The sequence below is a fragment of the Xenopus laevis genome, chromosome 7S (genome assembly GCF_017654675.1).
Source record: "Xenopus laevis strain J_2021 chromosome 7S, Xenopus_laevis_v10.1, whole genome shotgun sequence".
NCBI lineage: Eukaryota > Metazoa > Chordata > Amphibia > Anura > Pipidae > Xenopus > Xenopus laevis.
This window is the reverse complement of record NC_054384.1, coordinates 84,144,093-84,216,181: the sequence shown is the minus strand read 5'-3', so window position 1 is coordinate 84,216,181 and position 72,089 is coordinate 84,144,093. Positions and strand designations below refer to the sequence as shown.

At 38.3% G+C, this 72,089-nt stretch overlaps 1 protein-coding gene across 2 annotated transcripts; it reads right to left on the bottom strand.

Annotated features, from left to right (window-relative positions):
* Positions 1-28,383: 28,383 nt before the first annotated feature.
* On the bottom strand, positions 28,384-46,833 carry errfi1.S (ERBB receptor feedback inhibitor 1 S homeolog). 2 transcript variants are annotated; one of them, XM_041570474.1, is made up of 4 exons: positions 46,457-46,645; positions 32,713-32,901; positions 32,469-32,524; positions 28,384-32,195 (listed from the first exon to the last, which is right to left on the bottom strand). In XM_041570474.1, the coding sequence occupies exons 2-4, from the start codon at positions 32,829-32,831 to the stop codon at positions 31,156-31,158; spliced, it is 1,215 nt and encodes a 404-aa protein (XP_041426408.1). In that variant the 5' UTR covers positions 32,832-32,901; positions 46,457-46,645; the 3' UTR covers positions 28,384-31,155.
* Between the last annotated feature and the right edge of the window lie 25,256 nt (positions 46,834-72,089).

Here is a 72,089-nt window from a genome sequence, read left to right as displayed (position 1 = left end):
GTGGCTTGAGGGGGGGCCATATGGGTCATATCTGTTGCTTTTGAATCTGAGCTGAATGCTGAGGATCAATTGCAAACTCACTGAACAGAAATGTACCATGTGGGCCCTTCAATTCCCTGACTAACTCTGAAAAGCAGGAAGTTGGATTCTGTTCTGTAATGTTAGACATCCAGTCACTCCAGCCTTTATACATTACATTTTTAGCTAACTAACTATATTAGAAACATTTTTTATTTTTCACAGCCTATCTATTTACCCAGTTTTTATTTGTACACTGAACTGTTCCTTTAAAAGGGTTGTCACCTATAAATTAACTTTTTGTATGATGTAGAGAGTGATATTCTGAGACACTTTGCAGTTGGTTTTGATTTTTTTTTTATTTGTGGTTTTTGTGTTATTTAGCTTGAGCAGCTCTCCAGTTTACAATTTCATGTTAGTTGCTAAGGTCCAGTTTACCCTAGCAACCATGCCTTGATTTGTATAAGAGACTGGAATATGAACAGGAGAGGGTCTGAATAGAAATATGAGTAATAAAAAGTAGCAATAACAATACCTTTGTAGCCTTCCAGAGCATTCAACACCCTAGTTGAAAGCTGGAAAGACTCAGAATAAGCAGCCAAATAATTCAGAAACTAAAAAAAAAAACAATGAAGAACAATTAAAAAGTTGCTTAGAATCAGCCATTCTATAAGATACTAAGATTTGACTTAACAAACTTAGATTTGAACCACTGAAAAATTATCGTGGAGAATATTGTGTTTATATTCCCTTTAAGTAGAAGACTGTCAATTTATGTCTTGTGTATCTCAGTAGCAAAGAGGCTGATATGTTTCACTAGAACTGAAACTGTTTTTATCTTTGCATGCTAGGCAGCAGGTAGGGATATGATATAGTGAATAAAGTACCGCCTCTTGTAAATGATAAGGATATTATAAGTTACCGAGGAATCTCATGATATACAGGTCATGAAACTCCGATGCTACTTCTAATATCCTCATATTTTGCAACAGGGTGTATTTATTTATTATAATACACAAGTTATAGTGAGTCATGTGGAACAAATGACATCACTACTCACCGTTTATAAGGATATAATTTACAAGATATTAATGGCTTTTGTGTATTATATACCTTTTCTCCAAGATACTTCTGTAATTAGTTTGGGAAACATTTAGAGGAAGCCAGTCATTTCTGGAAACCTGCTCATATATTTGACTACACTTGATAAGAAATCACGTCTTTTAAAGCCCTGCACATATCAGTGAATCTGTGGTTCCTATTCCTTATGGTAACAAACCTACTAGTTATATTTAATGGCTGATAAAGCTCAACAGTATTTAAAGGGGAACTATCACGAAAAATGAAAATGAAATAAAAGCTTCATACATACTGAAATAAGCAACTTTCTAAATACAATCAATTGCAAATTCTGTAGCGGTTTTGGAATAATCAAGTTTATGTTCACTATTCCTGTCTGAGCATCTGTTTCTCTTCATTCTGTTTTCATGCAGCAGTTGGGTGTCAGATATTCATAGGCAGTTAGATCCAAAATATATTATAGGGGGGGGGGTTCATTTTGTCTAGAAGATGTATTGGAGCTCATTCTATTTAAATCACCAGACATCATGTCTCTCTAAATGCAGGATTTGTGAAAAAGGCAGTTATTTTGTTAGACTTTGTTTGTACTGGAATCAGTTATTTGCGTGAGCTCTAATACATCTGCTAGGAAAGAAAGCCCCACCTTTAAGATATATTGGATCATTCATCTGATACCCAACTGCTGAATGAAGATAGAATGAAGAGAAACAGAGGCTGAGAGAGGGATAGTGAATATAAACTTGATTATTTCAGAAACAGTACAGAATATTTGTTTGATTGTATTTAGAAAGTTATTTCAGTATGATAAAGTTTATATAAAATTCGCGATATTTCCCCTTAAAGTGGGGTGGCAGTTACTGGTGCTTTGTTGCCTGCTCATGCATCAGGTGCAACGTTGGGTATCTATTCCCATGACTGCAATTGCTTTTTTTCTTTAGCATTTATCCAATTATTTGCTACTAAGTAGATAGTTCTGATAATAAGAACAGAAGCACAAGAAAACTAGTTGTGTAAGCTAATGATAGCACAGGTAGACTGCATAGGTCAATGAAACAAAGCAATGCAAGAGGGTAAAAAACTGTACATTTCAGGCAGTGGAGCTTAGATGTCACCCCACTACCACTCCTAGGCTGAGTCACATAAATTCCTCTGATTCCTCCCTATCGGGTAAATGCCGAAAGATAAAGGGGAAATAGAACTGCAGTAGAAACAGGAAACTAGCAATTTCCAGGCTGAAGGGGAAATCCACACGATGACCTGCAGGAGAGATACTGGAGAATATAGATACTATATTTGAAAGCAATGTTTTGAGTCACAACCAGAAACAAACAAGAAACTGGGGCGAGACCACACTACCCTAGATATTAAAGCCTTACTGTACATCTCTTTTCCTTCCTCATAGGTTAAAAACATATCTGCAACACAGTCACCTTTCTAATTGGAAGTTACTGTTGCACAACCATGTTAAGTTCAGGCATACAAAGATAGCACAGAAATAATAAGCCAGCGAGGAGAACAGGACTTGCAGGACTTACCAGACTCATTACAAGACGAGCAAGAAAAGATTCACCCCACTGAGATCAGAGGGAGGGGAATTCAGAATGGCTGAAATGAATGAGTTAGATTAGGGGACAATCCTAATTGCACTACTGTGCATTTTATCATTAATTCAATATAGCAAGATGAATCATTAATGGATACACTAAGGCTCATTTATAAAGACTTGTTAAATTTATTCTTGTGCAAGAATCTATAATTTGCCATGAAACTGATGACTGGGTTAGGGAAACACACTGACCTAGATAAGTAGATATTAGATACATACTTTAGGGGTTGTTCACCTTTAAATTAACTTTTAGTATGACGTAGAGAGTGATATTCTGAGACAATTTGCAATTGGTTTTCATTTTATATTATTTTTGGTTTTTGAGTTGTTTAACTTTTTAATCAGCAGCTCTCCAGTCTGCAATTTCGGCAATCTGATAGCTGGGGTCCAAATGATCCTAGCAACCATGCACTGATTTGAATTAGAAAGTAACATAACGTGGCAATACCAATGCATTTGTAGCCTCACAGAGCATTTGATCCTCAGATGGGGTCAGTGACCCCCATTTAAAAGCTGGAAAGTGTCAGAAGAAGACAATTCAAAAAAACTATTAAAAGGAAAAAGAAAGGGCCAACTGAAAAGTTGCTTAACATTAACCAATCTGTTATAATAGTTTGTCCCAGGTCAGTGGATTTTGCCTTTTTATCCAGCTCAATAAAACTCGTTCTCCCCTCGACTAAGAACCCACATGATTAAAGAAAGTGTGAGCCAGTGCTACGTAAAGCTCAGGGGAAAAAAGTATATAACAAGTGGTAATATAGTGTAGTAAAATGTGTTATCAATATAATAATATTTGTTTTATAGGAGAGGGTTGCCTGAACTATAGTAGAAAAAGTTAGAAAAGAGTGCTCGCGTCGCCAGTAGTGATGGGTGAATCTGTCCCGTATTGCCAAAAATTTTGCAAAACAGCAAAAAATTTGCGAAACACATTGAAGTCAATGGGCATCAAAATAATTTTGCCGCACCACTATTTTGAAGAGCGCCAATTTCGAATTTTCTCTACATTTTGGTTAATTTATTCACGGGTGGCAAAACACGGAAATTCGCCTCGAAACCATGCCTGGCGAATTTATCCGCCCATCACTAGTCACCAGGGCAACCTGGATCCCTTTATAGAAGCGGGACAGTTGCACTTGTGGTACTGAAGCCTCCAAGGAAGTCAGAAACTGAACAAACAAGTAAGACGAAGATGGCCAAGTCATCTCTAAGTGCCCCCTGAGGAAGCAACACCGGATTGAATCAGCTCCTCTATTCAGGACCTTTTAACATGGGGGACTAAAGGGGGACTCGATATGCCTACTCAAACAATACAATTGTCAGTGTAATTTTAAACAAAGTTTTATTTGTTATAAAGGTTTTACATTATATTTGTGCTTTGCATGTTCCATAACAGTAGGAAGAAATCCCTGGCTACCACCTACTGGTTCTCTGATCTATGCAAGTTAAGGGTAAGGGCACATCTGGCGACTCAGGGAGATTTAGTCGTCTGGTGACTAATAGCCTCTTCTATGGGGCGATTAATCTCCCCAAACGGCTTCCCCCTGTCTTCTGCCGGCTATAAGGAAAAATCGCCTGCGGCATGGCACACACGGCACTTCGTATTCCAAAGTCGTGCAAAGTTTCCTCGTAAGGTGACTTCGAAAAATGAAGTTTTAACCCTTAAGGTTAAAACGTCTGTAAGTACCCACCTAGGACTTCCACATGGTTAACCTAAACTTAAACAACATACCCCACGGTGTCTAGAAGGGCACATGCCAGTAGTGTTGGGATCTAAAAAATAGGTTGTATAACAAATATTATTATATTGATAACACAATATACTACTATTTGACACTATATTACCCCTTGGTTTATGCTTTTTCCCCTGCGCTTTACATAGCGCTGGCACTACTTTCTTAAAGGAGAACTAAGATCCTAAAAATTAATATGTCTAAAAATACCACATTTTATATCCTAAACTTATTGCACCAGCTTAAAGTTTTAGCTTCTCGATAGTAGCAATGATCCAGGACTTCAAACTTGTCACAGGGGGTCACCATCAAGCAGAAAATGAGATTGGCCTGTAATATAAGATGATGCTTCAGGCCTGATAATTAAATTCTGATGCTAATTGCACTGGGTTCTGAGTTGCCAATTGTAAAAATCATCTGTAGCCTTATATTGTGACATTTCTATTCTATATGTACTGTATATTGTGAGTGGGTCCCTAAGCTCAGTAAGTGACAGCAGCACAGAGTATGTGCAGTGAATCAGCAGAAAAGAAGATGAGGAGCTACTGGGGCATCTTTGGAGACACAGATCTTCCCTGCTAAAGGGCTGTGGTTGCCTTGGGCTGGTACAGAAGTCCAAAAAACAACAGAAATCCTGAAAGACAAATTCAGAGTAAGGGAATGGTAAGTAAGAGGAAATGTAACTGAGCAAAAAGAAAGGGATTGGAATGAACTGGGAAGCAATTAAATACAGTTAACTGAATGAGTATGAATGAAAAGTGTCAGGAGAGCAAAATGAAAACATTTGTGGCTTTGAGGGCAATGAAAGAAAAGAGCTTTTGTGACTGTGGAAACTTTGTACAAGAAAACACCATGGAGGAAATAAGATAATTCATTCACTTGACTTATTTAAAACAAGATGCAGAGAAGTCATGTTTTATAAATTCGGTCAACTGTGTCCCTTTATTGTGCTGTCTGTTTCATAAGCAAAACATGTTAGATTTAAGGTAATGTAATGAAACTGAAGTCAATCCCATGAGTTTTGCCACTGCTGCTTTTCCAAAAGAAATGCATGTACAACATGCGGACAAATCTCCTAGTTAGCTTTATGGGAATATAGAGTTACATCAAGTTTATTCCCTTGCTTTCTGTGAATAAATAAAGACTATAATAGACTATTTATAGACGCAATGAATGTGGTCTTCACTAAATATATAAAACACGTATGGGACCTGTTGTCAAAAAATGCTTGGGACCTGGGGTGTTCTGGACAACAGATCTTTCAATAATCTGGATCTTCTAGAAAATCATGTAAACTTTAAATAAACCCAATAGGCTGATTTCACTTCCAATAATTATATAATTATATATATTTCGTTTTGGATCAAATAATTTAAAAAATGTGGTTTATTTGGATAAAATAGATTCTATTGGAGATGGCCTTTCCATAGTTCTGTAACGGTCGACACCCAACACCAGAACAAATGCCAAGAACCCTGGTCTCTGCTCGTGCTTCACCTGTAGTGTGACCGCCTTTGGCCTCGGGAGGAGCCCTCAGCTACTTGGATGACACCAGGACTTAAAAGAGAGGTGCAAGGCAAGAGGTTCTGGATAGGCAGAGGGGCACGATTGTTTAGCGAGAGTCTTTGGGCAGAAGGTCGTAGTACAAGGCGTTAGGCAATTGAGTAGTCAGATCAGGCAGGGTCGCGGCAGGCAGAGAGTAAGCTTAGTCAGGCAGACAAGGGTCACACCAGGAAGTCAATCAGAGGGTTAAGCAGAATCGGAGTCGGTAAACAGGCAAGGGTCAGGATACAGAGAGTAGAATCGTCAAAGCCAGGCAGGGGTCAAAACGGGTATCAGAATCAGAATACAGAAGTTTCAAAAGCACAAAGCACCAGGAACAAGATCCTATGACGGGCAGTCTGCACCAGATTGAATTCCCCCTTTTATACCCTGGTGTTTTCGCGCCATTGCGTCCTTTTGCGCGCCGGCCTCATCACGCCAGCGCGTCCAACGTCAATAAAGGAAATGAGATGCGGGCGTGCGCGCCCTAAGAAACAGCAATGGCGGAGGAAGAGGAAGCACGCGGTGGGCATCCCCGCCGCACTCCTGGACCACCAGGGTGAGTTGTTACAAGTTCAGAGCTTTCTAGATAAAAGGTTTCTGGATAATGGACCCCATACCTGGACTGACTAGAGTCTTCTGTATGATGCCCCTTGGGAAGTTAATTTATTATGTGTGGTATAAAGGCCTAGGGTAACCTACAAATAATTATCTGATGGAATAGGATACAGTATGTGTAAGGAAGGATGCATGGTTGCTTCAAGCTGTGAGGATGAGGGATTGGACATCTTGCTAAAACAGAAGAAAGCAGAGTTGAACTTGGATGTTTGGGGCCAACTAGGGCAAGGGCATGACTCACACCATGTGTTCCCCACATGTTTCTACCTCCTTATCCTCCTACGATCACGGATGGTCCATGAGGGGAGAGGGGACAGTCTTGGTGCAGCAGTGAGCCTGGGTCTGGGTGGAGGAGACAGTTGGTATCCCGTCTCTAAAGCAGAACATGTGTGGAGACATCTCAATATGCAATGCATCCAAGCAAAATAAAAATACAGCTCAGAAGAGTTCTGCAAGGAAGGTGGGGGTAAATCCTAGAAAGGCTAGAAAGCTTCTTAGCTGATGGCAGGAAATACTTGGCATCTGTGAATTCTGCCAAAGGAGGTGTTAAAAAGTTCTATGACTATGTATCCAATCGTGTCAGTCTGCTAAAACCATCAAATAAATAGATATAATCTAAGGCCAATTCCAGAAGCAGGCTTTGTTTAACTTTGTGCCATTTTGGCTCATGTCAGCATCACTTAGACGTTTAGTTAAACATACAGTTTTGGATGCATTAACCGTTTTTTGTTCATGCACTAAATAAACAGAAATGGTACCAGAGGTTCTTTACTTTGCACCTAGATGCTAGCAGGATGACTGGCATGTTTATGAACATCAGAAACTCCATTCTTGGAACTTGACTTCAAGGCAATTTATTAAACAGAAGCAAGCAGAAAATATAGTGCTATACACAGAGATTTGCTTTTAACCTGCTCCATTGCTTGTGATCAGTGTCAGTCTGGCCCACCGGGATACCAGGAAAACTCTCGGTGGGCCAAGGTGTTAGTGGGCCCTATTACTTCTAACCATTTGGCCTATTTCATGTTCATTCCCTATTTCTTAGGGCTTAATAATGGAAGAATAGAGTATAGTATGTAGGGATAATACTAGGAGAATAAAGAGGTTGAGTGAGGAGAAGAGTATTAATAGTTTGGAAAGTGGGCCCATGGTCCCAGACTGACACTGCTTGTGATATAGTAACAGGTTCAGTAGCAGCTTCTAATGTGGCATGTAATTATTCTTACAAGCTGCCACATGTGGTAGATCCCATGTTTCAATTAAGCGGTGCTCAGACACTCAGCCTGAAAGCCTTGAGCTGGCCATAGATGCAAAGATCTGATTGTCTGAATCCTCAAACGATTGGACTTCCCCATCTCCGGACCTGCCACTAACCATTCCGATCAAATAAAGTAGAAAAGAACAGATCAGTCGATATTCTGCCCCTGACAGCAATCATATGAAAGTTATGTCCGACAAAGCTGGTGACAGTCTCCCACTGAAAATCATCCGATCGGCAATACATGCAGAGATATTATCGGCAGCCGACAGAAATCTTTTAACCTGTCCGATCAACCAAACGACCGATCTCCTCAGGGCAAAAAATGTTGGGACTCTCCACATTCCCTCAATTGGTACGATTGGATCTTTGCGTCTATGGCCAGCTTTACAGACACGATTAATCAATCTATAGAAACAGGAAAGAAGGCGCACACCCTCAAAATTAGAATGTGGGGTGCTAATCCATAGGAGGCTCCCCATAAGGGTCTCCAAAAAATAACATAAAAATTCAAAAACGGATTGCACAACCAATTTAAAAAATAAATACATTTATTACAAAAGAAAATATAAACAAAATACTTAGTGTGCACAACACATTTCAACCAAAAGTGTCTTCTTCAGGGGCACACATGATAAATGGTTTTTCCAGCCAAGTTGGGCTACTAATTTAAAGCCCAGGCAGGTTTTGAAAGTACAAACTAGACAAGGTTTTTGGGCTACTTTTTGGGACTTTGGCTGGTTCGTACTTTGGAAACCAGCCAACGTTCTTTCTTGCCCTAATGTGCCAAGCCTGCGTCTGCAGATGCATGTTGGGTAATGTCGTTTTTGTTTAAAAATTGTAAACTAAATAAAATAAATAAATAATTAAGACCAATTGAAAATTTAAATTGCTAAAAGTTAACTTTTGTTTAGGACAGTACATCGTTTTTGGATATTCTGGTACTCGTGACTGTCTCCTCTTCCTTTCTGTCAAAAAATGGCAGCTTTCTCCTGCTACATGGCAGCATTTTGAGCTATACCTTGAGCTATTGCTATTGCCATGTGAATGTATGAGAAAATTGCTTAGAAAAGGCATTGAGGAAAACATGTGAACCTTCCCCATCACATTTCCCGTGTTTTATCACTTTCACATAAAACTGAAAGAGAAAACATCCATCCCTTTTTGAAGGGCCTGTCACAAAAAAAAATAAAAAACAGGTTTTTATTCATCCACTGTATTATTAGTCTGGTCTTGTAAAGATTGTGTGGCTTCTTCTATAAAGCTTGTAATAACTTTAAAAGAATTCAGGCTCATTTGTAGCCAATGAACCCTGCACTGAAGTTACACATTATATATTTCATTCATCTGCAACATAGAGCCAGAGATGAAATGAACTGTTTGGCTCCTTGCATGAGGCACCGATTGGCTCCTTGCATGATAAACTGATTGGCTCCTTGCATGATGCACTGATTGGCTCCTTGCATGATGCACTAATTGGCTCCTTGCATGATGAACTGATTGGCTCCTTGCATGATGAACTGATTGGCTCCTTGCATGATGCACTAATTGGCTCCTTGCATGATGAACTGATTGGCTCCTTGCATGTTGCACATAAGCCACTGGTTGGGGGCCACTGATCTGCAACATAAAGCCAGAGATACAATGAACTGATTGGCTCCTTACAGGTTTATCATTTGAGGCCTACCTACTTCTTGGCACCTACACTACTGTATGCTCCACACTGCTTCTTCTTTTGTTACTGGATACTCTTCTCCTGATACAAGTTCACCGTTAAAAAAGGAATTAGTGGAGAATATTTGATGAGCCTTTCAAGTACAATTGTTCTGTGAGTATAATGTGAGACCGGATTTTGGAGTAAAATTTGCAAAGTGTGTCCTATGGTGGTTCCTATACCCTGCTCAGACTATCCTCTAATGGTGATACATGGAGACTTAACACTTAAAAGTCCCTGGGCTATGAGCAAGATATTGGCACTTATTTTATTTGTGGTGAAAACACTTGGGAGAAATTGAGTTAAGGAAATTACACTATATACAGTGGTGTGAAAAACTATTTGCCCCCTTCCTGATTTCTTATTCTTTTGCATGTTTGTCACACAAAATGTTTCTGATCATCAAACACATTTAACTATTAGTCAAAGATAACACAAGTAAACACAAAATGCAGTTTTTAAATGAGGGTTTTTATTATTTAGGGAGAAAAGAAATCCAAACCTGTGTGAAAAAGTAATTGCCCCCTGAACCTAATAACAGGTTGGGCCACCCTTAGCAGCAATAACTGCAATCAAGCGTTTGCGATAACTTGCAACAGCGCTCTGGAGGAATTTTGGCCCACTCATCTTTGCAGAATTGTTGTAATTCAGCTTTATTTGAGGGTTTTCTAGCATGAACCGCCTTTTTAAGGTCATGCCACAACATCTCAATAGGATTCAGGTCAGGACTTTGACTAGGCCACTCCAAAGTCTTCATTTTGTTTTTCTTCAGCCATTCAGAGGTGGATTTGCTGATGTGTTTTGGGTCATTGTCCTGCTGCAGCACCCAAGATCGCTTCAGCTTGAGTTGAGTTCCATCTATCACAGCAAGTCTTCCAGGTCCTGAAGCAGCAAAACAACCCCAGACCATCACACTACCACCACCATATTTTACTGTTGGTATGATGTTCTTTTTCTGAAATGCTGTGTTACTTTTACGCCAGATGTAACGGGACGCGCACCTTCCAAAAAGTTCAACTTTTGTCTCGTCGGTCCACAAGGTATTTTCCCAAAAGTCTTGGCAATCATTGAGATGTTTTTTAGCAAAATTGAGACGAGCCTTAATGTTCTTTTTGCTTAAAAGTGGTTTGCGCCTTGGAAATCTGCCATGCAGGCCGTTTTTGCCCAGTCTCTTTCTTATGGTGGAGTCGTGAACACTGACCTTAATTGAGGCAAGTGAGGCCTGCAGTTCTTTAGATGTTGTCCTGGGGTCTTTTGTGGCCTCTCGGATGAGTTGTCTCTGCGCTCTTGGGGTAATTTTGGTCGGCCGGCCACTCCTGGGAAGGTTCACCACTGTTCCATGTTTTTGCCATTTGTGGATAATGGCTCTCACTGTGGTTCGCTGGAGTCCCAAAGCTTGAACTCAGGTGTGATAAACCACAGTTAAGTTATTTTTTAACAAGGGGGGCAATCACTTTTTCACACAGGCCCATGTAGATTTGGAGTTTTTTTTTCTCCCTTAATAACGTAAACCTTCATTTAAAAACTGCATTTTGTGTTCAATTATGTTATCTTTGACTAATAGTTAACGGTTTTTGATGAGCAGAAACATTTAAGTGTGACAAACATGCAAAAGAATAAGAAATCAGGAAGGGGGCAAATAGTTTTTCACACCACTGTATATTTCATCTTGTTTCTCACATGGTTCTATGTTTGGAGCCGGCCAAGAGCACATCATTTCACAATTGGAGTTCGTTTGATGGTCGAGGAGAGTCGGAGGTGCAGTTTGCAGTTAAACTAACACAGATTTGGGACTCAAAAAATTCACAAGAACCAGCCCCTAGGGGAAAGTGTTGGTAACCCTGACCAGTTTTTGCTCATTGCTGTTGACAGACAGGACAGTAGTCTGCAGAGGAAACAATTTTGATTTAATACCGTATATCCTGAATCTGTCATTGAATACAAAAGCATATAACTTAGAGTTCAATGTTATCGGTGATGAATGATGATGCATGGTGGCAGTGCTTTTTGCATTGATGAGAATCAGACATTACTGGTTTCACACAGAATACTCTTTTATGGCCTCTCTCCATCTCCAAAATGTGATGGAAAATATTAAAACGGCACACGACATCAGTCAGAACCCTTGGTTGCCTTATTCTAGGAGACATTTGGTGGTCAGTAGTTCTACAGGGTCTTCAAAATGCCCTTAAGGGGGACACAGGGAGTTGTGCAATCTTGGGATTTGGGAAAAAACACTGATTTGTGAATATTTTAATGTTGTTGCATGATGTTTTGTGTATTGATGGACTACATATCTTTCTTTGGTTGGTATGGAGAAGGATTCAGATCACTACAAGGAACACATTTGCAAAAGGTTGGTCAACCCTTAAAGTAGATTGTAGTGTTCTTGAATGGAAAAGCAGCTGTCTGTCTACCAACAGAAAAGTAGCAAAAATAGAATATTAGAAGAGTGTAGTCATCAGCTTTACCAAGCAGGCTTTTTTTTACCATAAATGTTCCACCACTGCTATGAGGTCACAGATTGATTATAGTTATTTTTATTGAGATATGTTTCTTACATATGAATGGTTAAATTATATTCTTCCCTTTTCTGCCAGTTCCACCCACTGTTTCTGCCTCTTTTACATCTTCCAGCTGCTCCACTCATGCTGAAGGTCTTGGAGGTGTCTTTAGAACATCAAATGGATATGGTGAAAACTGCACATAGCTGTTCCGACTCATCCACATAAAAGGCTCAAGATTTTCCTGGAGGTACTTCCTTCAATAATTAATGCAGATGAAGAATAGTATTGATGGCTCTCCCCTTCTTTAGCCTCTGGCCCTTCCTGGGTATAAGTGGTTAAATCTCCAACTGAGGATCACATTGTTCTGCCTTCATAGCCAATAAATTATTGTACTAAAGCAGTTCAGCTTTAGCTAGTCGCATGCTGCTTAAAGGAGAACTAAAGCCTAACTAAAGAAGTAGGTAGAAATGCTGTACATGATGTTTTGTGCTTCTGTACCAGCCCAAGGCAACCACAGCCCTTTAGCAGTAAAGGTCTGTGTCTCCAAAGATGCCCCAGTAGCTCCCCATCTTCTTTTCTGCTGATTCACTGCTCATGCTCTGTGCTGCTGTCACTTACTGAGCTTAGGGACCCACTCACAATATACAGTACACATAGAATAGAAATGTCACAATATAAGGCTGATTAGTAATTAATACAGATAATTACTACATGGCAACACAGAAACCAGTGCAATTAGCATCAGAATTTAATAATCAGCCCTGTAGCATCATCTGTGTATTAAAGGCCAGATAATTACTACATGGCAGCACAGAAATCAGTGCAATTAGCATCAGAATGTAATAATCAGCCCTGTAGCATCAGCTTATATTAAAGGCCAACATTAATTTTCTGTTTGATAATTTGTGACGACCCCTAAGCTTAGCTTCTCAACAGCTGCTCAGAGCTCACTGAGCATGTGAGTGTCACAGACACTTTCCAAGATGGTGACCCCCTGTGACAAGTTTGAAGTCCTGGATCATTACTGCTATTGACAAGCTCACACTTTAGGCTGGTGCAATAAGTTCAGTATATAAAATATGGCATTTTAAGCCACATTCATTTTTAGGGTATAGTTCTCCTTTAAGTGTCTGAAAATCCCAGCACATATTGCAGTTTTACTGTATAACAGAGCAGTGGAAATTATACTGAAAAATCTGAAAGGCTTACAGGAAAGTATAAACAGCTCACCGGACAGGGTGGAGGCCGCAGTAGTAACTTTGAGTGATTAATGACCTAATAGCCTACACACAAGAGAGTCTCATAAAGCAGCATGTCACCACACCCGAGGCCACGGCAGACCGAAGGTATAAAAACGACGTTCCTACCCATATTGCTATAGAACATTAAGTCCTACTTAGCACACATGGTTTAGATTGCTGCTTGTGAGTCAGTTATTTCTTTGCCTGTTAAAAATAATGTCCACATAAAATATATTGGCGCAAGGTCCACCGCAGGTTTATTATGAAAGCATACACTTTTTCTTGCCCAGTTAAACATTATAGGATGATACAGTATATACAGTACAAGCAACCACTGTAAGTGTGCATGACCCAAACAATATGCTGGGGGACACATAGGGGCAAATTCACTAAGATGCGAAGTTGCGCCAGGCACAACTTCGCCGCACTTCGCCACGCGTAGTTTCGCCAGGGCTCCGCAAATTCACTAAAATCCGAAGTTGCGCACAGGGGTAGCGAAAGGTTGCGAAGTTGCGCTAGCGTTGATTCGCTATATAAAGCGAAGTTACGCTAGCGAAGGCTAATTTGCATACGGCGCGAAATTCAAATTTCAATGGAGGAACACGTATCTGCACTACAAATGCCTAGAAAACCTTCAAATCAGCAAATAAAAATTTTATTTTGCCCTACACATGTGCCCACTGTCTAGGTAAGTTGCCATGAGTCAGGAAATGTAGGGGGAGGAAGGGGAGCCCCAAAAAATTTTCGATCTTTTTCAGCCTATCACCCATCATGTAGAAAACACGCCAGCGTTTTTTGGGACTTAGAAAAAAAATTGACTTTGTTTTAAACAATCCCTATCTACTCTATTGCGCTTCGCCAGGTCTGAGGTGGTGAAGGAAGTCTAGCGTAAAAGGTAGCGTTCACTACACTGCGCAAGTTAGTGAATTTGCGTAGTTTCGTCGCTAGCGAAGATTCGCCTGGCGTAAGGTTGCGAAGTAACACTAGCGAAACTACGCCAGCGTTCGTGAATTTGCGCAGTAGCGAAAATGCCAAACGCTAGCGAATTAACGCTAGCGTTCGGCGCTTCGCGCCTTAGTGAATTTGCCCCATAAAATAAACTTGGCCTAGTAAAGTGATAGCATGTCTATGGTTGCCTGCTGTGTCGCATTCCAGCTAAATAACTAAGAGACTAGAAGACTCCACTACAAAGGAAAGCAATCACTATCACAATCAGGTGCAGCAGGTCTGGCAGCTCCACCTCTTCCCTTCCTGCCTATCTTCTGACATGACAGCTGCTGGGTTGAATTGGGAGCAAATGCAGGTAGGGAGTGGTTGCCAGTGTTGAGCACAGTGGAGTGACTATAGAGCAGTGATCCCCAACCAGTAGCTCGTGAGCAACATGTTGCTCTCCAACCCCGTGGATGTTGCTCCCAGTGGCCTCAAAGCAGGGGCTTATTTTTGAATTCCAGGCTTGGAGGCAAGTTTTGGTTGCATAAAAAACAGATGTACTGCTAAACAGAGCCTATAGGTTGACAATCCACATAGGGGATACTAAATGGCCAATCACAGCCCTTATTTGGCACCCAAGGAACATTTTCCATGCATGTGTTGCTCCCCAACTCCTTCTACTTCTGAATGTTGCTCACGGGTTCAAAAGGTTTGGGATCCCTGCTATAGAGGAAGCAGACCCCGCAGTCTCAGGGGGGGCCAGGGAACAGGGGGGGCAAACTAAGTGTCCCTAGCAGACACGAAACTCACCAGACCTTTGCTTTTAATTATGGAAATTTTTAACTTTTATCATCTGGCTTCTGCTTCTGTTCCTGGTGTCTGCTTCCTCTATAGCTAATAAGAAAACCCCCTCCTTCCCGGGAGGGTGAACCTCCCCCCCCGAAACGTTGATGCACGGGTGGTGAGAAATAAAAGGGGTAAGCTCCCAAAATGCAAAAAAATCATAGTGTTTGTGCGACTCTCTTCCAATGCTTTTCGTATGTTCGTGTACTTCTTCCTTACTTATAGGTAGAATCCTTAGTTTGGCCTGGAAATGGTCTGGGAATAAAATGCACCCTATAGAAACAGTAAGTGATTTGCTGCAAAAAAAAACACTGCTGGACAAAGTAGCACAAAGAATTGTGGTTGTCGGAGTCTCAGTAATAAGAGAGCTGGCTTTTGCTATTTGGTTTTAAAGGGGTTAACTTTGAGGTAACTTTTAGTATGATGTAGAGAGTGATATTCTGAGATAATTTGCAATTGGTTTTCATTTTTTATTATTTGTGGTTTTTGAGATATTTAGTTTTTTATTCAGCAGCTCTCCAGTCTGCTTTTTCAGCAATCTGGTTGCTAGGGTCCAATTTACCCTAGCAACCATGCATTTATTTGAATAAGAGACTGGAATATGAATTGGAGAGGACTGACTAGATTAGTAATAAAACGTAGCAATAACAATAAATGTGTAGTCTTACAGAGCATTTATTTTAGATGGGGTCAGTCATTTGAAAGCTGGAAAGAGTCAGAAGAAAAAGGCAAATAATTCAAAAACTATACAAATAAATAACCAATTGAAAGGCTACTTAGAAGTAGCCATTCTAGGACATACTAAATGTTAGTTCGAAGGTGAACCACCCCTTTAATTGTTGTAATGTAACTTCTGAAAGAAGTTTCTGTCTTTTACTATTTGCATCATTTCTAATTATGACTGCTCATGACACATGCCACTACAGCGTATAATACAGTAATTTTTTAATAATATGCCAAACTGCCAAAATAATCCTATAACAACCATTGATCCATAGCAGCCTTTGCACCATCAGGCCAACACTGTGGCCAAGCTTGCCGAAATGAAATGGTGCCTGACTAGAGCAGTGATTGGTGCTAGGAATTTTTTTTTTTTTTAAATACACAGCAGATACTGGACTTTATAGCAAATCATAATACTATGAGTTTGTGCCAGCATGGTTTTATGCGCAATAGATCTTGCCAGACTAATTTCATTTATTTTTATGAGAAGGTAAGCAGGGACCTAGATTCTGGGATGGCAGTGGATGTGATTTACTTAGACTTTGCTAAAGCATTTGATGCCACACAGAAGGTTACTGGTTAAATGTTGGCCTGGAACATAGAATTTGTACCTGGATAGAGAACTGGCTAAAAGATAGACTACAAAGAGTGGTGGTAAATGGAACATTTTCTAATTGGACCAGTGTTGTTAGTGGAGTACCGCAGGGCTCTGTACTAGGTCCCTTGCTTTTCAACTTGTTTATTAATGAAACCTTCCTAGTTTAGGTGTGCTGTCTGTTTTCCTGCAGTAACTTCTCTATCTGCCTGCATCAATCCCTATAAAGGTATGGGATCTGTTATCCGGAAACCCAGTCCAGAAAGTTCCGAATTACAGGAAGGCCATCTCCCATAGACCCTACTTTTAATCAAATAATAGTTTTCTAAATCATTTCCTTTTTCTCTGTAATAATAAAACAGTCCATTGTATATTATGCTAACTAAGATATAATTAATCCTTATTGAAGGCAAAACTATCCCATTGGGTGCATTAAATGTTTCAATGATTTTTTAGTAGTTAAATCGGGTTGAAAAAAGACAAATTCCATCAAGTTTAACCCCTCCAAATAAAAACCCAGCATCCATACACACACCCCTCCCTACTTCCATATAAATTCTATATACCCATACCTATACTAACTATAGAGTTTAGTATCACAATAGCCTTTGATATTATGTCTATCCAAAAAATCATCCAAGCCATTCTTAAAGGCATTAACTGAATCAGCCATCACAACATCACCCGGCAGTGCATTCCACAACCTCACTGTCCTGACTGTGAAGAACCCCCTACGTTGCTTCAAATGAAAGTTCTTTTCTTCTAGTCTAAAGGGGAGGCCTCTGGTACGGTGATCCTCTTTATGGGTAAAAAAGTCCCCTGCTATTTGTCTATAATGTCCTCTAATGTACTTGTAAAGTGTAATCATGTCCCCTCGCAAGCGGAGAAACAACCCCAACCTTGACTGTCTACCCTCATAATTTAAGTCTTCCGTCCCTCTAACCAATTTAGTTGCACGTCTCTGCACTCTCTCCAGCTCATTTATATCCCTCTTAAGGACTGGAGTCCAAAACTGCACTGCATACTCCAGATGAGGCCTTACCAGGGACCTATAAAGAGGCAAAATTATGTTTTCATCCCTTGAGTTAATGCCTTTTTTATGCAAGACAGAACTTTATTTGCTTTAGTAGCCACAGTATGACACTGCCCAGAATTAGACAACTTGTTATCTACAAAAACCCCTAGATCCTTCTCATTTAAGGAAACTCCCAACACACTGCCATTTAGTGTATAACTTGCATTTATTTATTTTTGCCAAAGTGCATAACCTGCATTTATCAACATTGAACCTCATTTTCCAGTTTTCTGCCCAGTTTACCAACTTAGACAAATCTGCAAAGTGGCAGCATCCTGTGTAGAAGATAAAGTTCTGCACAATTTAGTATCATCTGCAAAAATAGAAACAGTACTTTCAATGCCAACCTCCAGGTCATTAATAAACAAGTTGAAAAGCAAGGGACCTAGTACAGAGCCCTGCGGTACTCCACTAACATCACTTGTCCAATTAGAAAATGTTCCATTTACCACCACTCTTTGTAGTCTATCTTTTAGCCAGTTCTGTATCCAGGTACAAATACTATGTTCCAGCCAACATTCCTTAATTTAACCAGTAACCTTTTGTGTGGCACTGTATCAAATGCTTTAGCAAAGTCTAAGTAAATCACATCCACTGCCATCCCAGAATCAAGGTCCCTGCTTACCTTCTCATAAAAAGAAATTAAGTTAGTCTGGCAAGATCTATTACGCATAAAACCATGCTGGTACAAACTCATAGTATTATGATTTGCTATGAAGTCCAGTATCTTATCCTTTATTAAAGCTTCAAAAATCTTTCCTACCACTGACGTCAGACTAACTGGCCTATAGTTTTGAGGCTGAGAACAGGAGCCTTTTTTTAAATAGCAGCACTACATTAGCAATTCGCCAGTCTCTCATCACTATGCCAAACCTCAATGAATCCTGCAAAATTAAGTAAAAAGGTTTGGCAATCACAGAGCTAAGCTCGCTAATTACCCTCGGGTGAATACCATCTGGCCCGGACCTTCGTTTATCTTAACATGTTCTAGTCTCTTTTAAATTTACTCATGTATGAACCATGCATCATTAATTGTATTACTAGAATTGGGACTATTAAGAAGGAAACCTTCATTAATGGGTTCCTCATTTGTGTAGACAGACGAAAAATCTGCGCTTAGGGGTAGCCTTAGGGGCATATAAATCTTTGTATAAATCAAGCCAAATCTGTGCCCAAAACAACTGCTTTTGGTACAGCTTGGGGGATCTCAAGTTCCTTTTGTGAAGGAGAAGTCCATTTTCCTTGAGGACAATACTTACACAGGAGCTACTAGCAGAGGAGGTAAAAGGATTAATTATTCATTTGGGAAGTCAAGAAAGTTTGGGAAGGGAGGAGTGTTCCTCATAAACACAACCTCACCTTTAAGGAGAGAGATGCATTTAAAGCGTTACAAAGTATTAATGAAATTGTAATAAAAAGAGGTGGACTAGGGTGGGACAATAGTGATAATGGATAGGCTGAAATATGTTGCTAAAATAGAAAGGCAATTAGCAATAGCAAGCCATTATGAATGTATCGGCAAATATCATCCAGTATCTCATATTAAGGAAAGGGTTGATGCTATGGTGACGGATACATTTAATAACAGTATCATGAGAACAAAAATAAGAGGTTTTAACCTTGCCCAAACTCCATGAGGCAGCAGGCTCCACATGGGCTGCTAATAGTTTTAGGTGCTCAGTTCAATGCTGGAAGCTCTATATAAATGTGTGGCTTCGTATTTACAAATTTTGCTCCAAGACACACCTACGTGCGTGAGAGATACAACTGATTTACTGTACAAACTGGAAACGGGATTTTATTATTCAGCAGTAGCTACTGAATTGCATTTAGACTACACTGTTTTGCACCAAGAGCATGTTATTCGACAAATATCTGCCCCCCCAAGCTTTATCTACTTTATAATTGATTTATGTCTTACATAATAAAGAATTTTACTGGCAGTGGCAAGGAACATCACTGGTGGCAGCTGTCACATTTTTATTTGCACCCATTTGTCAATATGCTGGAAAAAATCATGCTCCTTGCACATAAATAAGCCAGTGTATATTGATGTAGCAAAGCTTTGTAGATAATATCCTTTTGATCTGTAAAGGTGATATCACTACATTCTATACTATGGTTGATGACGCTAACAAAAATCTGGGTTTTGTACTGAAAACTTACGGAACAGATAAACCTTTATTGTAATGCAACAGAAAGAAATTACCAGCTGAATGCTAGCAACTTTTTGGATACTGAATGCTAGCAACTTTTTGGATACTGAATGCTAGCAACTTTTTGGATACTGAATGCTAGCAACATTTGGGATACCAAAAGGTCATTTTTAAGGGCAAGTAAAATTTTACCAAAGGAAGAAAGCTTTAGACAAGTGGAGTTGCCACCTTTAAAGAGTAAACGTATCTGCCAGGAAACTCTGGGTGGACAGACAGTGACATAAAGGGTGGGACTATGATGTAAATGAGTGGGCCAGTGACACGATTGGGAAGATGATGATGAAAAGAGGCAGGACTTGCCATTGATTCAGGACCATGCAGACAAAGAAGCTGTAAAATCAGAGCAAAACAAGAGGTTATTCTAAATTTACAGGCAAGTACATATTGGTGTGGTATGTTTGGTGTTACTCTACCCACTGGGTAAAGTTTAAGGGCAATGGCACACCAGGATATTAATCACCAACGATAAATCTCTGCTTCTGCAGGCGACTAATACAGTTAAAGCTTTCCCACAAGCAATAATGTGAATTAAAACCCATGTGTGGCTTCAGTCTTCCAAAATCGCTTGAAGTTGCCTCAAGAGGAAACTTCAAGCAGATTATGTGCCATCTGATATTATGCTAAAGCTATTTATGGGTGAGTGGCATACAAACTTCTGTCCCTCTTATGTTCCTTCCCTTAATATATATGCGGGATATGGATAGAGGCAACAGGGGACAAAGAATCCTGTATGTGTGTGTTTCTTTCAAGGGCACCTGTTGGGTAAAAATGTTATCCCCAACCAAAGGTGCGGGCTAATAGAACCCGCATTCCGGTTGGCGATAATAGTAGTTTTTTATAAAAAATGCCCCCCTCCAGCGCTACGCTACTCCCGGTGCGAACAGCCATGTCCAGTCACTCGCATGCACATAATGCGCATATGACGTCACGCGCATACTCATAATGAGCAATTCAGAGCAGCTTTTCATTATGCGCATGTGAGTGACCGGACATGGCTGCTTGAACTGGGAGCTCCCTCCCGGTGCGGGTAGCCTAGCGTTTAAAAAAAAAAAAAACGACTGTTATCGCCAACCAGAATGCAGGCTCTATTAGCCCTCACCTTTGGTTGGGGATAACATTTTTACCCAACAGGTGCCCTTTAATACACCAACTAAGATATGATGTACTAATGAACACGCTGGAAAAGTATTATTATTTGCAAAAATCATGTCCATGTTTTAAGTCTAAAGCTAAATAATAAGGAAGTGATAGAGTAACAAACATAGACACCACATACCTGAATGTTACACACAAGTGTATTTTCTACAACTTTTACTGTGTTTTGTGTTAAAGTACAGGCAATGAGAATTCTGTATACACTTGTAGGATAACAAGTTGCTGCTCACTCTTAAATACATTTTATTTGAATTACTTTCTACACGGTTTTTAGACTTAGGCATCTTAACACTGCTGGAAATCTGTTCATGTCTTACCTCCGAGTTCCTTTATGCTTCCAGAATATGTTATGTGGCTGTGCTGTTAAGTAACAAGTCGGAAAAGGGTGTGTATGCGATTACACCACGTTAGGGAGGCACTACGAGTTTCTAATGCATGCAACACCCATTATGATGTAACTTTACCTACCTACACCCCAAGTATATAATTACAATATGAGAATGATCGTGTATTTTAGAGTAAGTAGGAACATGTGCGGGTTGTAGGTTTGTCCAGAGAAAATTCACACCTATACACTGTGGCCACTGAACTGCCATCTTTAGATTTATTCAGTTGATGTAAATAGCATCCCATTGTAACTACAGTATGTCAGCTGTCCTAAAAAGCACTGCTTGTGTTTGGCAACACTGTATTCATGAGAGGTGGGCTGGGGGGGCAATAGGTGTCCCCCGTCTGTCCCTTACCTGCCTCCTACATACACAAATTAGGAAGTACCAGAGGGGCCATGGTGCTAAGTAATCTTATTACCGCCTGCCCTCTGGCTGCCTTACTTCCACCAGCACTGCACCTTGGGCAGCATGGCCCTGACACAAATGCTTAAGGGATACTGTAATGGAAAACATTTTTTTTCCCAAATACATCAGTTAATAGTGCTGCTCTGGCAGAATTCTGCACTGAAATCAGTTTCTCAGTTTTGAAATCTGACATGGGTCCAGATATATTGTCAGTTTCCCAGCTGCCCCCAGTCATGTGACTTGTGCTCTGATAATCTTCAGTCACTCTTTACTGCAAGTTGAAGTGATATCACCCCCTCCATTTCCCCACCCAGTACAGACCAATGGGAAGGTAACCAGATAGCAGCTCCCTAACACAAGATAACAGCTCACTGGTAGATCTAAGAACAACACTCAATAGTAAAAATCCAGGTCCCACTGCAACACATTCAGTTACATTGAGTAGGAGAAACAACAGCCTGCCAGAAAGCAGTTCCATCCTAAAGTGCTGTCTCTTTCTGAAAGCACACGACCAGGCAAAATGACCTGAGAAGTCTCCTACAAACCAATATTACAACTAAAAAATACACTTACTGGTTCAGGAATGAAATTTTATATGGCAGACTAAATTATTGTACAAACAGCGTCATTTAGAAAAAAAAACGACATCATAAAAATCATGACAGAAATGAATCCCTTTAGTGATTGAGCCCTAAGAGATCCTGTATACTGTATATCACCATAATAGAACTGGAAGTAGGATCAGTCATCCCAAAACTGAAGCAAATTGCATGTTTGCTCCTCAGCATAGGTTTAGAAAGCTAATGACATGGTTAAATGTTAGGGTTGCCACCTTTTGGAACTTACAATACTGGCTGGGACAGGTACATTATGTAAGGGATGTGTTAATGTCACAAATGGGACAAAGCAATTACATCAATGGCCTAATCGGAAGGGAATTTTGTCTAGCAGCAGTCTGTGGGCTAGAGGGGGAGCTCAGAGAGGGAATTTGGGTGTGCTGGCCAGTGCCAGGCCATAGGCTGTGCCAAACCAGTCCTCCTCTGGTCCTGGCTGTGGTCTATAATAGCTGCAAAAATAATTTAGGCCCCAATTACCTGAAATCCTAGCTCCTTGACATGCCATTGCCATAACAGCTGTACAAAGCCCAGGAGACTTTCTACTGATCATGTCAAAGACCAAAATACTGTTTGAACAGTGTTTTTTGGTAGGCCTGAAATACATCCATGCATCACCCCGCCCACCCAGTTTTTAGAAAATTGTCTTGCTTTAAACTGGTCTATGGCACAAAAAAGGTTCGAGACTGCTGCTGTAGAGGATCGAAGATGTGCTGGGGTGGACTAGAAAATAAAAACTTACCAGACTGGTATTGGTTGCTATTTTACCAGTTAGGCCAGTAAAATATCAGCAAGGGTCATATTCATTCTTTTATATATTAATTATATTTTATATATTATTTTATATATATATCAGGTACAGCACCTGGAGTTCCAGCAGAAATGAAGCGGTATCAGTATGTAGGGATGTGAAAATTTAGACACCCTTACACATTATTGACAGGCACATCCCTAGTAATATGGACGCCTAAGTGGGTCCTTATGGGGACCTTGAGCTTATGTAACCCCTGTAGTTCTCACAGTGTACACCAGATGGCACTGTGCAGTAGTATAAAGGTCTTGGGAACCATGAGGTCTGGGTCCATTACTTAAGCCCAACCAAGCAGGCTGGAAGGAAAATGGTATTGTGATCCTAGGACCAGTGGCCCTAGTAAAGTGATAGCATACTCATTTATAGATCACTCTAGGAGTGATAGAGGGGTTATATAATTGAGCAGCTCAAGGCTCCGCCAAGGATATAAGAGGGATTAAGATCCCAGGGTTTTACTGACCCAGAGTAGGGACCAAAGTGTTGAGACTAGGGATGATAGGAATTCCCCTAGACTGCCACTCAAAGAGATCCTGAAAACTGGGCAATACCCCTCACAAGCTGCAACTCTCTCTTCTGTATATTCCCTGGCCTGCAGGGATTCAGCCTATACTGGTACTGTGAGTATATGCTACCTTTATGCTGTCTGATTGTTCTAAGCTCCATTGTGGATATTTGCTATGTAAAGACAGTTCAATGGTTAAGCATTAAAGAACTACTGGCGCCCATTTTTTGTGCTATTGCACCTGGTTACAGTTGCTCTACACCCTGCCTCCACCCCGTTGCGAGGGCTTACCCCTGAGAGAGAGGGCCTCATTTGTGGCATTATCCCACACTGAAAGTAGCTAAAACTGGCCACAGTAAAGACATTTTACTATAGCACTACAAGTATAAGCCCAAAACTGTCCTACAGGGTTTAATACATTTGAATGATTTTTAGCAGAGTTAAGGTATGGTGATTTAAATTATGGAAACTCCAGGACTCATTTCAGAAGAGCGTGACTCGTGAGCATGGACCATTAGTACAACAAAAGCTGCCAGTGGGGGGGGGGGGGGAGAGACACAAGGGCATGGATTGAGGGAATGCAGCAGGAGAGGTATGTGCCTGGTGGTCCCCATATTTGTGCCCCAAGTTCCGGCCATGTTTTGCATTACACCAGTGGAATCAGCAGAAGCACAGAACCAGTACAATGAGTATATAAGTAATCAGATGCACTCTTCTTCTTTAGTAGCCAATCATTTATACAACAAACAATATCACCATAACAGCAATCTACACAGGGATCTTCATCAGGGTAAAGCTTACTGTTTTTTCCTGCCATTTACTGTATATGTATTTATGTCTATTCAATCATAGTTGTCAAATAATCAATTCTGTATATATGTGTGAGCAGGTGCTGCTGTAACGTAACGTTATATAAGCCATGTCTTTTTAATCATTGTTTACCAAAATTAGGGTAACAGGGATCTTCATACTGTATCTGGCTGCCAATGGCCACAGAGCACCAGGCTAGGGTGGAAGGGTAGGATAGCAGGGCAATGTAGTTTACAATGATGAGTATAGAAATTAGATTAAAGGAACAGTTCAGTGTAAAATAAAAACTGGGTAAATAGATAGGTTGGGCAAAATAAAAAATATTTCCAATATAGTTAACGCTGATTCTTATGAGGAAGCCTTCTGAGGTGACTCCTCAAATGCCGCCCCCCTCGCTGGCAGGAACACTAGTGCGAAGAGTGCAATTCTCGCTCTAGTAAAGCCAAATTTACGGTTTCAAAACCGGAAATTTGGCTCTTAAAGCTACCAGGAGTGGCTTTTTGCCGCCCCTGGAAACCTACCTGGTGCCGCCGGCTGAGGCGAGTTGCTCAACTCGCCTCATTGGCGGAGCGCCCCTGAATATAATGTATAGACTGGAGTGACTGGACGTGTAACATAATAGCCAGAACACTACTTCCTGCTTTTCATCTCCATCATAACTGTCGGACACGACTGTCGAATGCAAACAATGCACGCTGCGTCTGCATCCGACAGTCGTGTTGCGTCAGACGAACGCTGCGACACCATCCGACTTTTGTATTACTTAGCTTGTTTCCCGTCGACTTAATGCTGGCGTTTTGCCGCCCAGTGTCGGATCCGACGGAAACGCATCCAAGTCGGCCAAGTAGTCCCACCCTTATACATTACAGTTTTGGCTAACTATATTAGAAACATTTTTTATTTTGCACAGACTATTTACCCAGTTTTTGTTTTTACACGGAACTGATCCTTAAGTCTATTTTCTGTATTCATAGTTGTAAGCTACATTGCCCTGCTAACCCACCCTTCCGCCTATCTATTTATCCATTTTTTATTGTTACACTGAACTGTTCCTTTAAACCATTTTGTGAATGACATTTCCATACATTCATTTATGCATTTCACATTTTAATGTGAATTAAAGTAGATCCCAGAGCATGGGTACATTTTAAGGACCTGGGGCCCCAATGAGAAATGTATTAGTTGACTCCTTGTCACCCCAATAACTCACGTCCCTGTTTTCACCAGCAACCCTCTGCCAGTGCATATGTGGCAATTTAGCACTGCAATTTCTTTTTCCTCTTTGATAAAAAAAAATGGTATCTGTGCTGTGCCCCCCCCTTAGATCCCAGGACTAGTAATGGCTTCTATAGCTTAGATAGTTTTGTTCTAGTCCCACAGACAAACAAGGAGAGGACAAGAAATCCATGGTAGAAGCTTCCCTCGTGGGCAGGGACAGCATCATGTGCCTCTCCTTGTTGTGCTTAGATCAATATGCTGATTTTACACAGGGTGGGGATTTATAGGATAGGTCGATACATAGTAACGTCAATCATTAATGTTAATGGTAGAGACACACCTGTCTGGAGTGCTGGACATTAGTAGTAAGTTCATCAGCAGGTTCTCTATTGGTACTTGTAGCTTGAGTTTTGTTTGAATTCTAGTGCTGGCACAAGTGCTCATAGTTATTATATAATCCCATATTCCTTGGCAGGGAGCAGTCACATTACAACCGTAACCATAAAAACACTACATGCCCTGCCTTATGTAACTGGGTTATTAGGGTTTTCACACATCAATACTTTTCTAGAACCATCCAGAGCAGATCCAGTGGTGTCGGAGTGGCATATAATGGGACACAATGCAATTCCCATATAGGGCTAAATTAGGACATTATTTCCTTGGCACAATAAATTACTTTAGAAGTTGCAGAAACCTGACAAATGGCACAGCTTTTTTAAGATATGGGGAGGTGGCCAACATGGTCCAGTTCTATTCAAACTAAGGTTTTTTGGTTTAAACGTAGGCTGGACCTGTTCAGATAGATTGGCCTGGGAGCCAGATGTAGCCCCCCAGGGTTCTTATTTTTGCTTAAAGAGGAACCATTGTGAAAATGAAAATTTTATGTAAGCTTCCTCATACTGAAGTAAGAAACTTTCTAAATACAATCTATTAAATATTGTTTCTGAAATAATCAAGTTTATATTCACTATTCCTCTCTCAGCATCTGTTTCTCTTCATTCTGTCTTCATGCAGGAGTTGGGTGTCAGATATTCATGGACAGTTAGATCCAATACATCTTATAGGGGGGGGCTTCCTTTCCTAGCAGATGAATTAGTGCTCACTCAAATAACCGATTCCAGTAACAAAATAACTGCCTTTTGCACCAATTCTGCATGTAGAGAGACAGGACTTCTGGTGATTTTGATAGAGTGAGATCTGATACATCTTCCAGCCAATATGAGCCCCCCCCTATAAGATATATTGGATCATTCATCTGACACCCAACTCCTGGATGAAGACAGATACTGAGAGAGGAATAGTGAACATAAACTTCTATTATTTCAGAAAAGTTACAGAATTTTTAATTGATTGTGTTTAGAAAGTCTTATTTCAGTTTTCTGAAGCCAATATTAAATGTTCACAATAGTTCCCTTTTAAGACTGCACATTTGCTCCACACAGCCAAAGAGGTAAGCCAGTCAATATGGAAATTGTGTGCAGATCCGGAAAGGCAGTTAGAAGCACTTGGGCAGACCTATAGGTCTCATCACTGAATATCTAGATATATTGATGTGATTGCAATCTCTAATTAGCATTGCCAGGATCAGAACCTAAATAGGTTTATATGCAATGAAAATATCTATTATCCTTCCATGGCTGCAGGTTTCCCTCCCCTCCAACACATAATGGCGTTGCTACCAGGCATTTCAGTTCTATTCAGACAATATTTTCTCACTATACAATATTGCAATTTAGCACTATGTAACCATTGTCCAGTATAGTTACAGTAACATGGATTTGCCTCTCTGGCTGCAATTCACAGCTCACTGACCTCCAGACTTGCCTGGTCTTATTTGCTTTGTGATTGACTATACATGAACATACAGCAAACAGGGCTCTCTCTTTCATGCCTTTTTTTTTTTTTAACCAATAATGGTCAGTATTTTTGTCGTCATTAATGGAAGCAATACTAAATAGTATGTATAGTACTATACGCAAACACACTGTTCTTTTAAGCCTTTGGGTACTTATTGGTTTCCCACTGGCTGACAACAGATACTTTGCAGGTAAAAAAAAAAAAAAACACAACATTTCAGGACCAAAAGAAAAAAAAAAAAAAAACCAGGACCAAATATAGTTGCAAATCAGGACCAGATATGGTTAACTATAATAATGTTAACTGGTATTTTATATTAAAACAAAAAAGATTTTTAGGGCATATTGATATTGTAGGACATAAATAGTCTATCAATTAGAGTAAAATTTCGATTTTAAGTCCCTGGTTTTAAGTTTTCCCGCATTTTACATTTTTATTTGTGGTCCCACCAATTTATAATGCATTTCAATGGGTGCATTTCCCTGATTTTACATTACAATTTTGTCCTGATGTTCCCAAAAACAGCTTTTTTTCCCCCACTATGAATGTTATTATTTGTTAAATATAGAGGCTTAAAATACTAACGATGTATATTCTGCCATGGTTCTGCGTGTAAATGATCAATTCCAATAAGTCTGCCCCTTATACAGTCCTGCACCAATCACCTATTGCTTTTAGGTTGTGTATGTGACTGACAGAGAGTCTTGCACATGTCCCCATAGTGTAACATTAATTCTGCAATGTTTAATCCTGGTCATTAACACAGTAAATATTATATCTCAAAGTAAAACGGACTCCTGTGCTTAAATCCTTTCATTACTTGAAGAAAAAGTCCCGAGCATTATGGATAACAGGTCCCATACCTGTACAATATTTAGCCAAGCAATTTCCTATCCCTTCTGAAAAATGTACCAACAACATTATATGTGTCATAAATATTATACTTTTATTAATTTCAAAAGACATAACACACAGTATTAAAAAAAAAAAAAAAAGCAAAAATCAATTGTCAAATACTGTACATATGCAGTTATATCAGTGCATTTACTCTGGCATAACATTTATACCTTCATTTAGTTTGTAGTACAACATGGCAACTTAAATAGCAGTTATACAACCATCGTTTTTGAACTGTAAACAGCATGGGTATCACTGGATAATGAATACAGAGACAGATAAAGTGTTGAACCTGTTTCAGACAGCAGCACCTCTTCTATTTCAGTTACAACATTCTACAGACTGAGACGGAAAACTTCTAAATCAGCCCAAAATCGCCTCCCACTGAATTAAAATTGGAAAATAGCAGTCTGTGAAAATACATAATGAAAGCAAGCAGCTTTGTTATAGAAAGGCACATATGCACATTATTGGTGATATATATGAACAAGCCTTCAACTTGTCTGATGGGTTAAAATACAATGACCTCTAAAAGTGGCCAGATTTTGTTGGACACATTGGTTGATCTCAACCAAACTGGGAGTGTATGGCAAGTTGGAGGCCATTAAGAAATCCTAGGATTCTGCAGGATCAAGGATTATCTGTCCTGGTGGAATATTTCCATTGGTCAGCAGAAAGGAAGTGAAAAAGAGCTCCATTTCACTTTCTGCAGGTCTGGGCAGAAAACCCAAGCACAAAGAATAATATTTTTTGTGTGAGACCTCCTGCATAGCATCCCATAAGCCAATCATGTAGGGTACACCACTGCTCAGCCCAGTTATGGCCACCTTTAGAGTAGGGAGGTGATTAATTGATCTTTATATAAAACAATTTTATTTGGCTTGCAAATGAATCCTGGACAAAGCTAACTAAGGTTTCTTATGTTGTAAGATTACTAAAACTTCATTGGGTACATGTTCTAGTGTCAGTAATTAATAGCATCGTTAAGTAACCCTGAACCCATCATTTGGTGATGTCCAGCCTGCGGTCTTTTGGCTGCTGAACTGTTGGTGGACGTCAAGAACTATAGCTAGACAGAACAAGCGTCACAGGGTGGCCATCAATAGGGTTGCCACCTGCCCGGTAAAAATTATGGTTGATCCCAATGTTATGAATAGGGAAAAAAGATAAATATATAGTAAGGTTGGTATATTTTTCCAGAAAAGGTGGCAACCCTAGCCATCAATGAGTTAATATATGCCTTAATTATTGATTTTAAACTAATACACATATACTGTACAAGCCACACGCCAGCCCAGTAAAGCATCTCGAAAAGGTAAATGTTCCTGACCAGGTCAAATACTTTAATTTGGGTATGATTTTTTTTTAGTTCCTGGAACTAAACCTGAGAAAATGGCTAAAAAAAAAAAAAAAAAAAAAAAAAATGTCTGAACAACAATCACCAGCCAGGTCTTTATAATAGAAAGGGAACTAACCCAGTACATTCTTTATCACCAGTCATACACTAGTCAATATTTCCTCATATAGACAAAAACACAGTCAGACAAGAAACACACCTCCAAATATGGACACAAACTCCTCAATTACTGCTGTAAGCACTCAGTTATTGGTCTAAGCAAATATTTGGATGTTAATTCCAACCTGGAATATATCGGGACTATCAATCTCAAGCATTTAAGAAGGAGAGTTTGAAATGCCTTGAAACTACTGCTTGTGTTCATGTGCCCTCGCTAATAAAGACTTGCTTACAGAATACGAAAAGAGCCAAAATACTGAATAGATGACAGAAACACAAGTCCAGCTTGTGCAACATATTCATTATACACTAGAAAAGAATATAAAAACCAAAATCAGAATTAACAGCTAAAGTGAGTGAATTTACTGGCAACTAAGAATAAACACTATTTAAACGTTACTGGGGAGGGGGAACACTGAATTTTCTTCATATTATTCTTTCGTTGGACCTTCTGACATATATACTGAGCAGACGTTGCAAACTATTCAACACAGGCGCAAGCATGTGCCAATTGTCCATAAAAAGGGAAGAAAGAAAAAATGCATTGCAGACAGATCTTAGAAATTCAATGTATCTGTAGCTTCAGAATAGATGCACATTATGGAGCCTGTTGGGCATTTGTGGAACGGCTAATTTGAGAATGGTGTTATACAGATCGAGAAATTCACAATTGTTGAATAAGTGTTGAACATGATCAGAAAGTGTTAAACACAAAGGCAGGATATACAAATACTGCTCTATTCCTTCACAAAATCGCTCCATGTTAAACACAGCAGTCCTTTTTCTTTCATTTGTAACTGCAAAAAAACCCTGGCCAACACAAACCCTCCTCTAAGCACAGTAAATAATTGTTCAGCATTGACTTAGCAGTTCCATGCCTATCCATCATGTGGTTTTCATGACAGAAGGCCTTGTACATTAATGGGGCAGACATTTGCAGGCTCAGTGTGGCTTCAGCTCTGTTTCAATCAAATCTTTATTTGTTTGAAGAATAGAAGAGCAGGACCTGAAGCTTATTGTACATACTTCCTCTATAGGAGAAGTATTTATTTAGCTTTCTTTACAAGTCAGTGTACAACATTTTAAGTAACATCCTGAAGATAGTGTGACCTTACTATGGCATTCTGGCCACAACCTGAACGACATCAGAGAATCGACATCATAAAAATTTTATACTTTCCATGGTTGACCAGGTCTAGATTAATCTCGACATCTGACTTTGGTGAAAGATATGCCAACGTCACTAGAACAAAAATGCTTTTTTGCTTCCATAACGTACATTTCAGATCTGCCCCACTAAGCAGGAGGTCTCCGGAAGAAGATAATAATGTGTAGAACTGGCCTTTTTACCATTTTCAATGATGGGCAAAATACAAGGGACTTTACTGGCAGATCCCTCACTATTTTGCCTTTGATAAGTTTTGCTACTAACATATTTTGGATCCGGTGCAAAGCTCTGTGTTGGGGGCATTATCCCATAGAGGTAAGATGGCAGACTTTTTGGGCTTGGGGTACGAGAGTTACTTCTTGAAAGAGGTTCCCTTGGTGGCAATTTAGGTGGTTTATCTTCATCACTGTACGTGTTTGAAGAAACTTCTGCTGACCACCTCCTGTGATCAGGTTTTAGTGATCTAGGAGGTATGGGAATCCTTGGTGGAACCTCAGGTTTTTCTTCATCAGAATTAGGGGAAGTCCTATTTATATGGCTTCCTATACGAATTGCAGGTTTATTGTAAGATCCAGCTGGTCCTGAATGAGATCGTCGTAGCTTCCTATGACTTTGCTCAGATTTCTGAGGTTTTGAGCTGGGTGTATGTCCATTTTGGTTAGATGTAGGACTCTCATCTGCTGGTTTATTTACAGATGGTGGCTCACAATAGGCATAGTTTATTTGTCCACATCCCCTGAAGCTTCGCCTGCTTGGAACTCCATACTTAAAGGCTAACGGTCTATTATCTTGTAAAAGCAAGTCTGTATCAGAACTTGTGATGAATTCTACCTCACTGTCTGCATCATCTAAATAATGATCTTCTGATATTGGAAGGGGAGGAAGTGGCCTTGAACTTCGATCGTGTGAAGGGATGGCAGAAAACTGCGGTGGTCCACTTTTGACAGGCGTAAGTGGAGGAGTTTTTTCACGACTAGATCCACTGTTCATAGATAGTTTTTTCAAGGAAGAAACAATGTGATCTTCTACATAGTTTGTAGATAAATGCTCTACAATTGGGATGTCAAGGTGAAGAAACCCTGTTTTTTTCAAATGTACGTTCATGCAATTTTCAGAATAGCAATGTCCATTCATGATTGGCTTTGAAACGTGGCCTAAAATGTAAAATAAGAATTCAATTAGTTGTCACAAAGAATTATGTTTTAAAGCACAGGATATTCATAGCAGAATAGCTCCCTGAATTCTGTATTCTTTTTTGAATCAACATCTTAACAATAAACCTTGTACAATCTACACACGGTCTATTTGAATAATTTCCTAAAATGGAGTGCATACTCTAAATTCCATTAGCTTGACTTTCTAAACTTGAAGTCTTCTGTATGTATAGCTGACTCAATTATTAAAGACTGCATCATATAAATACTTACCAATGCCTGATATATGCGGAGTAGGTGCCCTTAAACTGCAGCTTAGAGTGTATGCACTGCAAAAAAACAAAGAAAAACTATTTAGCATATATAAGAAGTTATTTGGATCACAATTTAAATTTTCTAAACAAAAAAAAAATCATTTTTACCATATAAAAAAATTTTTTTTGCTTTTACTACTAAAAAAAGGTACATTTGGCAGAAGTGCAACACAACACGTCTCTAAGGATTAAATTCGACTTACTTTTCAAAATGACGATTTGTCCAGCATGAATTGGAACCCATTATGCCTTGTCCGCTGTGCACAAATCCATGTTTCAATGGGACCGAGGTTTTTTGTGTTGCAATCCCAGCAGTTGTCATTTTGTATTCTTTGTTGGCTCCTTCTATTCATAAAGTACTCGTGATGTATGAGCGGCTGTCATTCCTTCAACTAAAATACAAAAAAAAGAAAAAAGAAAGAGTTATTGAGAAGCAACAACAGTTAAAATAATAATGGTATAAATGATTGAAAGTTATTCCCTCTCTTTATCAAATTCATGTATGCTATTAAATAATGTACAGACAATGAATTTGGCTTTTATATGAATTATGTCTAACAGAATATTAGGAAGATTTCTGCTTAGGGAAGGGCATCCTCCATAACATTTCATTCATATCATTTTTATTTTTTTGGCGGGTGCAGGGTTTCATACTCTCTGTAGGTACTTGTTCTCTAATCAAATACAATTTCCATGTTGCTCAAATAGCAGGGGCATAATTAAGAGAAAGCAGGAGCCCAGGAGGTATAGGGGCTCTAACTCTTGTACAATTTCAATAAATAATTGGTAAAAGGTTAACCTTTAGACATTTTGGGGGCCTGAAAAATAATTTGCTGTGGGGCCCAGTAATATCTAGTTACGCCACTGCTCTATAGACTGGATACTTGTGCTTTCTATAAATGAACGTTCTATTAAAATTAATAACAATTGAAATAACTACTATATTTTTACTATATATACTATATTTATATTGTTATTAATTTTAATAGAACGTTCATTTATAGAAAGCACAAGTATCCAGTTGTTTTATAGAAAACGTTTTAGTGAAGTAATGTGATTGGTAAATAGGGGATACTTTTCTCTCTTCTTTTATAATTTATTCTCCAGTACACTGACAAACGTCAGATCCCCTTTGTTAATCAATTTATCGTATACCAACAGATAGATCGCCTTCAACTAAATTACTGCTCTATAGACTATAATAAATCATATTGTTTAGACTAACAGGGCCCTATTAGAGTTTTATGCACCTTTATTTACAAAAGTGTCTTATTTATCAGTCAGCTGTTGATTATCAGTTTATTAATCAGACTATATAGAATGATATACTTGAATATTTAATTATTACACCTGCATCAAATAAAAAAAAAAAAGATATTTTTTAAGTCGAAAACAAATCTGTTCCAATAGCTGTGTTGTAAACCACACTTGTGTCCAAACAACTCGTGCCAATTACATTACAGAGAGCCCATTCAGATGCCAAAACACACAGTCCTCAGTCTAACCTTGTAATAAACAATAATCCTACTCTGCAACGTTGTTCTTGGGAATGCAGCGGGAATTCATGATGCCTAGAGATGTTTCATAAATTGAAGCCATAGCGTATAAAAAAAAAAAAAAACCTGTATAAGAAATATGGACAGACAAAAGACTCTACACCTGGACATCGATATCTATGCAGCTGTCAGTCTAATACTTCTGTGGCTGTTGTGTTACACCTGAAATCCTCTGGGTTTACCTGCTGCGCTAATAATCAGTTTATAGCGCTTCGCTATATCAAAATAAACTATATTACAGGTATGGGATCCATTATCCGGAAACGCGTTATCCAGAAAGTTCAGAATTTACGGAAAGGCTGTCTCCCATAGGCTCCATTTTATCCAAATATTAATTTTTTAAAAAATGGTTTCCTTTTTGTCAATAATAAAAATAATAATAATAATAATAATAATAATAATAAAACAGTACCTTGTACTTGATCCAAACTAGGATGTAATTAATCCTTATTCAAGCCAAAACCAGACTATTGGGTTTATTTAATGTTTAAATGCTTTTCTAGTATATTTAAAGTATACAGATCACGGGTAACAGGTCCCAATAAGGCATAGTATTAAATTCAGTATAACACACGGATTCAATCCTTTTCAGATCCGATTTGGATCATAAAGGTGGCCATAGACAGATCCGATCGTACATAAAAAGCTAAATAACCTTCAATAATAAAAAATGAAAACAAATTGCAAATTATCTCAGAATATCACTCTATATCATACTAAAAGATCTCAAAGGTGAAAAACCCCTTTAAATATTCTGCATCAAGTTTATGTTCACTATTCCTCTCTCAGCATCTGTTTCTCTTCATTCTCTCTTCATGCAGCAGTTGGGTGTCAGATAACCATTGACATTTAGATCCAATATATATTATAGGGGGGCTCCTTTTGCCTAGAAGATGTATTAGCGCTCACTCTATTAAAATCACCAGACATCATGTCTCTCTACATGCAGAATTTGCGCAAAAGGCAGTTATTTTGTTAGATTTTGTTTGTTTGTACTGCAATTACTTATTTGAGTGAGCTCTAATTTATCCAATAGGAAAGGAAAAAATACAAAGCTTGAAATGATTCTTCCAATATTTGTGTCCTCAGGATGATTATCATTTATTAGAGTATGGGCGAGATGTTTCATCAGCTTGTCAGAGGAACCATTGTGACAGCTCTCACATGTGCAAAATAGAAAGAAGGATCCCTGTGCAGAAAACAAATCTAACATCCATAACATCTAAGCTATGAACAATAGGCCTAACACACCTGTAAATATAATAAAATACTTTGGAAAAAGCAGTGCTCACAATGTTGAGGAACACAACGTTCAATATACAGAACAGTGTACAAATATCTTTGCCCTTCCCTGTTATTCCACGTAACACACTGTACACAGAACTAGAGAACGAGGAAACAAGAGTCCATACTGTTATGAGAATCACTGCAATAAAGATCTGACCGGCAGTTCATGCTCTCGTTGTTTACAAATGTTACCATTTCAACATAGAAAGCTGAAATACTCGGAAGTCTATAAGCTGTACACCAGTACACACTGCCGACAGCATGTGGAAACTTAAATGCCCAAGCGAGGGAAGACAGAAGTTTTTTGCATGGTCCCTTGAGTGGGCAGCAGGATAAAGAAATAAAAAAGCGGCAGTTGTAAAAATGAGCTCAGTTACATCCAGAACTCCCCTGAACATCATGGGTTTTGTCATTGGAGAGCTAGATCTTCAAGCCTTAGTCTGACAGTTTTTATTTCAAAATGCTCAACAATAACTCATACACAAATATGAGACCTTCCTGGTCACTCCCTAGAAGTACCCAGATCATTCCCCTAAGCAGAGCCAAAAACCAGAGTAACCATTAGAAACAGCAAATAGCAGCCGTGTAAAACAAAAACATCAGGTTGACTATGTACGTGTGGTGATATTACTGGAATAAGTATGTTCCTTGAATCGAACCTAAAAGTTGGAAAAAAAAAAAAAAAAAAAAACACTGACAATCAGAGGCGCATTTATTTAAAGATTGAATTTCGAATTCACACGAGTTTTTAAAAACTCCCATGAATTTAACCAAATCGAAATTTATTTAAAAAAAAAAAAAAAAACTTAACGAATTTCCTAAACTCGGGTTTCGAACCTAAAAGCTTGATTAAAATTTTAAAAACTTGATTCGAGTTTTGGGAAGGCAAACAACTCAAAATTGATCCCAGGACGTTTCCCACCGACTAAAACAGCAATTCGGCAGGTTTTAGGTGGCGAATAGTCGATTTCCAGGCCAGTGTATGATAATTCTCTAAAATCGAATTCTTAAAAAAAAACGCAAATCGAATTTGAACAATTCCCTAGTGTAATTTGACAGTTTTGGCCATAAAAAAAAAAAACTCGAAAATTCGAATTTTCAATTTGACCCTTGATAAATTTAGCCCTCAGTGAAGGGAATTTTGCCAGGTCAGAATTTTAAAAAGGAAACTCTTCACACCACTCTGCAGACAATAAAAAAGGTATATGAATGAGTACATTGTAACAGGGACATTGAGGTGACTGGCAGAGAAGTGCTGATTAATCACATCCTGTTCAGGTTGCTGCAATCATTATGGAATGGACAGCAGGATGTTAAATGTGCAGGAAAAATGCCTTCCCCCTGCAGTCACTGTATTGTCCATCAGATTTCCAGGGATGCATTTAATGCATAGGAAATGATAAAATAGTTCCTGTTCTAGCATTACTTTCCATTTGATGATCTTACCGGGGATGTTCCAGCTTTAAGTGCTTTAAAGGGGTTGGTTGTTCACCTTTGTATTAACTGTTAGTATGACGTAGAGAGGGATATTCTGAGGCAATTTGCAATTGGTTTTAATTTTTTGTGGTTTTTGACTATATATTTTTATCCAGCGGCTCTCCAGTTTGCAATTTCAGCAATCTGGTTGTTAAGGTCCAATTTACCCTAGCAACCATGCAATGATTGGAATGAGAGAATGGACTATAGGGATGCACCGAATCCACTTTTTTGGATTCGGCCGAACCCCCCTCGAAATATTCGGCCGAATACCGAACCCTAATTTGCATATGCAAATTAGGGGTGGGAAGGGAAACACATTTTCTACTTCCTTGTTTTCTGACAAAAATTCACACAATTTCCTTCCCGCCCCATATGCAAATTAGGATTCGGATTCGGTTCGGCCAGGCAGAAGGATTCGGCCGAATCCGAATCCTGCTGAAAAAGGCCGAATCCCGAACCGAATCCTGGATTCGGTGCATCCCTACTGGAATATAAATAGGACAGGCCTGAAAAGAAAGAGGAGAGAAAGCAAGTAGCAATAATTAATTTGTAGATGGGGTCAGTGAACCCATTTGAAAGCTGGGAAGAGTCAGAAGAAGGCAAAATATTAAAATACTCTATAAAGTATATAATAAAGACCAATTGAAAAGTTTCTTAGAATTAGCCATTGAATAACATACTAAAATTTCACTTAAAGGTGAACCACCTCTTTTAAGCATTTCCTCACCTAGACAAGTGGCTTCAGAACAGAGTCCAGGTCATATCACAACCAATGCCACATGTTATTATAGTTCACATTACTAATAAAAACATTTACACATGTGCCGAAAAAAGGAATTGTCTGGTCCGGTACAAAAGTAAAAGCACAAGATAAAATGTTGCCAAATCTTATTCCAGGCTAATGCCTCGGGTATTCTGGGCGCCCCATCCCCCTGCCAAGAAGCCCTGCTAATAATTACAGAGTGTCAGACAACTAATGCATTCTAAAAAGCTCATCTTTCAAATAAGGGATTGTGGCTTTCTCCAAAAAAAATCTCTGCGGAATTCGTAACTTTAAATGAACACTTAAAATAATTTATGCTTTCGCTAAAAAAAAAAAACCATATTATTTTAGTTACTGGTTGAGAGTCGTCTCTTCCTTCCATGCGTAGGAAAAGAAAAATCCTTTAGCCTTGCTGATGGCAGATAAATAAGGCCTTTGTGTGACAGGAGGTGACCGGTCTAAGGATTCCGGCAGCAGGGAGATGTGAATGGACGGTATTATTAAAATGCATTTGCACATCCTACTGCTGCAGAAGGGGAGGGGGGGGGGTTAAAAATACAAAAATTAATATTGTTGACAAGTCCGCTTAGAAGATACAGATCAATGAAAAGGGGGAAATGAAAGCCTTTTACATGCACCAATACTTTGCCTAAGGCTGGTGACATGTTTTACATTCTGTGATGATTAAAGGAAAAGTAACATCAAAAAAGTAAATTGTTTTAAAGTAATATAAAATAGAATGCAGTGTTGCCCTGCACTGGTAAAACTGTTGTGTTTGCAGCAGAAACATTACTATTGTTTATATAAATAAGTTGTTGTGTAGCAATGGGGGCAGCCATTCAAAGGAGAAAAGGCTCAGGTTACACAGCAGATAAGCTCTGTAGAAAATAAGGTTCTGTTATCCACTATTTAACCTGTGCCATATAGCCTTTCCCCCCCCCCCCCCCCCCAATTTCCTCCATTGCTACAAAGCAGCTTATTTATAAAAACTATAGTAGTGTCTCTGAAGTAAAAAGATCAGTTTTACCAGGGCAGTTATATTTTCATTACTTTAAAACACTGATTTTTTGGTGTTACTGTTTCTTTAACACTTGAATTCTTATGAATGCAGGTTTCTAAATAATGAATTTGCATGGAGAAGGGCCCTACAGTGAAACATTTGATAAATTGTGATGGATGAGCACTTTGCTGCATCTGTTGGATGAGAGTGACTTCAATGCCCCCTGACAGTTGGTGTTATAGAGTCCTGCGCGGAACCAATGTGTTAAACCTGAACCCACTAACTTATCCGCTTGGACCCACTACCCAACCCGACCCGCAAGTACCTTATCCCCTGACCATCAAGAAACAGGAAATGCTGTCATTGTAAACTGGAAGTGCTGGCTCATTAGATGTTGGCGTGATCACAAAGAAAAGGAGTAAAACAGGAAGTGCTGTCATTTTAACCCGGAAGTGACATCATTGGAAGTAGGCGATCAGAGAAAAAAGGAGTAAAGACCTGCAACCCGAACCGCAAACCCGGAGAACCACCGACCCGCATCTATACCCACACCCTTCTATCTGCAACCCGCAGGGTTCCGCAGGTTTTTGCGGGTAACCGGAGGGTACCCGACCGGCTGCATGACTCTAGTTTGTGTAATAGATCCTTGGTACATTTAGGGCAGCCCATTCATAGCCAGATGCTGCTTTTTCCTTCTAAGCTGAATAGGAATCTCAAATTCATATTAGTGGAAGGGTGTGAGACATATAATTTGTATGCTCCTATAATTAAATGGGATCACCTATAACTACTTGCCTAGTGTATTATTAGGAAATTTAGCAAGGAGAAGCATATTTCTATGGTATGCCTCATCCTATTTAGCACTTTTTACATTTAAAGTCACCCCAGTCATGGTACGGTTTTAAACCTAGGCTGGAAAAGATTGATAGAAAGAAGATGTAATGACTGCACTATGCACAGCAGCCCAGTAAACTATCAGAGGGATGCAATACCACAGGGGCAAATTACAAGCTCCAGACCTAGGGTTGCCACCTGTTCAGTTTTGACCAGAAAAGTTCGGTTTTTCTAAGGCCTGTTTGGGTGTCAACTTTCTGTTCGGTTTTCAGCTTTGTGAAACCCGAACATTAATCTGGCCAAATGAAAACCAATTTAATACCAAGATACTCGCCTTGACATGGCTTAGTTATTATGAAGTGCAGTTAATTTCTTGTTATTAAAGAAACAAATGAGGAAATCAATCCAAAATAAAAAATAGTTTTTTTAAATGAGCATTGCTGTATTTCGGAGCCTTCTGGATCACTGATTTCTGTATGAAAGACCCCATACCTGTAGTTAAAGGATTGGTCTTATTTATCGGGCAGAATAAGAGAGATGTAGGGTTTCCAGCCGTGTGGGTTTCAACTGGACATCTCAGTTTGTCAAAGGGCGGTCTGTTCAAAACTTTCTGTCCCATTTAAAACATTGAGAAAACTGGACAGAAATCCAGCTATTTGCATATAAGTGATGCAATAACCCTGATCCAGCCTCATAGCTCCACGACATCATTGTGACTGCCTCTGATGTCATCATGCCCACCCCAAGATCACTGCTCTGCCCCCAATGATATCTGCCCCGCCCACAGTGTTCGGGTTTAGCCACCGGCAAAGGTGGCAACCCTATCCAGACCCCTGATACAGCAAATGAATAACTGGCATCCAGACCAGTGGATTGATGGACAGAACAAAAAAAGTGTCTGACCTGTGCATTTGGCAAAGGCATAAGACAAACTTGCAAAATGATGTATGATTACATCCCAGCACAAGAATTAGATCTGAAAGCCCCACAATACTAGAGTCCTATTTAAGCAGACAGTTCTTAATTTTTGACTTATTTACTTTTTCTCTGTCAGTATTAGATGTTGGTGGCAAAACGATCCTACTGGGTTTTTTTTTTTTTTAGTAAATTCTTTTTAATTGCCTTAATAAGGCATGGTGATTCAAACTGCACAAAGACCACCTTATCTAGGGAACCCCAGGTCCCAAGCACTCTACAGATCCCATACCTGCAATTAAAAGAAGAAAAACAGCCTTTTTTTGCAGCTTTAAAATCCCCTATAACAGAACATACATTGTGGAAGTTAAGTGCTTGAGAGTATTTTTGGCTCATCTATTTCGCCCTTAAAGGGGAACTATCGTGAAAATTAAAATGTAATACAAGCTTCCTCATTTTGAAATAAGAATACAATCAATTGAAAATTCTGCATTGTTTCTGAAATAAAGTTTATATTCACTATTCCGCTCTCAGCATTTGTTTTCATGCAGCAGTTGTGGGTCAGATGAATGATCCAATATATCTTATGGTGGGTGGGCTCCCTTTACGTGAAGATGTATTAGAGCTCACTCAAATAACCGATTCCAGTACAAATAAAATAACTGCCTTTTGCACAAGTCCTGCATGTAGAGAGACAGGATTTCTGGTGATTTTAATAGGGTGAACGCCAATACATCTTCTAGGCAAAAGGAGCCCCCCTATAAGACATATTGGATCATTCATTTGACACCCAACTCCTGAATGAAGACAGAATGAAGAGAAACAGATGTTGCGAGATTTAATTATTTCAGAAACGGTGCAGATTTTTCAATTGATTGTATTTAGAAAGTTTATTATTTCAGCATGCTGAAGCTATTATTACATTTTCATTTTTGCAATAGTTCCCCTTTAAGACCCCCACCCATGCCTTGCTATAGGATGTTTTATGACTAACCGGGAGGAATTACAAATAAATGAGCAAGGGGTTATTTGGACTATTTAAACTAATGTTTGCGAAGAAGACAAACAACGGGACATATCACTGCTGATGATGCATGCATTCTCCTGAAAACTTGTTTTTGCTGTCATTAAGATATGTGACCTATTTGAAACAGACATACCACTGCAAGGTGCTAATGAGACACCAGGAAGGGGAAATGAGAAGACACATTTCTAATCCTTTTGTCAACTATGGCAGCGCTGCTAAAATAATGTCTCAAGGCAGTCTAGAATAATATCACTGACCTTTCTTTCTGTATTTCTTGCTATACACTGAGCAGGAATTACAAAAAAACAAACATTTTTTTTTGCTAAATTGAACTTATGTTCCCCCTTTCATCGACGACTATGTCTCCAGGGAAAAGCAAACGGTAAGGATCATCTCCTCTCCATCGTGCAATGGAATGATCAGAGGATCTGCAGTAAAGTGTGTATATAAATGGAAAATACACACTATTTATAAGTAGGGCTTAGCCCTTCTCTTGAATAGACATTGTATGAAAGCAAGGCTTATTACTTGTGCATAACATTCCCTCTTCATACATAAATGGCTGAGAAAGGCAATATTGGTACTAAAGAAACAGCATCTCTATACTTGTATAGTGTGTATGCTGTCTGTACATTATGCCCCACATGTCGAACAATATATTGAGATAGAAATCCATATTTGTAGCCCTCTCATCTCATGTTTGATTCCAGCCAGGTCTGCAAGGAGATTGTAAGCACTCCCCGTGTCTATTGGGTTTTCTCTGGTTATTCAGGTTCCTTCCTAAAAGCATACAGGCAGGTTAATTAGTGGCTAATAAAGCTGTCCCATGGTGTGTGTCAATGTGTTGGACACCTTAGGGGTTTATGTAATAAATGGTGGCAAGTGTGCTATAGGTCTATAACATGTAATCAAAAAGTAGCATTAACTGATCACAACAAAACAGCTTTTTAGTTGCTAACTTGCTATGGGTTACTGCACCTGGGCAAACCTTTTATTGGAGGTTAGATTGTAAGCTCCACTGGGGGAGAGACTCCTCTACATGGCATATAATCTCTGTAAAGGGCTGAACAATATGCTGCCTATATATATATATATATATATATATATATATATATATATATATATATATATATATATATATATATATATATATATATATATATATATATATATATATATATATATATATATATATATATATATATATATAGTAAGTAAAAATAATAAGCTGTATTACTTTGAATCTCATTTCCCTTGGAAATACTAAAGTGGGCTGCTTGTGATATTTGCATTTACGCACACAGAGACATGTTCTTCACAGAGTGCAACAGCAAAGTACAGTACCACCCAATGATCGTACACAAAAAAAGAAGCTGAATATAGAAAATGCCCATTCTTATGTATAAATGCAAATTGTATGTACATGTCATTTATATTCAGTAGAATAAAGACAAGTCTTCGAGGACACATTTCTCATTTAAAGGGGGCACCTTTTTCATTTTAATGGTTTTCAGATTGTTCCCCTGAAATAAAGACTTTTTTCAATTATTTTTTTTTTTTACTGTTTTTCTAAAATCTAAGCTTAAAGTTGAATGTCCCTGTCTCTGGTAGCTCAGTAATTCAGTTGCAGACTCTAAACTGTTACAATTTTGCAACATTTAATTGATACTATTCTCAGCAGCATCCCTGGAATATCAGCAACTATTGTATCAATTCTAACAGTTGCCAGTAATGAAGCTCAGGGATTCTGCTCAGCAGGGACAAAGACAAGAACTGTATCAATTAAATGTATCAATTTAGAGCAGTTCCCAGGGTCAGCGACCCCCCCTCCCAGAGCTGCTTTAGAAGGTGAAAAATTACACTTTACACCTGAATATTAGAAAAACAGTCACACATAGAAAATAGAAAGTAATTGGAAAAAGTCATTATTTCTGGTGATCCATCTGAAAACAATTAGGTGTTTAAAGGTGAACAACCCCTTTAATGTATATTATTTCTCTGTTCCTTAATTGTAGTTAAGCGTACTATATGCACACATCCCACCTCAGTTTTTGTCTTTTATTTAAAAGCTACATTATTCTTACTATTAAGAGACCAGTAAAAGCTCCCAGCCCTGCAAATATACACAGAGGACCAAGGCACTGATAACCCTGCACATAATTAATGAAGGGGAACTCTCTTGATAAAAAAAATAAACCCTATACAGGTTTCCTCATTACCTACAGCTCTGTGAAATACCTTCGACAGCATGAGCCGAGCATGCCAATTTACTAGAAGATTAGAACACCCTATATCGACACCTCCAATCACAGTGCATCCTAGCCTATTAACCATTCACAGCCCAACTGTGTCCTTGTCAAATTATGCAAACACTTTGCTTCTACCAGCTGTATATGGCAGAAATGAGACCCTATGTTATTGCTGTAACGATGCTTTGAACAGGAATCACCCCCCAAAAAATAAATGAGACAATATGTGGTTTCTGCAACAGAAATGAAACACATTGTGTCCTTACAAAGAGGGCTTTAATCTATACTTCACTCATTATAGAACCCTGCACAGGACTGATTCAGATTAAAATAGAGCTAGATACCCGCTCCTGCATTTAGATATAGGTGTATTTAGACAGCATTAGAAAAGTTCATAGTCCATATATATTTACAATTCTGATTACAATTTGTTCCAAGTCAGTCGAAGCACCAGCCTATTAAAAAAAAAAATCCAACCTCACCTTTCTTCACCCCTGACAGTTGCTTAGCAACCATTCTTGTCCTACCTGTGTGGCAGGTGCACCTTTAGCCACTGACACACCCCTTAAACCCTTAAAGACACAGTGACTTCTCAAAGAAGTCTTACAAAAAAGTATATGTATTTTTAAAAAAAAAATAAAAAAAATTATATATATATATATATATATATATATATATATATATATATATATATATATATATATATATATATATATATATATATATATATATATATATATATATATATAGTTTCTTTCAATGATTAATGGGGATGTTTCTATAGTCATAAGCAACTTTCTACTATACAGGAAATATGTTCAGTGATTTTAATGTTATATGTATATATAATTGTTACAGTACTGCACCGGATCTAAATAGCCAGCTAGATAGTGATGTCAATGGCACCAACATTTATATGTAACGTTAAAACCACTAAAAATTTTAATTGATGTATATTGGAAAGGTAGAATTATATTTTCTATCAGTATTAATACAAATTTGGGTTTTTAAGATCCATTTTAAACTGATGTAAACTCTCTCAACAGATAGCGCTTTGTCAAGTATAGTGCTAGGGAGGAAATTGTCTGGTCCTAACATTAGTGTAATATATACAATAACAAGCCACCTCCTTGTTTTGGAGAATGGGTAGTTGTTTTAGGAAAATACTGTAAGCATTCAACTCCACTGAACTAAACTCCACTGGGTTTTCTCTTTCTACATTAGTGCCTTTAACTTCCCCTTATTCGCTGCAGGGAGCAGACTAGATTATGCACACACTATTATGTTATAGACATTATAATTGCAGTCTATAACGTGTGGGCATGTTCTACTAAGCTGTACAATAAACAGTGTATGTATGTATGTGTGTGTGTGTGTGTGTGTGTGTGTGTGTGTGTATGTGGAGAGGGGGGTTACCACAAATCAAGGAAGGAAAATATTCATAGTGGTCTAAAAGCCGCAAGAGTGCTTATAATAAAAGTTAAAAGTAGGTAATTCCACAAGGAGAGAGAAAAGGAATTAAATATGTATTGCCAAGTAGAATGTATTTGGAGAAATGATGCATAGCCAACCAAAAGTTATGACTGATGCAATAATTTTGTGCATTACTGTACTCCTTTGATCCTACTTTTGCATCTTAGTAAAAAAGGGAGTAAATTGACAAGAGAAAATTGTAGCACAAGCATCGCTAGAAGATTCTGACTCTGTAGAGCATCAGCTAACCTAACTGGGGGCACAGGGGCAAAATACAGAATGTGTGTAAGTTGTTATTCTTGCCATAAGAGTTGCCCCTTACACCACTGCTTTTACTGTATGTATATTTATGATCCCATCGGGTTGTAACTGATTTGACTGTATGAATAGCTATCTCAAGAGATGCAATTTGTGATGCATGGGCCACTACATGGAGCCTATCTAGTAACACACTGGCTGCTATTGGAAGCTGCCATCCCCAGATTGTGGTCCTATATACTAATATAATATATATATACTAATATAATATATATATATATATATATATATATATATATATATATATATATATATATATATATATATATATATGTGTGTGTATTTATATGATAATTATTATATTATATATAACAAAGGGGATTGCGGCCCTCACAGGGTTTTAGTGTAAAAACAAAAAAATGTTTTATTATTAAGTCTCAACGTTTATTATTAAGTCTCAACGTTTCGATCCCCCACAGGGATCTTCGTCAGGAGCAAGACGAAGATCCCTGTGTATATTTCACTAAAAACCTGTGTGTGCCGCAATCCTTGTTCACTGCTTATTTCCCATGCTGGCACCCAGGTATTCATTTTGTCTATGGAGTGCACCATTCATTTGGTTATATGTATCTATATCTGTGTACTTGGCGCCAATTTACAAAGGGATTTAAGCACTTGTTTGTACACATGCCATTTATCCTTATGCATTTGTGAATAAAATATATCACAAAAAACTTTGGAGTGCGGGTCCATTTATCATGATGTATCATTAAGCCTTTGACCGACGCACCCACTTCTATTAAATCCGGTAAGAGTGCGTTCACCTATATGGACATTATATATATATATATATGAGTATATAGGAGTGCTTGTGTATGTATATATACACATGTGTGTGTATATGAGTTTATGTATATGAGTTGTATATTGGAGTATGTGTGTATATATACATATGTGTGTGTGTGTGTATAGATATATATATATACACACACACATACAGTATATTAGTTTGTAGGGTCACAAACTAGACATCCTGATGGATGAGTTATATGAATGATTATTACTGAGCCAGAGGGACTGAAGTATTACAGCAACAAGTCACTCACCGATCCCTGGACACTTCAGAAAGTGACAGCTTTGCAAAAAGCAACAAATGTGCAGATGAATGAGACTGTCTGCAGATCGCTAATGGGGAGGTTTTTAGTGCAGATAATCAGGGCTCTCTGTGCAGTCAGAGTTGTTCTTAGTAAATGGCCCCAGTTCCCCCTCACAATGACCTCTCCCAAGGCGCAGTATCAAGTCATACCTATGGCAGCTCAGTAATCCAATAGGTCAGCTCATTTTCTCTCAGGGTCGGCTTTTATCCGCGCTGCCCAGCAACTCCTTCTCCGTCCCGCGTTATTAATATCCCCGTGCCCGCAGCATTCCAGCACTGATAGCTTTTTCTTTCCTACCTTCCCGTACAGTCCTCTCAGCTTTCAACTTGTAATTCCTGTTCACATGTCAGGGAGACACGCTTATATATGAATGGGCTGGATAGTGACGTCACCGGGGGCCCGGGCCCGCCCACTTCAGATCTGACTTCTTAAAGAGCCATCGCGCAGCGTGGGTAGAGCAGGAAGAGGCAGCGGATGAGTAATAGCGCGGGTTGTGTGGTGGTGTGTTTTTTATCTTCTACAAATGCGGCGACAGATTCTGTGGTCCTTGGTACATTACCTCCTCCCACATAAATGCTACGCTCATTAATTTTATAATAGTAATGGAATGAATCAAATAAAACATATGTCCTCCTATCCAAAATGCTTTAATGCCAAGATACCAATATTCATATCCAACGCAGGGATTTGCCGCTGCAGAAGTGAGAATAAAAGGCATTTTAACCCTGACCTCCCCCATATGTAATCAAAAGCAGCAAAACCCCTAGCAACCAATAAAATGTTTGCTTTTAAACAGCTGACCAGTAAATGCTACCTGCTGATTGGTTGCTATGGGTTACTGCTCACATGGGCAAATTTACAGTCTAATATGGCTGAAACAACAGTGCATAGAATTATGGGTACTGTGTACATCATGGTTCCCTATTGAGCAACAAAGTGCCCATGCAAAATACATTTGTTACGACAGCCACTGCCTAGAAATTAGGATAGTAGTTTAGTATTCATTCATACTGGCATATTTTTTAGCCCCTTGTTGTTTTGCACATCCGAACAACATTTGTCCTACATGGTTTTTGGCTTATAATATAAATACTGCTTGTTTATGTAACTAGTTGTCCTCATTCATGCAGTTCAATGTGTCTCAAGGGAAAGTACTTGGGGTTATGTTAGGTAAAAGGCACTGAACAGCCCTGCTTGCTGTCAGCTTCAGACATACAGGGAAGCAATGAACTTAGTATTGTGAAAAATACCTTTTTTCAAAAACAGCCGGGGGAAATGCCCCCATTGGTGTCCATAGTAAGGTCAGTCATGGAGTGTTTTGCATGCAGAATGGTTGAAGGCACAACAAGAGGGGCTCAGTAAGAGAAATAATATAGATAATTTGCCTATAAATGCTAAAACAAATGTAAGGAATGCAGCCTTTCCAGTTAAACAATGTGCAGTGCTGCATGGATTGATCGTATGGTGATAGATTACAAGATCTAATAGCATACTGGGAAAAAATATGTGGGATAAACGGGAACCAGGATTTTATAATTCCTTAAAGTTCAGTCAAACCAAACCTGAACCAATAAGGTAATGGGCCAAACTAAACCCAATTTGAATACGGAAATAAGAATTCCAGTTTGGTTAATACTTTGTATAAATCGTTCACTGAAATTTCAAGGTGAAATCAAATCCCCAAATTCTGCATATTTGTTTATTGCATTCCTGACAGACCCTCAAAAGACCTCGTACCATGGATTTAGAAAAATAGAATGTGTGCAGGAGAAAATATTTTCCTCTATACGAGCCCTGTGGAATGATAAGGAGTTATTAAATAAAAGAATGACAGTTTAATTTAAGAAAGTGTATCACTGCATCCAAATTCAATTATATACGGAATTTTTTTTACATTATATTCCTAGAACTGACAAAATCCTAACATGTTGCCAGCTATATTGTATAAGTCATTTAACAATAAACAGGCTATTCGGGTTTTACTTAGTTGTACAATATATGAGATGCATACATTTCCCTAGAAAGAACTTGTACAGGTATGGGACCTATTATCCAGAATGTTCGGGACCTGGGGTTTTCCAAATAACGGATCTTTCTGTAATTTGGATCTTCATACCTTAAGTCTACTAGAAAATCATGTAAACATTAAATAAACCCAATTGACTGGTTTTGCTTCCAATAAGGATGATTTATGTCTTATTCTGGATCATGTACAAGGTACTGTTTTATTATTACAGAGGAAAATAGAAATCATTTTTAAAAATTTGGATTTGAATAAAATAAAGTCTATGGTAGAAGGCCTTTCAGTAATTCGAAGCTTTCTGGGTAGCGGGTTTCCGGATAACGGTCCCATCCCGAATCCCGTACAGTACATTCAAGTAAATACTGGAGACCAGGGATGTAGCGAACGGCGGAAAAAATGTTCGCGAACATATTCGCGAACTTGCAACAAAACATGCGAATAGTTCGCGAACGTCGCGAACCCCATAGACTTCAATGGGAAGGCGAATTTTAAAAGCTAGAAAAGACATTTCTGGCCAGAAAAATGATTTTAAAGTTGTTTAAAGGGTGCAACGACCTGGACAGTGGCATGCCAGAGGGGGATCAAGGGCAAAAATGTATCTGAAAAATCCATTGTTGACACAGCGCTGCGTTTTGTGCTGTAAAGGGCAGAAATCACACTACGTCACTCAGGTGATGTTTCTGGACACGGAATGTGAAAAAGCTCACACAGCTAGGTGGCACTTGGTTAAAGACTGGGCAAACAATGCCTGCAAGGTCAACGTATACACTACAGCCGTTGGATACGGAATATATTATTGCTGCTTGAAAAACGTCACTCGGGTGGTGTTTCTGGAGACGGTATTATTATTGATATTTAGACAGCTAGGTGGCAGTTGTTTGAAGAACAGATGCAGATGAGAGATCAGCAGCAGGACAGCTGCCCACAGCAGCTACATACAGAGCACTGCAGTAGAAGGTAGATTACTAGCCAGCAAAGCTACCTAACCTAAAATGTCCCTCAAATCCCTGCAGAGTTCTGTCCCTACAATACAGAGCAGTATCAAGTAGATTACTAGCCAGCAAAGTTACTATCAACTGTCCCTCAAATCACTAACAGCTCTCTCCCTACACTAGCTCTTCCAAGCACACACAGGCAGAATGAAAAAACGCTGCAGGGCTTCAGTTTATATATGGAAGGGGAGTGGTCCAGGGGGTGTGGGGGTGGTCCAGGAGGGAGAGCTTCCTGATTGGCTGCCATGTATCTGCTGGTCTGGGGTGAGAGGGCAAAAATAAGCGCCAGCTAAGGCGAACCCAAATTGGCGAACGTCGCGCGACGTTCGCCGAACGCGAATAGTCGATGTTCGCGCGAATTAGTTCGCGGGCGAACAGTCCGCGACATCCCTACTGGAGACATGCTAATATATTGGGCTGCACAGTGATCAATTTGTTCACCTAAAAATATTTATATGGCAGGTAGCAGCCTGCCCCCCAGTGTAAAGTTGAGTTGTGCAAGCTTATGGGCTTTATCATATGATCTCTGCACTAATGCTTTCAGTGGTTTGGAGAACCGTGACAGAACATGTTATTCATTAACTGTGCCTTTTAGTTCCTAAAACTATTTGTATCCCCTTAGTATTGAACATCTGCTTAAAAACAATTCAACCATGTTGCGCTCTGGAGAACAAACCCTACAGTGTGTGCTCGCTTTATAATCCCTAAATCCACATGTGTTGCTCGACTTTGAGGGTTTTCAAGTAATTAAAACTTAGTTGTGTCCTTTTTTTTATTTTTCTGACTTTTAGAAACACAAAGTGAACTCATTTTTTTCCTGAGTTATAAAATAGAGCACTTGATTGCATTTGGGTGTTTATAAAAAAAAATTAGGAATGTGAGCAGGAGGAGTAGAACAAGCTCACAGGAAATTCCAAGTCCAAAGCTTATATTTGCACTTTCTCAAAGTCACCCACTTAGTCTAGGTTACCAATATTTATGTTTGCCCACTCTTTAGACAGGGAGCCTTATAGCCAAGCCTAGCAACAGAGATAAATGTCTGTATTTGCATACTTTGGTCAATCTCTTATTAATAATTTTGACAGCCTTTTAAAAAATATTGCTTTTCATGTTAGGCACGTGCCGAAATCACACGGTTTATTCTTGTCATGAAGAAGTTAAAAAGAGTTTGCTATTCCAGTCATATATTTATTAAAGGCCATTTTTGATATTAGTTTACACTTCAGCTGGTATAGAAAACTTGGTGTATAAATAGTTACATACTTATATAGTTAAATCTGGTTGAAAAAAGACTAAGGTCCATCAAGTTCAACCCCTCCACATGCAACCCAGCATCCATACATACACACACTCACATTAACCCCCTCCATACACTCACATAAAGTATATATATATATATATATATATATATATATATAGTGAATAAAGTAACCCCTCTTGTAAAATATAAGGATATTATAAGTTACCGAGGAGTTTCATGACCATATAAAGGCCTAGTGTTTTTATACAGGTCATGGAACACAGAGGTAACTTCTAAAATCCTCATATTTTGCAACTGGGGGTACATATATTATAATACACAAGTTTCAGTGAGTTATGTGACAGAAATTACATCAGAACTCACCGTTAATAGCTGATGACATCAGAACTCACCGTTTATAAGGATAAAATTTACAAGATATTCATGGCTTTTGTGTATTATACCCATATCTATACTAACTGTAGATTTTAGTATCACAATAGCCTTGGATATTATGCTTGTCCAAGAAATAGGACAGAATTTGGCACCAATGGCTTCAATGTGCAAAATTTGAATAATTTTTTTTTTGTGATGTGTTTACCCCCTAATATTCCGGCAAAAAAGCAGCCAGCTTTGTGCAGTGCACTAATATTGTCGATGATTTGTATTTTTTCCCAGATGCCCCACCTAATAGCGACCCACATGCATGCAATGCACCAATATGGCTGCAAATTAGAGTCCGTTTTGTTAAATCACTCAGGAGCTGCAGCAACACCGTTCACCTTGCGCTGCTGTTCAAATGGTGCCACTTCTGGCAAACAATGTTATTTTTGTGCAAGTTGCTATTAATGCAACCATCCAAGGGACCCAGGAATTTCAATCAGGTCAAGGATCATGGTAATTCCTGGTCTACCTTGTGACAGTGCGTGCACTTGCGCATCATTTATCTGGGCTAAAGGGACTCATTAGTTCTTGCTGCAGGTTGCACAGGATGCAAGTACCTTTACTTACCGTTACTAGTCCTGCTGTTATTGTGTTCTCCTAATAGCCTTTTTTTTGGGATTAATAAGATTGGCAAGAGCTATGTTGAAAGTACATTTATATATGGAAATGTTCAGATAGGTATAACAGCACAGAATGTAATATTATGTTGCCATAGTGTTACATACCAGGACATATTACCTAAAGGGGCTCCATTGGTGTATCTGCCCACTGTCCCAAAGTCAGCTTTAATTTTTTTAATGATCTCTTGACTATACAGTATCTCAAAAGCAGCCTTAATTGTGGTTTAATCATGTTCCCAGTATGGAGTTTAATACAAACTGATCAATAAAATGTTAATAAAAAACTTTAATAATAAAGCCACTGAGGATAAAGAGGAATGGGCAGTTAAAAAGTGTAATGACTGTATAGGATGGTTGAGATACAGCAGCACAAAGCATAGCAGTGAGTAAACAGAAATGTTACTGAATATTTGCACAACATGCAGATCCACAGGTTTAGATGCTTGGTTTCTATATAACTTGCATCATTCTTACTTTGCGCTTTGTAACAGAATTTTACTATAGCAATCTAATAGCATGAGGCAACATTTCAGCGTCATTAGCTTCGGGATTATTTTCTGTATTGAGAAATACAGAATAAACATATTCCGCATATTAGCTAACCAGTAGGGTGTGCCCTCTCTCTTTTCCAAGATTTTCTTAATACGTACGGAATAGAACCAAGGTTTCCAGGGGAATACTGCCCTAAAAAACTACACTGTATATGCTCTGTATCACAGACCAGCCTTATTATATTAATGGCTACCATTTTGGAAGAAACACTTGAAAAAACACATGTTAATTGTAAAAGTCTAGTATTTCCTTTCATTGCAGGGTTTGTGCCTTCCTTTGTAGTATTTTCCAAACCTAACAAATATTCAACAATACATGGAGCATTTATAACAATTCAACATGCTTGTAAAATATTTCTTAATATGGTAAGGGGTTACATTTTCAAAATGATTTCCTGGCACAGTTTATATGACAGTTTTTATGACAGTACTAGTATCCTTATACTGTGTGTATATATATATATATATATATATATATATATATCTATCTATATATATATATATATATCTATTTTATATTTACTATGCAAAAATTTATGGTCATGGTCAGGATAGAATGAATTGAACTTGACCTGTTGATTGCAGTGCTGGTGACTACTATTTTGAGCTTATTCACAGGCACTTGCATTTGATTTCTATAGGAATTGGGACTTGTATATATATTACCAAGCAGTTTAGAAAGAATGAAAGAATGTTTGACATGTTTAATGTCATTTCTTGCTCCAGTGGAGCTTGCAATTGGTTTTTCATTCTGTAAACACGCCAACACACAAAGGTGAATTTAATTTATGTTTACATATATAGCACTACTTTTAAGTGCAGCTTTGTATATAATAACAAAAATTAAAAGTGCAGACATGGGGAACATAAAAGGGGAGATTTAACTAGACGGAAGTGCAAGAGCAATAAGGGGCACAAAAGTTCTTATGTGGCTCCCTACTCACCCCTTAGTACAGGGTTGTATTCATTGGGGTGTTTTGGAGCAGAAAAGCCCCTGGCAATTCTTCTATGTGCAGAAGCAGGGTGTAGAGCAAAGTGCAAAAAGGGTGAGCAATCTGCTTTGCTTTTTTCACTTTGAACCCTGCCCTACACATAAATGACCCCTAAACTCATAGACCAGACTAGATCTAGCAGGGTTTTAAATGCAAAATCTATTGAAACTTGAAACATTCAGACTAAACTGGCCTTTTTACATCCAGTTTGACACTGTTCAGTAACATTTTGCATTCATCAAAACCTGGCCAACTAAGCACTCTGAGTAAACAATGCCTTAGGGTTGGTTTATACTAAAGATTGTTTTAGTCAGGTTTTGTTAGATGTCAAAATGTGAAGTTTTTGAAGTGTTTGAAGCATTGCTGTGTGCAAGTTTACTACAGCAATGTAAGCCAGCAGCTAGAACAAAAGAGATCATCACAAACCAACAAGTTTAGACATCCAACAACATTTTTCCAACAAATCTGGAACCGTTTTTTTGAAAATAGCCAAGGAGTTAATCTTAAGGAAAGTGAAGTTTGTTTTATGATGCCGTAATGGAATTATGACCTAATGGTATTGTAATGGTGCAATGAGATTAAGATGGTATACAGTCATTGTGACAATGAAATGCAGGATTTTCTCGATGAGGTGAGCATAGATAATGAAGCTAGAGCTGAACTCTGTGCTATTTTTGCTAGAATAGGAATAAACGTATGCAAAGGCTACAAAGGTTCAAGAGCAGAGGTAATACAAACTTTTCCTAGAATAGAATTTTTCAGGCACAATAGCTATATTGACATAATTATGTCATAATGCTTTGTAAATGTCAAAACAGAAAAGTGGTCTCAGAATGTCATCATAATCTCAATGTTATGATGTGACCTTTAATCTGCAGAAGGTAACCATATAAATCAGATTTGTTAGAGTCTATAATATAAAAGATTTACATTGTATTACGTTATGTAGATTTAAACAAGGGAGGCAGATTAAAAAGCATGGATGAACACAAGCTATTAAGAGGCCTATTTATTAAACCTCAAATTTTTCTGGTCGAATTTTTAAAGGAGACAAACTTGAATTTTTAGAGGAAAAAAAAATAGAATAGAATTTTTTTTACCATTTATTATGCTCAAAGCTACTAAAATCTGAATTAGAAAATACACCAGCTAAAACCTGTCGAAATTATATAAAAGTATATGGCAACTCTCCCTTTAACAATTTGACCTTCGATAGTTTTGGGCTGGTTTTCGTTTGATAATCCGAATAAATCGAGCTGTTCGGGCAACAACTCTAAAAAAATCACACAATTTGATGCTTGATTTTGTCATGACTTTTTCCAGCGCCGACTTTTTCGATCAGATTTATTGGTAAATTAAGGAGATTCGGGTTTGGGAGTTTGGGCTAATATGACAGTGAGAAAAGTCGAGTTTTAGTAAATAAATACCCCTCTAAATGTCAATATAATGAGCCATAAAAAACTTTTGTAAACCAGGCTTCCAGCAAACTCATAAGCATTACCAATCCTAGCATATATTGTTTCCTTAAGGATCCTTAAAACTTTTGATATGAACTGATATGAAAATGTAGGGATATTGACATCCCTTACTCTTAGGCTGGACCGTCTCATCGAGCTCCTTGATATTTTCAAATAACTTTATCTTTTACAGTAGGTAGTACATTATTCCCCATATAAACATTAAAAACTATTTATTGTCATTGGGGTAACATAAACTGTCCTATAAACCTCAAGTTGTATGTATACGTTTGACTATATCACCCCAAAGTTTTGGTTTTTGTGTGCAGATGGCATTGCAGGAGAAGCATATTGATATGTACTTCTGTACTTATACAATGCACACACCAGAACATAAAATACACGTTATCATGGAGACATTCAGTTTTGGCCTTTTTTATGGCCCTGTTCTACTTTATATGAAATGTTATCATGGCATATGGTCTAGACCATTTTATCTCTTCATGACACTGAATACACCGAAGCACAGATAAATAGATTTCTATGGGTCTGCTTATCTGTATTGGAAGCTGCTTACACTTATGTATTCCTCCATCAGTAAAGCTCCAAAAGTGCCAGTTGAAATTTAACCCTAACCAATCTTAGGGCTCTTACTCATGAGCGTTTTTACCTGCGCTCCCCTGCATTCCGTTTTTCGACGTTCAGCCGCAGGGGAGCGCAGGAATAGACGCATTTCATTATTTCAAATGGGGCTGTACTCACACAGGCGCGTGTAGGCGCCGAACGCAGGTTGAGACGCAACATGCTGCATTTTTCCTGCGTTCGGCGCCTACACGCGCCTGTGTGAGTACAGCCCCATTTGAAATAATGAAATGCGTCCATTCCTGCGCTCCCCTGCGGCTGAACGCCGAAAAACGGAACGCAGGGGAGCGCAGGTAAAAACGCTCATGAGTAAGAGCCCTTAAATTGTAATTATGACTAGGAGTTATCTGCAAATGTTATTACAGTATCTGCAATGTCTAGCTTACAACATACTTTTTTATTGTCAGTAGTTTAAGGGTTAAAGAAGAACGCAACATGCAGATTGTTCTTCTAAATCAACACAAATGGAGGCATCTCTTTTATTACTATCATTGGACCCTACCAAGCAAAGCATTTACCCCTTCATGTGTGATTTACTGACTTGGTTTGAAGGTGTCAGATTATATGCAGTGGAGTGGGAGTGACTGGCTCCTCTCCAGGTTTTGATTAGATAGCAACAACTAGAGGATACACAGGCCCAGGCAGGGCGCTCTTTTCTTTTATAACCACATGTTTATAGAAATATTCTCAGTAAGGCTTTGTACTTGACATTTTATACAACACTTGCACTACACAGTTATTTTATACACTCATCGCACCAAATTTCTTTTCACAGCTACAATTTTATGCATTCCCCAAATATTTTAATGATGGAATCCTCTCTTTTTTTAATACGTAGGAGCAGATTCCTTTTGGTTAACATTTGCGATTTTTAGTTCTCACTGGTGATATCGCTTACAGGCTCCTTATCACTTTAAAAGTATTTATTTCTCAACCATTAACACAGAAGCTTTCACTGCAGACAATCCCCATAATTGTGATAACTCAACTAGAATCCTTTCTACCAAGTGTTATCTCAAGTGAAGACTGATACAGAATTTGTCTCTAAGTTATTACTGCACTTGTGTGAGTGGGTCCCTAAATGGGTTGCAATCTATTATGCACTGGAAATAATGCAGATTTAGAAAAAGGGACAACAACTTTAAGGCCCTTAGACTGATATACCTGATTAGTCCAAACATCCAAACATCACTTTTAGAATAACTTTCAGCTTAGCTTGAATCGCCTTAATAAATACAATTTTTACTTGTGCTATAAATCATGGTCCATAGTGTAGAGGTTTTGGTTAAACCACCTTAAAGAGGGAAACATTGTTTTCAGCATGTAAAGCCATTAATTTGACACTCACTAGAAATATGCTACTTTAACTACTTTTAGTATGGTATGCCTTACAGTATATAGCCGTGTTTTTTCTGTAGCAGCGTCGATATTTGCTGTCACCATAGATTTCTTGTGGGACCTGCCTTGCTTCTTTCTACATAGGAATGACCATGGCACGTCCTATGCTGATCTTTCCTTAAAATGATTGGTATCTTCTGAGGGAAGCAATATGGATCCACAAATTAAGAGATAGAGTGTGTTTGCCCCTATATAACAAATTATGCAGTCAATCTTGTAGCATGCTCCATATTTTATTGTAAGACATTGGGCCAGATTCAATTCCATGAGAAATTATTATTTCATGGTTTATCACCTGAAAAGTTATGGGCGAGATGGAATTAAATTAGGAGATGAGCTTTTTGCATTGAATTGAAATCTGGCCCATTTACATGCTATGACTGAAGATGTACAACTAACTGTTTAGGTGGTACTCAGAAAAAAATGTATCAGCATCCAGGTAGAATAAGAAGGCAGCAACTCCCTTTTATATATTTCTTGCCACATGTATAGAATTTTTAAATGCACACAAACTTAAGGTGACCATACATAGCTTATCTGCCCATGTATGGGGCCCTCCGACTTGCCTCCCTGACTGATATCTGGCCAAAAATCAGGCAGATTTCAATTGGGCATGTTTATTTTCCTCATTGAATCGAGGACTGCATCAACTAGTTGATGCAGTCCTCATCCCAATGGAGCTTATTCCCGCCATTGTAATCCGATTGTTTGGCCCTAGGGCAGAGAAATCAGATTAGCCCAATATTGCCTGCCTTTGGTAGGCATATTGGGGGAAAGATCTGCTTGTTTTGTGACCTCACTAAAGAAGCAGATGTTGTAGTATATGCAGGGTCCGACATGGTCCAGACCCGCTCTCCCGAAGCCTGCACTCCTTCGTGGCCACCCCGTGCAGGAAATGTGCAGGAAAAATGTATGCACTGGCGGCGGGGGAAGGAGTAAGTGGGACAGAGGGGGTTTGAGGCTTGAGCAAGGGGCCCCTGGGGGTGACGAGGGGCCCTGATGCAGCAGCCCCTGTGGGCCCAACGCTGAGTATATGGCCACCTTTACACTTTCTCTATTCCTCCTATATGACTGAATCAATGGTTCAGTTAAGCAATATGTATTAATGTTCTTTATTGCTGTTATTTGTTTTAATTTTTTTTCCTGAGGACAAATAATATTCAATTAAAATTCCATATGTACGTGTTTTACATGAATTAGCTATGAAGCTCCTCCCAAAACATACTGTAAGGCCGGAAGCTGGAGTGGAATTTGTGCGCCCTTATCTTTCACAGCTGTCTCCAAGGTCTATAACAATATGGGCACAGTTTGCTATTAGGAGATAAAGTAATGATTATTAGTCTGATGCTAAGTGGTAGATCTGGCACCAAGCCAAATTACTAGTCAATAAAATGAAAAAAAAAACAAAAAACTTGTTATGCTTCTCAGCAATAAAGTTGACAAATGCTTGTTTCTACCTGTTTATGAATACAAATACATTTATATTAAGTATTATTTATTTTGGATATATACACAGATATACATTTGTATTAATAATTCTGTATTTTACATAGACACCATGGAACTGCAATAAAAATGCCTTCGGGCAGATTTTATTAAAGATCTTGCCTGGAGTTTAGTGTAATCGATGTAAAAAACAAAACACAAGAAAGATCTTAATCATATGTTTTTTCTTGCATTAATGGCTTTTTTCTTCCTTGTGTGGAAATTTTTTCATCAAGATTTGTACTTTTTGAAAAAATATACTCATAAAAAATGTTTTTTATATACATTTTTTTTCCAAAACGCATCAGTTAATAGTGCTGCTCCAGCAACATTCTACACTGAAATCCATTTTTCAAAAGAGCAAACAGATTTTTTTATATTCAATTTTGAAATCTGACATGGGGCTAGACATATTGTCAGTTTCCCAGCTGCCCCCAGTCATGTGACTTATGCTCTGATAAACTTCAGTCACTCTTTACTGCTGTACTGCAAGTTGGAGTGATATCACCCCCCCCCCAGAAGCCTAACACAAGAACAATGGGAAGGTAGCCAGATTGCAGCTCCCTAACACAAGACAACAGCTGCCTGGTAGATCTAAGAATAACACTCAATAGTAAAAGCCAAGTCCCACTGAGACTGATTCAGTTACATTGAGTAGGATAAATAACAGCTTGCCAGAAAGTAGTTCCATCCTAAAATGCAGGCACGAGTCACATGATTGGGGGCAGCTGGGAAACTGACAATATGTCTAGCCCCATGTCATATTTCACAATTGAATACAAAAAAATCTGTTTGCTCTTTTGAGAATTGGATTTCAGTGCAGAAAACATGTTTCCCATGACAGTATCCCTTTAACTTTGCCCCTAAATATGTAAAGTCACATAGAAAAAAATCAGATTTACTTTTCAAACAAGCATTATTATGGTATATTTACTCATATATGTCACATATGTCATATTGTTAGGGCAATATAAATATATTGGGATGTTACAGTGGAAATAAAAGCTTTAAGACAAACAAAGCTGTATACTGGAAGGGCAGAAAATAACCCCATTTTCAAGTCCTTGCATGTCTGCATTGGCCAAGTAATTGTGTGAAAGTTGCTGTTACAGGGACTCTAGTAGTCCCGCTTTCCATCCCCTCCAGACTTTCAAACCCCCCATGACAGGTAACAGTACAACTTTATATTGCATCTTTCTAAGAACCATATTTGATGGCACAAATAGTTGCAGATGTTGGTTGCTGTCCAGGAGTGTCCAAAATATAACAATAGATTATTAAAATAAGGTCAATTGTGTAGTTATATTATAAGCCTAATTTTATATTGGAATCTTATAAGCAGTGAAGTTGATCATTTTAATTTAATACACAGAGCTAATTTAATGAAATATGCTCTGCTATCATATGCAAGGTTCTGTACTACTTTACATATTCAGAGATTTAGTGCTTTTTTCCCCAGTGTGCGATTAAGAAAAATAGAATGCCAAGGCTTTAACCATTAGTCATTTGCAGTCTCTTCAAACAGGCAGTGTAAGAGCTGTCTGACCTATTGTTTGAATTGGCAGCAGGACTACGTGTGCATCTTGGCTACGGCCTGGGATGATGCAATGTCGTGCTGCAAGGGCTTTAAGCTACTTTGATAAGTCTTTTGTAATCACTTGCTGACATTAATATCCTGGCAACTCCAAGAAATTTGTTGTGGTTAAAATAAAGAACGGCCTAGTAATTGGTACATGAAAAGCACAGAAGATGTACAGGTCATCAGAAACATTTGGGAATTCAAATTAGGCTGGAAATGTCAGTGCTAACCAGACAGCATTACAGTATGTAGGTAGATGATGAATTTAACACCACGGACATTAGAATAGGTTATGTGAAAAGGTATCTTGTAACAGGCACAGACAAATGGGCAAACCATTCTGCACAGGTACTGTACCTTCATAGAACTACAAAAAAAAAACTTGGTGGTTGTATTATGACGTCTCCTAAGCTATGTTATAGCATGGAAAGGATTGCATACGCCTAAAATATGTAAAATTGTAATAGTTTATTAACATCGGAAAATGCATTGGTAGTAAAGCCTTGTTTTTTTGGCCGCTTAATGATCTTCATAAGGGACAAGAAATCAAATTAGAAGAGGGTGAAAGAATCATTGCACAAACAAAGACTATATTTACCTTCAGTATTTCATTGTGTATCATTGCCATGGTTGTGATTCTATATATCCTGTCTGGATATATGGAGCATATTGGCATTCCGATTCTACCATTTTTGCATGAATATGAGTAGAATATGTATGTGTTCTAATCACTGTCTGAGGCAGTATCAGTTAAGGATTAAACTGTGGATGGAACTAGTTTAAATAAGCAATGTACCCAATAGTCTGTACACTAATGACACTTTTAAACATATGTATAGAAAAACACATTTTAATATGTATGTATCCAAGCTAAATATTTGCTTGTCTGACTATATTTTTATGCCAAGCCTTGGAATATAAAGCAGTTTTCCTCTCATGCGATCCAAACCTTTATAAACTCCATGCAGATCCCCCTCTTAAAAAAGCCTGTCATAATTTGGCATGTAAATATATGACTGTAATAAAGTAATCTTTAAATGAATGATCTATACAGAAGGAAGTGCAGTGACGCACATTTTGTGGACATTACCCATATCCATAATGTGCATGGACTGATTTATTGGTTTGGTGATGGGACTTTTCATTTCATCCCTTAAATAATCTGATGCTTCAGTTTGGTCATGCACAATATTATGTTGCTACAGTTTTTACCCTAAACCCTGGATGAAAGGAGGGGGGGGAGGCGGCAAAACACATAGGGAAACGTTCAATGATATTTTTCAGTTATTGCGTATAAGATTTATGGCTTAATCTATGTAGGTATGTTGGTAACACATTTGGCTTCTTATATGCAAGCTTTTGCCAATCCTCGAAGATAGTTATGCACTTTCCACTGTGGTACAAAATCAAATGGTTACCAGAGGTTCTCCAATAGCCAATAATGCAATAACAGCTATTACACAGAAATGGCTCTTTCTGGGCTTTCATGCTGACACTCCAATTCCAATAACATCCTTTAGAGGGCAATTCTGTTGCAGACTATCTAGCGACCATCTTAGTTTCTGCACTAGTAGATCACTCACATAGGATACTGACTCGCTTGGTGCCAAAGCTAAGTAGTCTCACTATCATGTGCTCTTAGATCACCTAAGTCCTGGGTATAGCCATCCTTTAGCTATTCTTTGTTTACATGGACACTTGCTCCTATTTTGGACAGGGGTTGCAAGAAAAAGATGGTGACTCACTTGGTGACACCCATTTATATCATACCACTAACCACATAGAAACAATGGACTTTGGATACTCTTTGGTATCGGGGTTTGTTCAGTTACAACAACAAATGTGCTTTGGATTAAGTGAAGTATTAGTAAAGAATGACAATTATTTATAGATTATTTTTATATAATGACACATATATACTAATTTAATGAAAGAGGGCTTAAGATTGGTACTGTAAACACTAGTTCCCACCCAGTGCTATTATCATATTTTATTTAGTGCCTGCAACAGCATGATATTAAGAAATAGTAGCATATACTGTACACATAGCACAACACAAGCATCATATTTTCCACCAGCTCTTTGACATGCAGCGAAGAAGCACCTGAACTTGACTAAACATCCTGTCATTTAAAATACATTTTAAATCTATTAGAACAAATGTCAAGCTGCCGTTTTGGGTTTGAGCAGTTCTCCATCTGCTGAAAACACCTGCAGAGAATATAACATGTGCTATAGACTTATTCATGTGATAAAAAAACTTAAATCTGTGGCTGTCATGCAATTTTCCTGGTGCTTGGTAGAACTACTGAAAGAGCCCCAAAAAAGAGGGAAAGTGTTGGTGCTCTGTACAATAGGATGGAATTATTCTATGTGCCCAGTTTATTGAAATTGCTCTGTGCTGCAACTCTGTAAAGTCGGCAAACCAAAAACAGTTCCAGAGAGATCCTCTTCCTTTTTGTTTTGCCAAACTACTGAAAGAGGAAATCCAGAAAACATATTAAATACAGATCTCAATATTCTTCTTTACACTGGTACTGGCAAATTGTTGTAATCAACAGGTTTTGTTTAAATATTTAAGCATGTGTCCTTTTGGGTTTTAAAAAATATGCCATTTGTGTCAGTTATGAATGCATGCTAACTCAGCCATGATAAGTCTCTAGGTATCTTGTCCAGAGCTTAGCACATGCTAATAAAAGAGTAACAATAAAACAATAAAAAGCAATTACCATAACAAAGAATGGTAACCACAGCAACTACATGAAGTTTCTAGATTTGCAGTAATTACTTACACACACAAAAAAAGCAAGGTTGTTCACACGGGAATTGAGCTGCATCTCATCAGAAAACAATAATTTTGTTAAAAGCAGAATATAAAAATATAAAAGTGATTTTAAGCCTAAACATTGAATAGATTGAAAGTGACTACTTTACTGTTTTAGAGGCTGCTGTACTTATGTTGTATCAATACTAGGAAATTAACTGAATACCAGGATACTGCTAGTGATCCTTTGTATAAACCACCAAAGATTTTAGCCTGAGATTATACTCCCTTTATAAGGGCATCTGAAAGAGAGAACAGAAGAGAACAGGTCTTTCAAATGAAATGCACAACACAATTATTTATTTTCTATATGTAGAAAAGCATATGCAGTAGTCTGTTTTAAAGACTTAGCATTCCAAATGGAACTGAGGAGCAACCACCTAAATATCACACCACAGTTATTAAGAAAAACAAATAAAGGTGATGGTTCAATCTAAATGTTTAAAACTGTCTGGAATGTCAATGTCATCCTCAGTTTAAAACTACCTTAAGTTCCATTAGAGTTGGACACTGATAGACATATCCATTCATATGTCACCTTGTGAGCTAAAAGGGGCCCTGGCCAAATGCTGAACTCATGTGTAATAAAAGAGGGGGTGCAGGAGCCTTGGGAAATTGTGTGCTACAGGTTGGTGAGCAGGCAGGCAGGCAGTCAGGGAGCTGGGTCAAATAGTATTGTCTAGGTATAAATAATACTTGGCCCAGCTCTAGCTCTTGGACAACTTTAGTTAAAAGTTACATAATTGGACAGCCATTTTTCTCCATATGTTTCTGGTTTACTTTTTGCAACTTTTCATTCATCACCAAATCTGAAACTGGCAGACGCCACAGCTATTTCAAAGATCCTTTATGACCCTTATAATTTTGCTACACAGCTGAGCATGAGTGCAATCTGTGCTTCTATCTGTGTGTGGGCAAACTGAAAAAAATTCATGGGTTGAGCAAGCAGGTTGCCTTTTGTTACTGACAAATGCTAAGCATAGTGATTGCAACGTTTTACTGAGATTTCCTTTTACTTCCAGAAGTCTTTGAGTAAGGTTATTGACCTTGTACTCAGAGTAAGCAGCAGGTACAGATGTAGGGAAGAGATATCAGTAAGGAATCTCACCCTTTGCTGGGGATGAGGTCAGGACACCTTTATCCTAAGTTGTAGTTTTGGCTCTGCCATTTGTACTGTTACTGCACCCTGCTTGGCAACAGCTTACAATTGATTGATGAATGGATTGCTTTTTACTTTACATATTTAATCATTTACAACATGTCATCACATTATAATCTTTTAGATCAATATAAACAATGGGTTATTTTCCCGAATATCACGCTCGTACACAAGCTTTTCTGATATGAAAAAGAAATTGCACTTATATTACATTTGTTGTATATAAAAGCCTTGAGATGAGAGTCTTGCAATGTAGTGATTGAATCAGCAGACTCCAAAAATATTCATTGATTGTATGTTCCTATACATGCTCAGCAGATCATTTGGACACATTATTCTACAGAGCCAAATATAAATGAAGTCTAGTGCGTCCAGTGACTGCATTTACCTAAAAACTATGTATTTTTTTGTCTACGTATTTGAGTGCTTTAGTGCCAAAATGTTTATAGTTCATATATTATACACAGAACATCCACCCAACCTACTGCTCATCAAAGGTTCCATGGAATCTTGCATGGCTAGTTTTAATACAGTATCATTAACAGCAGCTACTTCTTAGAGAAATATCAAGTAATCGAAATATGTGTAAACCACTTACAAATAATGTGAAACAGAAGACAAAAAACAAAAGCAAAAGCGTAGCATCTATTATGATGCGGTCTTGCCTCATTGGCAGGATTATATTAGACATCTGAAACCTATATGAGTTTTACACTGATATTATATTATGGGATTATGAGATATCCCATGCAAATCTTTATGTGACAGTGCATTTTACAAGGGATGGTTGACTTCTAATTGCAGTATCCTCAGTCTATGCTGAATAGTTGATTTTCATTGAAAATAAAAATGTATACGTTTTATTCTTGTTTTCTTTTCTATACTAACCAGTGTCGGACTGGCCCACCGGGATACCAGGAAAACTCCCGGTGGGCCCAGGTGTCAGTGGCCCTCATGCTGCTAAACATTTGGCCTATTTCATGGTCATTCCCTATTTCTATGAAAAAAGAGGCTAAATAGATGGAATAATGGATTATAGTATGTAAAAAAAGACTAGAAGAATAGAGGTTGAGTGAACGAGGAAGAATAATAGTACTGAGAGTGGACCCCTGGTCTAAGGTTTTTGGGTGGGCCCCTGGTGTCCCAGTCCGACACTGATACTAACATATACATAGGAAGGCTGTACGTATGAGAGCAACTGAACTCTGAGAAGTTAATGGCACTGTGAGCCACTTTGGGCACCGCAGTCTGAAGGGCCCAGTAATTGCTTTACCAAAGCTCATAAAGCAAACCCCCGTAGCCAGATAAGTGCTTATGTTGATGGTTGCCAGTTGCAGTGTGAAAATTCTTCACTCTTCCATGCCACTGTCAAATATAAATTCTTTGACAGCTCTTGTTAATTAAGTCTAAAGGGGTTGCATTGGGAACCTTTGGATTTGTATATTCAGACCATTAAAAAAACATATTCCCATGTGCCATTACCCCAACTGCAAATAAACCTGCAGGGGTGATAGATGAGAATATTATGGTGGCCATTCACTGGCTGACCCAACGCTGCAACTAGCCCATAGGCCAAATGGAAAATACGACTTCATCTCTTCATCTGCCAATGCAACACACATCGGCTGATATTATGCATCAGCAGATTAACTTTTCAATTTTAACAGATGATCTGGAGCTTGACAGGGTAGCAGAATGTTTGGTTGAATCCAACACTTGACCTTCTTGCCCAGGTAATTGGGCAGTATGGTCAAAATCAGCCAAAATAAATCCAAATCTGGGCACGTCGGACTCCTTTTAATGCTGATTCTCTGATATAAAAAGATTGCTGTCAGCCAGGGAGGCTCAATACAGCTGCTAACCATTTAGGCACATCATGGGGTCATAGAGACACCTGTATGTAATAAACACGTATGGGGTAATGTAATAATATTTGTTTAAAGAAATAATAAACTCAATGGGAATAATTTTTTTGGTGGTGTGAACCATTGATCAAATGTAATATACATGTGTGAACCTGTAAAAGTATTTAACGATCCATCCAGCAGTATAAAAAAAGATTGAAATTACTATAGTTTGTACCAGTAATATAATACTTACTTTTTAAGTGACGAAAAATCTATTTTGTTAGATTTAGTTTTTGTTATTTCTTAAGCTAAACAGGGCAAACAGGGAAACTGAAGCTAATCAATGTCTGTTTTTTTGTGAGGTTTCATGTAGCTACATTCAATAGTATATTGCAGCAAGAAACAAAAGTCTATCAGACGTTTTTTCTTGTTAGATGAAAATTCTGCAAGTTCTGTGTCGGATGGCAAATCTTTGATGTATGGGTATGGGATCCGTAATCCAGAAATTCCGTTATCCAGAAAGTTCCGAATTATGGGAAGGCCATGTCCAGTAGACTCCATTTTAAACAAATAACTACAATTTTTAAAACCGGTTCCCTTTTCCACTGTACTATTAAAACTGTACCTTGTACTTGATTCAAATTAAGATATAATCATGGAGGCAAAACAATCCTATTCCATTGATTTAACGTTTAAATGGTTTAATAGTGGAATTAAAGTATGGAGATCCAAATTACAGACAGGTCACTTATCTGGAAAATCCCAGGTCCCATGCAATCTGGATAACAGCTCCCATACCTGTATTTTATAGATCATTCGACTAGAATGCAAATCTCTGTTTATATCTACCCCTATATCTAGCCTATGTATAGCTGTATCTTACATTATCACTAACTGATATGTGCCACAGCAGTTTATTATAGTCAGAGAACAGTAATGTATATATACAGACATACTGTAAATACTCTGGGATGGTTTTGTATTCATCACAGCCTGAGAATTACGTCAAAAATGATTTCATCTCTTTCGGGAACACAGTCTCTCAGTTCCCAGTGTTTCAGTCCCATATCAATAGGTGTTATCTTGACTTCACGAATACTGTGGTCACAGTTGGAGTGTGTAATATTTACCTTAGGCTGATTACTGTTTGTGACATGTGGGTAACATCACTTTTATTTTAGAATCAGTTACACCCAGCAGCACACCTGTGTACTACTGGTAAATATAGTTGCAGTGCAAACATAGTAAAGAGTGTGAAAACTAGCAAAGTTCAATATGCAAGAGGGAATACTGGTACTTATCTTCTGGTAAATACTGAATCACATGTCCTAGTAACAGCACTACATTTATTTGTGCATTTACCCCAACCGTGGTATTGCTTTTTTCAAATATGATTATGTTTATAAGCAAAGAAGAAGTAGTGTTAGCATTACCCTCGCGATGTCCTCAGTTTTTCAACTCAATATAATTTCATGTCTGGTAAGCATTAATTATGGTAAGAATTCATTTTACCCAAACTGTACCCTAGTGAACTGAAGAAAAATATAATATGTGTGCTTATGTTTTTTTCTCTTCTTTAATGTTTTTTTGTGTGTGAGCAGAAATCATAAGATTTTAAAATATAACTTTTTATTTGTGAAGCTATTGTAATTGTGGGATTCTCTTTAAAAGAGAAGGAAAGGTAAAACAAACTGGGTGGTACCAAGTTGTTAGGCAGCCTCCCAGTGATTCTAATTGTTTACCTGTCACCCTGGGCTGGCACTTGTTTTCTTCAAAAAATATACAAGTCTGGGTACTGTTATGTCTTTCTTCCAGGTGTCTCCTACGCCACGTTTAAGGCATAAATAATTATACATTTTCTTTTCCTTACATACATTCTGATTACTGCTCAGTTGTTATTCTATATAGTAAACCTTTAAGAGGCATATTTACTAAGCTCGAGTGAATTTTTTAAGTTCATTTATTTTACATGCTTTTTCTGTAGGAATAGCGACACTCATGGGACTCTTCTGAAGCTTAAAAAATGTGATACTTTATTGGAGACTCAACGTTTCGATCCCCCACAGGGATCGTTGTCAGGAGAATACAACTTTATTGGAGACTCAACGTTTCGATCCACCACAGGGATCGTCGTCAGGAGAATACTGTATTCTCCTGACGACGATCCCTGTGGGGGATCGAAACGTTGAGTCTCCAATAAAGTATCACATTTGTTAAGCTTCAGAAGAGTCCCGTGAGTGTCGCTTTTCCTGCAGATATACCATTACATGTTTGCTGGCACCCGGGCATTTACACAGGAAACGAAGTGCACCATTGGGGCTTCTAATCATAAAGTGAATATATACCGCCTTTTTGATATGAGCATATTCATTTGGAGTAATATAGAAAAGGTGCATAAACACATATAGGGGCTGATTCACTAAATTCGAGTGAAGGATTCGAAGTAAAAAAACTTCGACTTTCGAAGGTTTTTTTGGGCTACTTCGACCATCGAATGGGCTACTTCGACCTTCGACTACGACTTCGAATCGAAGGATTCGAACTAAAAATCGTTCGACTATTCGACCATTCGATAGTCGAAGTACTGTCTCTTTAAAAAAAACTTCGACCCCCTAGTTCGGCAGATAAAAGCTACCGAACTCAATGTTAGCCTATGGGGAAGGTCCCCATAGGCTTGCCAAAGTTTTTTTGATCGAAGGATATTCCTTCGATCGTTGGATTAAAATCCTTCGAATCGAATCGAATCGAAGGATTTAATCGTTCGATCGAAGGAATAATCCTTTGATCGTTCGATCGAATTTTCTGCGCTAAATCCTTCGACTTCGATATTCGAAGTCAAAGGATTTCAATTCCTAGTCGAATATCGAGGGTTAATTAACCCTCGATATTCAACCCATAGTGAATCAGCCCCATAATCTGAACTTTCAGAAATAAATATAAATGTATTGTTTTACACAGATATAACTGATTCCACAGATTGAAAAGATGTGCAATAGATAGCATTAAATACCAGCAGTGCATTTATAGCATTTATAGTGTTTTAAAAATATAAAGTGAAAATGGCGTAATTTATTTTACATGCTTTTTCTTTGAACAATTTGTGCCGAAACAAACGAATAGGTCTGAAGCAGTGTAAAATAATAGTGGCGTTTGCTTGATGTAGAATTATACAAACACCTACTGTAGATATATTTACCATTTATTCTACACAGCATTATAAGTAGGCCCCTAAAATTTGGACTGCAAGCTGCTGGTCAGGCCATGACCAAATATTCAGCCTATATTAAAAATGACTGGTAAAACAACAATAGAACTACATAAACTTAAATTGAATTAAAATAGAAACCTATTGGTAATACTACTACAGGTATAGGATCCGTTATCCGGTAACCCGATATCCAGAATGGCCTTCTCCCATAGACTCTATAATAAGCAAATAATTCACATTTTCAAAATTGATTTCCTTATTCTCTGTTGTAATGAAACAGTACCTTGTACTTGATCCCAACTAAGATATAATTAATCCTTATTGGAAACAAAGCAATCCTATTGGGTTTATTTAATGTTTAAATTATGTTTTAGTAGACTTAAGGTTTGGAGATTCAAATTACAGAAAGACCCCTTATCCGGAAAACCCCAGGTCCCGAGCATTCTGGATAACAGGTCCTATACCTGTACTACTTTTATGCATTTTTGTTATTGTAGAAAAAGTTTGTTGTGACTGACTTTAGGGGAACATATTTTCACTCATTCATTCATGAAATGTCCAGGTGCCAGGGTCAGTGTATTCAAGTGGTAAATCCTTATATACTGTATGTACAGGCAAACCCCAGCCCTGGGTTTTCCAAATAACAGATCTGTAATTTTCATCACCATACCGTAAGTCTACCAAAGAAATATGTAAAAATGTAATTAACCCAATAGGCTTGTTTTGCTTCCAATAAAGAGGAATTATATCTAAGTTGGGATCAAGTGCAAGGTTCAGTTTTATTATTACAGAAAATTGTTTTTAATTATTTGTATAAAATGGAGTCTATGGGAAAATTGCCTTCCTGTAATTTGTATCTTTGTGAATAACAGGTTTCCAGATAATAGATCTGGATACCTGTAGTATAACTGGGAATATTTCAAGGAAATATATACCTGTAGTTATTAATCACCTGCAAGTGCAGTTGCGGACCCACAAAATGGCTACAGTTGTTAAACAAAAAATTCCTGTTCATGGAATGCAAATGCACTGGTAGCAGTTTCTTTAACTGTGTGTCCTAGTTTGCTTGTGATTGTGTGATTTGGGAATCAGAAGATGTGTCAAGTGGTCTGTAATTGGCATGATTTCTAAATTAAAGTTGTTCTATGTGACTTTTCCAGGCCTTGAAAAATGACACAAGGAGTGTCTGCAGATGATTTAATAATTTTAAATTGTATATAGAGAACTGGGGCACAGTCTATATCTGGATGTTAAGCTGTCAGTTATGCATGACCAAGTATTCAAAGAATATTAAAGCAGATTTGTTAAACTAAAAATAGGACTTCCAAACCTTTAATTAAATACAAGCGAATTCTATTCTTATTGCTGCTTATTTCTATTTTAGTGTGCCTAGACTGAGGCTTGTGTCCTGATGTCAGGGTCATTGCATTCCATTGTGGAAGCCAACCCATATAGAAAGGTGTCTGATCTCTTTCCAAAAAAAGTTCTACTCGTTTAGCTTTTACTGGCAGCTTATTGTATTCTTGATCTATCTTCTACTTTTAAAAAAAGGTTCTGTAGATAGGAGGTGTTACTGTACGCTAAGGCCAATGACACACATGCCACATCTTCTCTTTTGTCTTCTCTCTTTGCAGTAAAGATTTTATTAGCTATCCCTCTGTAAGGACTTGTACATAGAGACATTTGTACTCCTGCTTCATCTTTAGGGCATAGGGTTTTGTTAAACAGCTAGCAGGCAAGAATATTATATACTTAGTACCACAAAGATAACCAAAAATGCGGCACAATGCTATATCTTATATCAGATGCATGCTCAAAAGAGTGTCATATGTCTCCATCCATCTGACCCAGATATACAGTATTATTTGCATGTATACTTTAACCTTCCAACTGTATGGAATAGAATAAACCCAAAATTCCCCTAGTTATGCTTATGTACAGCGTGTCTCAGTATGCACAACAGTGTGCCAATGCGTGTGTGTGCAAATGGTAATAACTATCCGCAAAAAAGGCCTGTTCAATAGCACTGGTTCTCTATGGTTTTTTTGGGGGTTTGGGGGGAGGAACACAGAATGAAGCAATTGGATCCTGGGGTGTTAAAGGAAAACTATACCCCCCAAACAATGTAGGTCTCTATTAAAAGATACTGAGTAAAACAGCTCATGTGTAAAATCCTGCTTCATGTAAATGAACCATTATCATAATAATATACTTTTTTATTAGTATGTGCCATTGGGTAATCATAAATAGAAAATTGCCATTTTAAAAAATAAGGGCTGCCCCCTGGGATCATAAGATTCCCTGTGCACACATACAAACCACATGTAAGGTCACATGAGCCAATTAACAGACAGAGTTCTGCCTTTTGCTTCCTCACTTCTTCCTGTTACAATTAGGGGCCGATTCACTAACTTCGAGTGAAAAAACTTAGAATTTCGAATTTTTTTTGGGCTACTTCGACCATCGAATGGTCTACTTCGACCTTCGACTACGACTTCGAATCGAAGGATTCGAACTAAAAATCGTTCGACTATTCGACCATTCGATAGTCGAAGTACTGTCTCTTTCAAAAAAAACTTCGACCCCCTAGTTCGCCATCTAAAAGCTACCGAAATCAATGTTAGCCTATGGGGAAGGTCCCCATAGGCTTGGCTAACTTTTTTTGATCGAAGGATATTCCTTCGATCGTTGGATTAAAATCCTTCGAATCGTTCGATTTGAAGGATTTTATCGTTCGATCGAAGGAATTATGCTTCGATCATTCGATTGTACTATCTGCCCCGAGTCACAAAATGGTGGCTCAAGGCAAGAGATGTAAAAGGGCAATATTTATGTAAATATATATTCCAGTTTGGTAAGATTCTTTAATATGTCATTCAATTTGATATAAACTATCTGTTGCTTAAGTATTCATTTTGGGGGTATAGTTTTCCTTTAAAGTATTGGTGCAAATTTACTAACCAGCGAAAATTCACCAGCAACAGCTTTGCAGCCATCGCAACACTTTGCCAGGCGAAAATTCGCTCAGACAACACTAATTTGCTAAAAAGCGAGGTTTTATCCTGGGCGACGGACGCTGGGGAATTTTCGCTAGTGTTACTTCGGCAATGCGCGCACATCA

Excerpts from the sequence above, each read along its gene's own strand:
- errfi1.S (XM_041570474.1), bottom strand. The coding sequence starts at position 32,831 with ATGACAACTGCTGGGATTGCAACACAAAAAACCTCGGTCCCATTGAAA. Across the intron at positions 32,525-32,712 it reads ACAAATCGTCATTTTGAAAA|TGCATACACTCTAAGCTGCA; the intron begins GTAAGTCGAATT and ends GTTTTTTTGCAG. Across the intron at positions 32,196-32,468 it reads TCCGCATATATCAGGCATTG|GCCACGTTTCAAAGCCAATC; the intron begins GTAAGTATTTAT and ends TTTACATTTTAG.